The sequence below is a fragment of the Mixophyes fleayi genome, chromosome 10 (genome assembly GCF_038048845.1).
Source record: "Mixophyes fleayi isolate aMixFle1 chromosome 10, aMixFle1.hap1, whole genome shotgun sequence".
Lineage (NCBI taxonomy): Eukaryota > Metazoa > Chordata > Amphibia > Anura > Limnodynastidae > Mixophyes > Mixophyes fleayi.
The window spans coordinates 74,545,645-74,617,733 of NC_134411.1; the positions used below are offsets into that span (position 1 = coordinate 74,545,645).

Genomic DNA, 72,089 nt, shown 5'->3' on the forward strand with positions numbered 1-72,089 from the left:
TTTTTAATGAATCATATTTTTGTAGAAAAACAGATTTTGAAAGAGAATGAACCTTCTCTTATCATTTACGTTTTAAGAAAGTTCCTAGTTTGGCTGACTAATCAGGGGCAGTTATGAATATGTGGTATTCAGATCCACACACATAAAATACAAAGTGGTATATTACAAATTACTGGGCCCATATCAAAGTTGCAAATGTCACACATGCAGGCCCGGCGCTCCCATTAGGCAAGGTTAGGCAATTGCCTAGGGCGCCGGGCTCTGCAGGGCGCCTCAAAATTAAAAAACATTGACTATTGTCCTTTAAAACTGTGTGTCAGCCGCCGCACAGCTCCTGAGGAATCCACGGGGAGGGGAGGGGGAAGGGGCTATGAATCTTACCTGCATTAAGCTGCTCCTCTGTGCTCTGTCTCCTCCCCTCTGCTCACTGACTGTCGGGCGTGACATCATCATCACGGCCCGACAGTGTCTATGAGTGGAGGGGAGAAGACAGAGCAGAGAGGAGCAGCTTAATGCAGGTAAGATAAGGAAAGACGTGGGGAGGGGAGGGAAGCGCCGATTTTGACAGGGTGGCGCCGATATTTAAAGCGTGCCTGCGGGCGGGCACACTTGGGGGCGCCGATTTTTACAGTGTGCCTAGGGCGCCAAAGACCCTAGCACCGGCGCTGCACACATGTCAGATATAGTTACACCCATTTACTAAGCCCCAGTAACTGCTGAATCAGATTGGCACCTGAATAAATCAATATGCAGACAGACTGTCCCTTAGAGGCAAACTTCAGGATTTTGTTGTTGGGAGAGTTTACTATGAAGTAATGAAAAGGTAACAACTTTCATGATTGAAAGCAAACACTGGCCACTCCTTAGTATCCAATGGGGATAGTGTGCACTAGGCTGCACAAATACAATGCTCCCTCTGTATAATGACACCTTGGCTTTCCATCAGGTGAGTCAAAATGTATAAATTCCAATATCTATCATGCTCTTATATAACGCCACCAGTATTGGCATGTGTTTGAAGCTGATGGTAAGAGGGATTGTGGTAACTAAATAATGTGTCCTGGTATCTGAGCAGGGTGTATGAAGGAAAAGTGACCCACTGGTGTGATCACCCAGGAAAACCACCCTTCATGTAATCATCAGCAACTTATATTATTATTATTGTTATCGTAGTTTTGTAATGTGTCACAGTGCTCCGTAGCGCAATACAACAGCAGAGCTCCAAGTGTCCCGATTCCAGCGGACTGTCCCGCCCGCTTTACAATTTATCCTAAGTTACGGTACTAAAAAAATAATAAAAAAAATACTTACCTCATCGTGGAGTCGGCGCCCCTCTTCCCTCCTCCCTGCTCCTTTCCCACTGAATATCGGGCGTGACGTCATCAGTGAGGAGCGGCGCAGAGAGCAGCAAGCAAGAAGACAGAAGAGAAGAAAAGAGATGAAAGAATAGTGAGGACTATTAAAGATGGGGTGGTTTGGGGGCTATTCATTTAATGTGGGGGTGAGTTTGGGGAGAATGAGGTCTGTTTATTAAATGGGAATATGAATTATTCAATGGCAGTGATGATTGCAGGAAATAGGTATATTTATTAAATGTAAATACTTTTATTTTTATGCTGGGGCTGTTTGGAGAGAGGGAATTAGTTTTATTTATTAAATTGTAATGCTATTTCTTTAATGTTGGGGTTGGATGGAGGAATATAGATCTATTTATTAAATGGGAATACTATTATTTTAATGTTGGGGCTGGAGGAAGACCTAAGTATTAATCGTGGGTCTTATTGATTTAACACTGGGGCTGTTTCGAATTTTCTACATGTAACCATTTTTTTCCAAATAGGGCCCCCAACATTCCAGGATCTAGACAAGCTGCGACTAAAGAAACCAGCAGCCATAAGTGGTGAAAGTGACAAGAACAGGTAGGAGAGCAGGATAGTCTGTCAAATGTTCTAATTCTAGTGGGACAATCCCGATTTTTAGTGACTGTTCTGCCCAATCTAAGGGGCAGGCCAAGACTGTGTACTCTTTATATACACACTATATTCTTTATATACTACAGTATGATGCTAGCTGTCCTTCGTGGGATTATCACACCCCGTCTAGTGGTTTGGTTACACCTCTCTAATGGTTGGCCCCACCCCCTCTGGTGGGCCTCTACCATTGTATTCCCCTATTACCACTGTGGACCCTTCATACCCCAGTCCGACACTGTGTACAGGTACTTCTTATAAATAAGCTTCCCCGTGCAGAGGAAACTTGCTGTTGGCTCTGTAAGCATCGATAATAGTAATGCATACCTCCAAGCTGTCCCGATTTAGGCGGGACAACCCGATTTGCAGACTACAAAAGGGGTGGAGTTTAGCATGAAAATGGGTGAATCTTTATGAGATTGTGCCCATTTGTGGGTGGAGTTTGGGTGGATGGGACGGGGCTTATTTTGTCCCTCTTTTGGGATTCAAAATGTTGGGAGATATGCAATAGACAAAATAATCGCAGACATAGGAAACAAAGGGTATGAAGGACCCTGCTCATTAGAGAGATTACATTCTAAGTTGAAGATGGCACAGCTGAAACAAGAAGAATGGGGTGGAAAATCATGGAGAGGTGCACAGCTTTGTCGAGGAGAATGGAAAATATGTGGGGGTTCAGGTGCTCATGTCTTTTTACTGGTGCAGGATCTTGGGTCTCTGGTTCTGGAATACTTTGGGGAAAGTGGTGTTTGTGTGTTGTGAGGGCACAGGCCAGTGGCGGATCCAGGGGGGGGGGGGGCGATCGGGGCGATCGCCCGCCTAGCAGACACTTGCATAGTGTCCAGCCGTCGGCAGCCTAAGATGTTAGAAAGGGGCGGGGCCTAATTCACCCCCCCCCCCTAAATCGCCCCGGGTACAGCATTTTTCTAGATCCGCCCCTGGCACAGGCTAGCATGTGGACACTGGTATGGGTAAACTGAGGCACAAACTAGAATATAGGGTAACTGGTATTGAAGTACTTTGGAGGATGGCGGTGGTGGTTTGTGGAGGCAATGCTGGTATTGGGTGGAAGCACTGGTGCTGATGGGGGCCACTGACATATTTTTTACGTCATACCACTAATCATTTTCTTTGTACTTTGCGCACCACAAATTAATTCTTACTGGATTGCTGGCACCTAAAGTTTGGCCTCACTCCTAGTTTAATGAGAAATTCGTTACGGTCCACATTGCAGGAAATATGATCTGTCACATGGAACAAAGAGAGGTGTACACCTTGTGCTAAATGACTCCATGTGCCTAAGGAGTCTCTATGGTGATCATTAGGCTATATTAAGTCCATTTGTGAGTGCTAACAGCATTAGCATTTGTGTGTAGAAGCCCTTAGTCTATTGTTTATATAAGTGTGGGCATCATTAGGGTGATTCATACACATTAATTCACACTTTGTTACTTTTTAATGTTATTGAGGGGCTAATTTACGTACCTTAAAAACGGACCAGGAACAGTCAAGGATCCTCTTTGGTGGTGCCATGAGCTTCCACATACACAGGTCTATTTGGATTTCCAAATATTTGTGTACCAAAATGGCAATATTTGCAGAGGAGCAGAGGTGAGCACTGGTCGATGAGAGGGGTTGGGTGGAGTGAGGTATTTCCTTGCAAAATATGGAGTAGGTATACCAGTACATCTAGATTTGCAGAGCAGTGCTCAAGCTAGATTCAGTTTTACTAGACCCAGTGCATTTTTTGTCATAGAGCTCACTGGAACTGTGTTCCGGCACCTTTTTTCGGCGGATTTTCCAAGTTTTGAAAGTAGCTTTTAAACATTTGATGCTTGGTCCAAGTGGACTTGAATCGCCCTGTCGAGCGTAGCAGGTCGGCGGCAAATTAATTGAAACGGTGCATGCGTGCTGCCTGTGTGTCGAGTCCGCTGCATGTGTACTTCGTCCGCGCTGGTTGTGATGGAACTGCTCGGCTTGTGGCGCTGCTCAGCTTGTTATTGGTCATGTGGTCGCGCGCCGAGTGCTTACTGCGGGATGTGACCGTTATGTTTCGTTACACAACTGGTGTGTGTGGGTGTGTGTACTGTCAGTGACTACATGATGTGAGTTCCACCACCTTTTTTCTTACAAAAAAAGCACTGGCTAGACCAAACAGTATTTAAGGGTAAAACAAGTTTCTTTTAATGAAAAAGGTGGTTTTAAACTTGTAGGAGATTGGACTTTAGATGTGACATTTACAATTTTGTACAGTGAACTGTTTCAGATATTTCCTCCTCTCCGGATCCCTAGGTGAACTGCTAATTTGCTGAGGCATTTCCTGAGAGTAGAGATTAGGCCCCTTGATGTGCTCTGGGTAGACCATCCGAAGTGCAAAACAAAGGTATTTTGTGCTGCACATTCAGTGTGCTTTGTAAGTTGATGGGAGAGTAACCTTAAAGTTTTTATATATATGTCCTCTGATTTGTCTGTGTACGGTAATGTATTCATGCAGGATTGCTTGTTTCCATACACCACGTAGTGATCAAACACAAAGCAGCATAGGCACTCCAAATTAAGTTTAAGGGGTTAATAACTCATTTATAGCATGACAGGTCACCTGACAAGTAAAGTTTAGTTTTCTGGTTGGTAGTCCTGGAAGGCTGCTTGCCAGCTTCCCCGTCTCCATTAATTCTTGCTGTGTACATTGTATTTCCGTGACTAAAGATCCGCAGAGAGTATTTTAATCCCTCAAATATTTACCGGCGGCTGTTATATTCAGTAACCCAGTGGCTTAATAACATATATAACAACACAGTTACACTTGATAAGAGCTTAGAACTTGAAAATAGTTGTGTTTACCAAACAATTGTAGGGGAGCTGTCACTTTGCAATATTAAACCTTGCACTTCTGGGCTGTCTATTCTAGGGCCTGCCACACTTCTGGGAAAAAATACCTGTCATTCTAAGGGTGCGGGCAGCATTCACAGAGCTGCTAGTGTAACAGTAAATCAGGGCTCCTGCTGCTCGCTATGTGCAGGCAATACTAGATATTTACTGATGTCCGCAAGAGCAAAATGTGTCAGAGTGTTCCAGTACCGTACTGTTAAATATGATTTTTTGTTAAGGCCTCATAAATCCTTTGTTCAGCTATTTATTGTAACTTGCATAGAAATATTATTTGCTAAAAGATTATTAATTTTTCTGCTGATTTGCAGTTTTACAAGATGTAAGCCCATGGCCTTGAGGTTAAGCTGACATAGAGAACACCTGAAGAATGTATCAAGATATGAGAACAATAAGTAGCTTCATGTTCAGCTCGTAGTGTGGGAGCTGTACCCTTGATGTTGGACATGGCGGACAGGAGATAAAACCTCCAGCTCCCCTTGAGATAAAAATAATAGGCTCATCTGTCCTTAGAAGGGGGAGAAAGTAAACACCTCAAGAATACGTGAGAAAGTTAATTAGTAGCGCTTTTCATAGACTTATGACGTAGGATTCATTTATTAAGTAGCGTATAAAAAGTTGTATCTTTGTATCAATAAATCAGAGAATATTCCTTGTATACAGAACTTGGTCTGTGTCAATTCTCTCCAGCTAATTGAAGCATTTCCAGATATACTTGACACCACAGGCAAACTTGGATCAGAATTTTAGATCTAACACTACCATAGCACTGCCATAGGCTTGACTGTTCTGGTCTAGTTATTACAGCCCAGCAAGCATCTCTTTACTCAGTCCTGTCTTGCTTTATATATGGGATAAAACACCCCTAATGTCAATTATAAGGTCATAAAGGAAGTCCAAGCTGACTTCTAGCATCTGTAATAATTTACAGCTGGGGTGCATTATTATTAATATTGAACACTGAAGAGATGACAACAGAACTCACTGATTATAAGCGATGACATCAGAAACCCAAATACCATCTTTAGGAACTTATACATATATCAGCATCCCTTGTATATCTAAATCAAACACGCTCATCACATCCCACTAGACCAGGACATCCTAATCAGTGGATCACAATCCAGAAAATGTTCCCTGGCATAAACCCGTATAAATGGCCGCAATGGAGTCCAAATAAACACAAAATGACATTTGCATATGACATCATAGAATTACATTTTCTGTGAACTATATAATTATTAAAAACGCTTTAAAGGGGACGGACTCCCCAATACACAATTGCATTGCATCCAATTATAGGCTGACCTCTTTGGCCAGATATGCCCCACTGCCCAGAATTTATGCCCATATATCTACTCTCAAATCCTGCTTTTGTCAGACACAGACTCCGAGCCAAATTAAAATGTGTGTCACCCCTATTGAGTGACATATTTGTATTGCTAGATAAACTTATAACAAGTTATACAGTCATCATAAAATCTTTGCAGACTATAAAACCTATAGCAGCCACAAAGCCTTACCGTCGTTCCTGTTCTAGCAATTGAACTTTACATATGTATTTCTGTCCAGTTAAAGTTTACTGTTTATTTCTGTTGAACAAGTTGGCCTTTATTGGCAGAATAGGGGTTAGAGACAACGGACAAGTGATCAGGTACGTAAATGAAATGAAAGCGCTGATCTAGCCCCTGTGTCATCACCATGACTTATATTAATAGATTTCTGTCTCATTCAAGAAACATGTTCAATGTGGAGTCAAAGGGACCTTGGCTGAAATTGTTTCCAAAATGTATAATCCACTAGGGTGTTAGAGAGCAGGAATCTGTAGCAGCCAATCGCTCACACAGTCCTCTGGAGAAATACTATACTGACATACCCGGCCAAAGTCGCTGTCTATTCAGAACATTTTATGCTGACTTAGTAAAGGAAACTAGAAAAATACAATATTTTATATGAAGGAGAAATAACTCATTGAGACACCATTACTTTCACTCTTTAGTTGTGATAGAAGAAAATAGTTTGTTAGCAGTCTAGATGATCTGGATTATATTTTGCAATGCAGTGTATTATAGCTCAGCAAAGGTTGCACACTTAGGGCGTGATTTAGCAATGGACATAATTTTTGTAGAATCTAGTATAGAAATGTGGTTTCCTGCACACTGTGGGTCTGATTCATCAAGACACATATGCTGAGTTTGTGCGTATCGCACGCAAAATCACTCTGCGCATGCCCAGAACTGCATTAATAATACTGGGGCTGGGACTTGCTCCCACTATGATTGAGGGACCTTATGCTGTGGGCAGAGGCGGAACAAGTGAGCTGTGGGCCCCGGTGCAGGGAGGAGTGAATCAGGGTGCCCTAACATCTGCATATGCCATGCAGTGGGCTCCATTATCTCCAAGGGCCCTGGTACACTGCACTTACTGCACCAATAGTAGGTCTGCCACTGGCAGGGCCGGACTGGTCATCTGGCACTTCTGGCAAATGCCAGAAGGGCCGATGGTCAGGTGGGCCTGTCCGGTCCCAGGCAGTCAGTGCACGGTCTAACTGATGCCTTGATAAATCAGTCCCACAGTGCACTGACTGTGACGGTGCACTGTGACAGGCTTCCTGGTGGCTGGCTTCTCCCCAGGAACCAGCCACCAGATCACTGTCAAATCAATCGGATCCGAGGAGCGGACAACAGAAGAAGAAAGCAGAAGACAACAAGAAGAGAAAAGAAGATGAAAAGGTAAGTACATTAAAACGGGGAGGGGGGGGGAAGGATGTCACACAGTAAACTGGGGAAGGATGCCACACAGAAAATGGGGAAGGGGGGAAGGCCATGGCGTTCTGGTCCCATGCAAACTTCCAGACAAAGAGATGGATGCTGAAGATTTCATACACAGTGTAGCCTGCCAGGGCATGTTTGCAAAGAAATACCTGTGGCGACACATGAAGAGATGTAAGCTAAACCGAAGGGGTAACAAGCTCACACCTGGCATGAACAGAGTCCATTCACTATGCGCCTTTGCTCAGCCTGTTCCATCTGACACCAGTAATGGCTTTTGGAAGCTTTTGAGTGATATGACCCACAATGAAGTCTTACTTGCAGTCAAAAATAATCGACACATCATGCAGATGGGACAGCATCTGTTCAACCGGGTTGGATCAGATGTTGGCAGGCACCAGTACATTCATCAGAAGCTTAGAGAAATGGGCAGGCTACTGCTACAGGCCAGAAAAGCTATCCCTTTGGAGAGGATGGAAGACTTTACCGACCCATCAAACTTTCTGCACGTAGTAGTAGACGCTGTGAAGCTGGTAGCGGACTATGATGAGGAGAAAGGTACATTTAGGACGCCCTCGCTGGCACTGAAGATCTGGCCTGGCCTACAAAAGATAGCGAGTATTGTGGAGTGCCGAGCCATGATGGAGGGCTGCACTGCTGCGGTTGAAAACACACAAAATTTCAGGAAGATATATTAGGCGACATAAAATGAGTTGATCTCAGCGGCTGCCTTGAAAACTCTTAAGGAGTTCAAGTGGAACATACCTCAGCTCTTACCTTTCACGGAAGATGTGAAAAAAATGTACTTGTACCTCAATGAGAAGTAGCAAGCCTACGAAGTGGGCTGTCCACTGAGCCTACATTTAACCACTGGACACTACTTTCAAAAGTCGCCCTGGCACAGGTGATCTTGTTCAATCGAAGAAGTGGAAGTTTCAAAAATGTTGCTGACTATCTTCTCCTCAAGAGATACCTCGGATCTCCACGTAGATGTGTCATTAGCGCTTTCCGATGTTGAGAGGAAGCTCTGACAGCACTTCACTTGCATTGAAATCTGAGGAAAATGAGGGAGTAAAGTCCCCATCCTGCTGACACCAGCCATGCAAGCTGCAATGGAACTTCTCGCAGAAAAGCGCGACCAATGTGGAATGAGTAGCCAAAATGTCTACATGCTCGCCAGACCAACTGCCTTGTCACACTTTAGAGGCTCTGATTGCATACAACTGTTTGCCCAAAAGTGTGGGGCCAATCATGCTCACACGCTGTCTTCTACGACGCTTCGAAAAACACATTGCCACTCTCTCGAAGGTCCTCAACCTAAACGACACAGAACTGGATCAGTTGGCAGACTTCCTTGGACATGTAATCAGGGTGCACCGGCAGTATTACAGCCTCCCAGTAGGCACCCTCCAACTCGCCAAGTTCAGCAAACTGTTAGTGACTCTCGAGAGTGTCAGACTGGCCAAATTCAAAGGCAAGAATTTTGACGAGATGCACATTGATCCGGACAGTAAGTGGAAAATCTGGTGTCTGATGTATGCTTTTGATTTTTACCTTGGTCATTTACATATTTTTGCTTCTTTTCTGAAACGGTCCAGCTACAGAGCGACATATCGGATGATGAGCAACTGGGACAAATGGCCAAGCGTTTAGTCGACACTTCCACGTCAGAAGAGAGGCGGTGTATGGACCTGGCAACAGGGGACTAGTGCCCAGACATGGCTTCCACAGGTAGGAGTAGCACACAGTTTTGCTAGGCAGAAGAACTTTGCCTTCTCTGTATTTTGCGGTGCCGTAATGGAGCACTCTAATTCCTTTCAGGTTGCAAAGAAGTGCGGAGGTTGCAAAGAAGTGCGGGGGAAATCCTGAGACAGAGAGGAGGTCCAGGCTGTGGAGAAACACCTGATGAGGTTTATACAGACATGCTGGGTGCCCGGAAAGCGAGACTGTGTTGCGTGCCTCATGGCTGAACCATCCATACTCAGAGTTCGGAACTGGTTGGGGGTGAAATTCTACATAAAAAAACGCATAACAGCTTTAAAGAAGGATCAAACTTGTTGAAATGATACAAAGTGGTTGAACAGAACAGTAGCCTCCATGGCTAAGTGTCGGTGTAAGTGGGCATGTGGATGTCCTCAGACGGCCAGGATACACAAAACTTTCCCTACCATTGTTATCATTTAGTAATCTATGTATGCGGGATTGTGGACGTCCTCAGACAGTCAAAATACATGACGCTTTCACAATCTTGCAGTCCGTGTCAGTACTTTAATATTATATTAATATTATTTCATCTTATTTGGGCAGGGCCTTTACTCTCTGTTTCATGCCATTGTATATACTTTGGTTGTATTGTTGTAATCCCTTATATGTACACCATTGTGTAATAGGTTGGAATTTGTAAATAGTTAATGACAATTATATATATGTTAAACCAGCATTGTGTATTATAGAAGTGTGTCCTACAACACTTGATACATTTGTAAGAAATATACCTCTATATGCAGTCTACAATCGTATCATTATTTACTATTGCACCTTGTTTTGTGTAGCAATGCAAAAATGAGATTTAATTTTGCTCAGCGAGATTATTGAAGCAAGATTAAGGGATGAAGCAGTGTTCCAGATGGTGTACATCGGCGCAGGGTTGCTCTGGGCTGACTACAGCGTTTTGCATTGTCATCAGTGTGTTTCGTACTAGACCAAGGCATCGGACAAAATCATATTTGGGGACATCATGCACTACTTTGTATGCATAGAGTCTAGTAAACGTTTCACCATTGGAGCTAGCTTCAAAGAGAGCAATATATTGAGTAAGCGCACAGATGTTTCTAGTGTTGCAGACACATGCATTTTTTCATTTTGCAGAGCAAGCTTAATGGATGCTTTGAAAGCAGACACACAGGGGGTATATTTACTAAACTGCGGGTTTGAAAAAATGGAGCTGTTGCCTATAGCAACCATTTAGATTCTAGCTTTCATTTATTTAGTGCATTCTACAAAATGACAGCTAGAATCTGATTGGTTGCTATAGGCAACAGCTCCCCTGTTTCAGACCCACACTTTAGTAAATATACCCCATTTGCACCTTACAGTTGCACTTCAGTAAAGAAGCACATTTTCAGCCTCCAGACCTCACACCCCTTTTTACATAGCAGCCTCATAGTGCACAATGTATTTTCCTTAAGGCATCAGTCATACGCATTACCCTTATAGGGCTGCATGTAATGTTTTCTTCCATCTTTCTCGATGCTCCATTTTATATTGCTACCTTTGTGAATGAGAGCAGCATATCAACATAGAGAAGAATTAACTATGTCCCTGCAATATTTTAACTCTGATTACTTGCCATGTTTTTTCCATTACCTTAGCAACAAACGGTAATTGAAAGTGCTCATATGCTCCCAACAGTGCATTTATTACATCAAGATAATATAATACAGTAGTTGCATAGATATTGAGTTGAAGAACCCCCACTCACAAATAATTCATTGTTTTTAGCAGAGGGTGTGCTGGGTGGGCCCAAGCACACTCTAATGCACCGCCAAATTTATGTGCCGCAGCTGCTTCACCAAATGGAGCTGCTGCGCATGCCCGGCTGCAGCAGCTCCTCCCATGTTCTGGGGTGGAACTGAAAATGCCTAGTGTGTGCTGACTCCAGAGGTGAGTCGCACAGAAGAAAACAGAGCTGCCTACACATGTTTGTATTGATAAATGTGCATGGGTGCACTTGTTTGAACTGAGGGCCTTACTGTATGACATAATATGATCTGTGGACACTCTCACCCCTTGCCGGTGCTATATATGCCCCTCTGGCACGCGAGCTGCAGTGCAGAATATGCCTCTCTAGGTTTCCCTGGGTGCTCAAACTAATGAAACACCTATGACTGTGCAAACTGCATTTATAGGACTGGATATGTTTTCTCAGTTAAGGACTAGTTTTTTTTTTTTTCTCAAGTTAAATGTTTTGGGCAGCTTTACGTTTTCTTGGAAAGTCCACTATGTATAGACATTGTACGTTCTGAAGCTAACTATTTAGTAAAATATTGCAATGTGGACAATTGCAAATTAAAGGATAACTCTAACCAAAAGTACAAAAAAACCTGTGTTGGTAGAGCTCACCAATATAAGCTACAATGCAAAAGTCCTACATAAAATCTGTTTGGTGGGTCCACTGAAGCCTGCAATGGTCCAAAACAGCAATTCTCTCTCCTGCTAAGGTGAGGATTGACAGCAGTGGCATTGATGCCCCTCCCCTGTTAACTTTTCACTTACATGAATGGGAAGTGTGTAAGGGGTTAGTATCACCAGCACCACTGCCTTTTGGTATCAGGTAAGTTGTAGTAGGAGAGAGGATTGCAGAGCTTTAACATTGGTGCCATCAATTGAACCACAAGATCAGGCTACTTTGAAGGTAAAAAGAACTTATTAAACTGAGTTTTCATGTTTGTCTGGAATTCGTCCTTAAAATTCATTCATAGAATTAGAGTTGCCAAGGCAGCCGATTAAAGCTGGACACAAATGAAAGGTGTGTTCAATTGATACTTTGCAGACCTGCAGTATCACATATGTATCCTGTTTAAAATAATGTCCTGGGAATTACATCAAATAAATTATGTTGCAAGTGCAAGACGGACTTCCTTATAGCGCTAAACTATATGTATCTGTAGTTTGGTTTAAGCATGGTGGTTTATTGATTTGTTTATATTACAGCTATAATGTCGGCCATTTAAAACAGAATCTGGGTTGGAATTTCTGCAAATACACACATGGGGGTATATTTACTGAACTGTGGGTTTGAAAAAGTGGAGATGTTACCTATAGCAGCCAATCAGATTCTAGCTATCATTTTGTAGAATGTACTAAATAAATGATAACTAGAATCTGATTGGTTGCTATAGGCAACATCACTACTTGTTCAAACCCAGTTTAGTAAATATATTCCATGGTGTGTGTGACATATCATGGTCACTAATGTGTCCAGTGTTCTAAGTGTGTCTGTGTTATACACAGAGTGGAGGCATCTATATTTTGGGCTGAAACAATAATCAACCCATCACTGTAAGGAACAGCTCATCTTGTGCCTCAATGATGTAATTTCTTCTTAGTGAATTGATAGCATCTTCATTAATATCGGTTCAACCCATAATATGGCTGACTCTATTGTATGTAGGTGACCGATGCACTTTACATAGCTGGTCTGGTAGTTGAATGACAGCTGTATACTGTCTACTACATTTTACTCTCACAATCATGTGTCTGCTTTCAAGAATGATTGAAGTACAGTGATAGAAAGTTTGTTAACCCTTAGAATTTCTGTATAAATGTGTGCTCTTCATCTGAGTCATAAATAAAGACAACTCAATAAATCAAATTATATACAAAGGGATACACATTTTCATTTATTTATTACACAAAATGATTCTACAATACATTTCTTTGTTGGAAACTGTATGAGACCTCCCTTGAGTAGCAATGACTTCAATTAAATGTTTTTGGGAATGTTTAATCATTTACACCCATCAGCTTGGAGGAATTTTAGCCCATTTCTCTTTACAGAACTGCTTCAACTCATGGGTGTTGCTGGGCTTTCTTGGATGAACACCCCTACAGGTACTGCCACAACATTTCAATTGAAATAAGTCTGGGGGTAAATGTACCAAGCTGCGAGTTTTCGGCAACCTAATAGCAACCAATCAGGTTTTAGCTATCATTTATTTAGTACATTCTACAAAATGATAGTTAGAATCTGATTGGTTGCTATTAGGCAATATCTACACTTTTCAAACCCGCCAGAAACTCTCAGCTTGATACATTTACCCCCTGCACTTTGACTGGGCCATTCCCAAGTACAAAATTTCTTTTGTCTGAACCATGTTTTTGTTCAGTGGGCCAATTGGGTGACATTGGCCCAATGCTGGAACCGGTGACCGGATCCAGCATTGTTTTGGTGACCAAAGAGAGAGGGGGAGGAAGCCCACAGGAAGCATGGAACAGCTGGGGACCCTGTGACATCACAAAGTAGTGGAAGGGGTTAACATCAGGAGGGACCGAGTGCTAGCTAAGATCTGGAGGTGGGGTGGCCAATTATTACTCATTGTCTTCCACAGGTCTGGCCCAGACATTCTGGCAGGGAAACAGCAGGTGGGCAACTGCTGAGGTCATATTCTACCTCCACCCCTATTACCACCAAGATTCCATGCACCACCAATGAAAATGGATCATGGCCCAGGAAGGGGCAAGGGGGAAGGATTTTGTGGATGAACAAAAAGGGAAAGCCGGAGGGGAGAGGTTATTGTTGTTGGGGGATTCTAGACAGAGAGGACTTGGACTGATGTTGATTAGCCGTATTCTCAGTGCCAGAGAGGATTGTTTGAAATAGGAACCTATTCAGCTGAACCTCTAAGACTGGTTTGTCATCAGTCCATCGGAAAACACTCACAGATTCTGGGGAATTGAGTCTACATTGTTAGGGAGACTAATATCCAGAGTCCCACCAAGCTGGTTGAGAGTTGGCCGAGCGGCCGAGATCAGCAAGACACACAGACCCACCTAACAGATCAGGTTTCCTGGCCCACTTGGATTGCCAACTGTGGACTTTGTTGCCAGGAGCTTGTGCCTGTTAGGACTCTGACCTGGAAGGTAACCAGGTGGGGTTTTTACTTGCACTGGTGAATTTATTACACTTGATTATATTTGGTGTGGGAATACAATTCTCCATGGGCAGCACTTTTGCATTTACTTTATGTGTAAACTTTGCTTAAATAAAGAGGTTATTATCTTTTGCTTGCCTCCTTACCTGTGTGACCCTTGAACCTAGAAGACCAGGTACCTAGAGAACTATGGTTACAACCCCGGTGTCTTCACAGCTACCATCATGTTTAACATTGGGATGAGGTTCTATGATGAAATGCTGTATTTGGTTTTCTCCAAACATAATTTTTCTCATTTAAGCCAAAAAATTATATTTTAAAGTCATCTGTCCACAGAACATTCTTCCATTCGTATTCATCCAGGTGGTCTTTAGCAAACTTTAAAAGGGGAGCAATGTTTTTTTTGGCGAGTAGTGACTTCCTCCTTGTTGTTCTCCCATACACTATTCTTGTTCAGTGCTTGGCTGGTAGTGGACTTATGAACACTGAGATTAGCTAGTTCAAGAGAGTCCTGAAGATCTACTGACAATACCTTGGGATCATTTGTGATCTCCTGGAACAATATATGCCTTGCCCTTGGAGTACTTTTTCTTGGATGACCACTCCTGGGGAGTAACAATGGTGTTCCAACTGTTCCATTTGCACACTATTTGCTTGACAGTGGTATAGTGATGCCTAAATTCTTTAGAAATCATTTTGTAAACTTTTCAGCCTAATGAGTATCGACAACTCTTCTTCTGATCTCCATTGATCGAGGCATGACATACGTTCACAAACGAAGACCAGTCTTTGGTGTTGTGTATTGATTGACACTCCTGACATCCCCTTAACTGAACAGATAATCCTAGAGCTTCACCTACTTTTTCCAACATATAAATTGAATGTTGGATCACATTGATCAATAAATTAATCAAAAAGTATATTCTTTTGTGTGCTATTAGATTTATTGTGTTCTCTTTACCTGTTTGAGTCACCTAGATGAACATTCTGAACACACTTAAGGTCACATTTATGCAGGAATTTCATTCTAAAGGCTTCACAAACTTTCTAGTACCCCTATGATGTTTCAGTTCCTGTTGCACTTGTTTCAGTCTTAAATGCTGTCCCTGAGGTATGACAGACAGCATATCCATCTGCATGTCTCTTGAGCAGGGTGGGGCGAGGATAATGCAGAAACATGAATGTGATGAAGGCCCTGTCAATTCAGGGTCACGAAAAGTGAAGTTGAGACTTTTTTGTCATGGTAACCAAAATACACTCAAGTACACTGAAAACACCTGGTAATAACAATCTTCATGTTTTTGTTACCAAAACATGAGGCTTCATGGCAACGCTTGTATATCCGCAAATTTTAACCCTTATGCTGCCAAAGCCATGACTGTTGAGTTTTTTTGGTCATCAGCTATGGTGTATGGATGAGTAGTCATAACCCAGCATGCATCACTTCCCATCAGTAAAGTTCAGATTTTTAATGTTAGCATGATATGATGAATAGTTTTTTCGTAATATTACTCGCTGAACACAAAAACGCACTGATGTAAAATAGATATATTTATTGCAGAGAAAGGATTTTTATATACATATACAGAAATATATTTTAATACATTAACTATTCAATTTAAGAAGAGTGTAATAATGTACAACCAAAATATTGAGCCAGCGTTCACTGCTGAATAAAGACAAGTTTAGATTCATTGGCGTGCATTTGTGTGGACTAAGTTAATCCATAGCGACATTACACAGGCTGACTGTAACAACTTTAATAACACCTGACATTGTTTTCTGAATAAATGTTTCTTCTCTCGTGTAAATGGAGTATTTTTGTTAGAACGATAACTACCGCCAAGATTCCTTTAAAAATTTGGTGCAAAAATGTATATAATTGAATTTTGCAATCACAATACTATGAAAAAAATTAGTTTTGATTATATTTAATGGTTCTGCTATTATTCTTTCCACTTTAGTATGTTTGTGTGTCTAGTGTGTGTTACTTTTACAGGATTAGCCTATGACTTCAAGCTATTCATGCACAGCCACATGCTACAGAAGCAAAGTACCAAATCTAATCCAAGCTCTATATATACAATTGTATATATGTGTGTATGTAGGGGAGGGGTCTATTTATTCATTGTTAATGAATAAATAGACAATAAAAACTAAAAAAACTCCATATTATTTGGTGTTTATCTTGTTTTTTTTACCTTAAACTATAGAGAGGGAAGGGTGCAGGGGAGGGTTGGCAAATTTTGGCTCCGGGGGCAAGACTCGACTCAACAGCTTATTAGCAACATTTTAAAGGAGAAAAAATGCAGGTGACGCAGCCCAAGGTAGCCCACTATGGGACCAACCTGGGGGGGCAGATTCCTCTCTGCCCCCCAGCCCAGCCTGCTTCTGGAAGACTGTCAAGGGAAAGGGGGGGGGGGGGCAAGGTGCCTGGTGTTAGGGGACCAGATCCCATTTATATGAATGTATTTTGGTAAATGGAGAGGGAGGCACCTCTGTAATAAGGTTGGTGATTGGTAGCTATTTGGATTCACACTTTTCCTGAGACTTCCATGCCCCCTTGGTACCACATACTTATATGATGCGCTTATCTGCTACAGGAGCAGTGCACTATGTGTTTCATCATCAGCGTTTATGGCACTGCTATAGGAGTCTAGTGGGAAACCCAGCCTGTTTTAAGGACGCCCCCTTGGGATTGCTTGGCAACCCCCTAGGCCCCTTATACCACAGTGGTGACACAAGAAGCGGATTTGCTGCTTCTATAATGAAGGAGGACATCTGATTTCTGGATCAGCGGTGGTAGAAAGGGGACTTACTAAAGAGCCAATGAACAGCGTGGAAGGTCCCTTAATGTTGACTGGTTGCAATTAAAAACGTCGGAAAGACCTCAGTGGGGGTTTTCTGTTTTTTTCTGGGTAAAATTTCTAATTACATTTATTGTATAACTGCATTAAATAACTGGAATTATCTGCAGTTTATTCAGCTACAGATCTTTATTTTAATACCTTCTGATCTCCTTAAATGAAAAATTTAAAATAAGGGAAACCCCATGAAAAATATGTGTTTGGGTAAGACCCCCACCACCTGCATCTAGAACAACCACAGGGGTGCCAGGGTACTGGTTTAGTCTGACACCTGCAGTCCCATGATGCTCCAGTGCTCACATCCTGGACATTGAATGTACACTGCTGCAGAAGATGGTTATCAACACAACTGACTGAACCAGCTATGGCACAAGCTCTACTTGTGGCTGTTTACAGTAACAGTTCTGGCTGTGAGCTGTGATAGTTGGGGGTATGGGTGTTCATTACCTCAGAATTTTACTCTCTGGAGTTCTTTGATGTCTGACTTTTATACGTGTGATATTTACCTTTATGGTTTTATATCCTAGCTGAGATACCAAGATATCAATATGGACATGATATAAGCATAATTTGTTTAAGTGAACCTGTCTTCTACACACAACAGAGACAGCCATTTTGTGTGCTGAACCAATATTCACCTTCACTAGCTCCCTAGAGAATTGGTAGGTTGAAAACTTGATATAACCAACAAAATGGTTGCCTCCAATGTACGCAGACAATAGGTGCAATTTAAAAACAACAGGCATTCAAGTCTTATACTACTGTATCCTGCACACACATGCTACACAAAAATACAAGATAGAATTTATCAAGACAGTTTGAATGTAGGCGAATTTGAGACAATAAGAATCACAACTCTATCTCTTTAGCAGGTATATTGTATAGCATGCACTGTTACACATAGTCTATCATAAGGCAGATTGCTTGGCAGGAATGGAAAGCAGCAAAATGTAGTAAATAGACATAACAATTGCTCAATTTCATACTACAGGAGAACAGTTTAGTTGTTTCTACTATACTGGTAGATTAAATAACCATTCCACATGACACTGATAGGTTATCTGAAATAATTTAACACATAGGCACATAATGTACATCGTGTTAGTATTGTTATGTTCTGTGTTATATTTCTATGTTTTTATCAATTTCTCGAGTACACATGACACAATAGCATATTTTTTTAGTGCCAAACAATGTTTAACAGGCGTGCTAAAGCACAATTTGCTTTTTAAAATATAGGCAACATTGGTATAGCCACAATGATGATGGAAAGAGGAAGATGAACTCATTGGTACATTTTGCAGCAATTACATATCACACACAGGCCACATCATGTCTTCCTAGTACGCTTTTATATTCATTTGTAATACTTGAAACTGAAACTGTGAAACTTTTGCATAATCTTATTATACACATAAGTATTTAAAAGGATTGTTTTGTATTTTAGAGAAGCAGAATGTGAAAAATGACTTGAGAAAAAGAAAATTGTAAGACCATACTCGCCTACTCTCCAGAAATTTCGGGGAGTCCTCCTGAACTCCGGAAGAGTAAGCAAACCTCCAGGACCCTGTAAAATGCCGAAATTCACAGCACTGAATAGCGGGAGGTGGGACTTAATCGCTTCATTAAGCCCCACCCCCTGCTATTCAATAGGTAGGGACGGGGCTATAGTGGTGTAATTACCTTGTCACGCCCTTTCCTACCCTCTGTCACATGATCTGTACTTCGATCTCCTGGAGTACAGATTTAAAAAGTAGGCAAGTATGTGTAAGACTCAACGTTTTTAAAAAAAGAGTGGATTTGTTAGAGATTTTAAATGGCAAATTTTAAATTGTTTAATGGCATGATCTGTCACCTGAACTAGTTCATTTGCTTAGAGGGATGGGAAGACACATTGTGTGATTACACGAAATGTAACAATTTGAAATACATACAAAAAATTCCCCTCACAATGATTCCTTCATTCATTAGACAGAAAACACTGCTATTTATTGCTCATGGATCCTTTTAAACCCTTAATAATGGTGTACAGAGTAAAATGTGCCTTAGCTGTTTATTAACAATCCAATATAGCAATGCTCCATCTACCATTTAAGTAAATGGATGTGCGATTTAATAAATCATGTTTTAGCTTCTTGCAAAGAATATATCAAAGTGCTCCTGTCACCTACTCACACTGGAGGCAGCCATTTTGTGGATTGAAACAATATTCCAGAGAATGATACCTGTCAACTCACTAGGAACTGGTGACATCATTGTGGAAATGAAGCTCACAAAATGGCTGCCTCCGCTATGTGTAAGTGATGCTGTGGACTGCGAAGTTATTTAGCATTTTTATCAAGACATTGTACTTCACTTTGCATTTGGACATGTTGATAATCCCATAACTGTCATTTTTCCTGTTTGTCATAAATTAAGGGATATACTTACAAAAGTTTTGCAATTATTGAAGAACTTATTATGATTTTTCTCTCAGTATAGTTGAAAAATGTTAAAATAATGCACAGCTTGGTGATTAACGGCGCCTACATGTAACGCAGAATCAGTTTCACTCATATATGAACATTTTGATGCATACAAGGTCATGTAAATGCATCACATAGATAGAACAAAACATTCTAAGCCCATTCGGTGAAGACCGGGTAAAGATTTCAAACAATTCCAGCTAGTGGCTAATTCGTAACAGCACCTTACTTAGTAAAGGTACTTGTTCCACTTAACACTAACACAAAATTATTTTAAAGAGATTAGTAATGTTGAAATAATATAACAAATTACATACAAAACCTTGAATTTTTTTTCTTACAGCAGATAATGATTCATGTATATTAATGTGTAAGTAGTGTGAAGATTAGATTAGGAGATAAGTGCAAAGGAATCATCACTACGTAGCAATCACAGATGACATTGCATATATACTTCATAATCAATAAACTGTTGTAGAGACTTGCATGAGCGCCAACATCATTCTTGTTTCAGGGAAGTTTTGGCAACAGAAGAGTAAGGATACTTATACTGAATGAATCATCCAATTTTCACTCTTTTCCTTGATGCTAGTAAGGACCGTAACATTAACTTTATTATTCGTCACTACCAGAATGTACTACCTTTCTTCACTAGGAACAAAGAGGTTAATTATGTCCATGCAGGAGCCGACGGATATCTTCTCCTTTCTTTGGCTCTATTTTTTCACTTTGGCATCGTAAGTGCCAGCATGTTTGTATGCGCCCACGTAGCCGGTGTTCTCCACAATGGTTTCTCGACCACTTTTACCTTTACCTTTCCCACTCTCGTCGAAGCGTTCCTTGTGAGACCCTGTGTATTTTGTTGTGTCTGTAAGACGCTCCACTGCCCCCACTGCAGCAGCTTTCTGTAGGAGGGAAAGAATTTGCATGGTGATAATGTGCAGGAGTAATACACGTGAAAGGACAGTAATTATGTAGAGCAGGGTTTCCCAAACCCAGTCCTCAGGGCTCTTTAACAGTGCAGGTTTTCCATATCTCCTTGCTGGAGCACAGGTGTATTCATTACTGACTGATACATTGTAACAGATCCACAGGTGGTCCTAATTATGTCACATGTGATCCAGAAAACCTGCACTGTTGGGGAGCCCCGAGGACTGGGTTTGGGAAACCCTGACGTAGAGGCAAAGCTTGTTAGAGATAATAGATACGAATAATTGTTAGTCGCTCATTGACTATTAATATTTGTTTATATACCCACTGCAAGGTGCTGCTGTAATGTAAATACTATGAAGTTTAAGTGATAATTCTATATCCTTGTTGTATACAATGACAATTAATGTACCAAGGAATTTATTAAATAAGACTGCCTGACATATATCAATTCAATCATACACAATACTCATATCTATTTAAATCAAAATTTACAAAAACACATAAATCTCATATATTGTATGAATCCCATACATTGCTTGTATTCCTGAATCATGCATATCAATATAACAATAAAATTGTGTGTAAACATTAAAAACAAAATTGGACTTATATGTTTTGTTGAGGACAAGTCCAGCCAAATATCTCTCAGTAATCAGTCTATCCATCCAATGTCTAACTTTTACTGTACCAATGTATAGTTCCAAGTAGGTGAAAGTTCCCTGGGAGTGATGTGATATACTCCATCTTCTACATAGGAGGAGAATGGTAATAATTATTCTGCAAGTCAAACGGTGATAGACAGGTCCTTCTCCAGTTATATCTCCGATAAGTGTATGAATAAAGCTCAGCAAAATATTGATATGATACTTGCGGTGAGTCGTTAGGCCGGCCGGGTACCCAGCAGATGTTTGGATCTTGGAGGTCGTGCAGCGCGGCAGAATCAGTATGTATATGCGTTCCACTGTGGAACGCAGGGCCGTCACTTCCGGGTTTTTGGAGGGACGAATAGACTTGCAGGGGCGTGAACCCAACGCATTTCATCCCCAGGGGGATTTTCTTAATTAATTGATGATGGAAACACCAGCTTTGAATCTGTCCCCCCTTGGGAGGCAGCAGGCAGAGACCTAGGCTCCTCTGGCAAATTCTCACCAAAAATTTATTTTTTACATTGGTATAGTAAAAATTAGACATTGGCTGGATACACTGATTACTGAGAGATATTTGGCTGGACTTATCCTCAACAAAACATAAAAGTCCAAATTGTTATATTGATATGCATGATTCAGGAATACAAGCAATGTATGAGATTCATACAATTTATGAGATTTATTTAAATTTTGATTTAAATAGATATGAGTATTGTGTATGGTGGAATTCATATATGTCAGGCAGTCTGTTTTAATAAATTCCTTGGTACATTAATTAGTTGTCATTGTATACAACGAGGATATAGAATTATCACTTAAACTTCATAGTATTTACATTACAACAGCACCTTGCAGTGCATATATAAACAAATATTAATAGTCAATGAGCACCTAAGTATTATTCTTACCTATTGGCTCTAAGGGAGGGATACCCCAGCATTGAGGAGTAGAGCACAACCCTATTTGTCCTGTTTTTCAAAGCTTGTTAGAGATACCATTGTGGGTTATTTAGAAACTATTAAACTTTTCCTAATTGCAGACCAATCTATTGTAATGTCTGGAAGAACAATGTGTAAAAACAGTATGCATTCCTTTATAACATTTATAAAAGAGAAACAGGACGTTAGTGTATTTTATCCACTCAAATAAGTTCTGCGTTATCTTCCTAAACTCAAGCTATATCTTTCTTTAAAAATCAAACAATGAAATCTCCGATATAGATGCAATAGACGTATTTGTCAAAGGGCTTCAAGATAAACCTCAAGCTAAATGCTGCAACTGGTGCCAAGAACATTTTTCTTATCCTTCCTGGACTAGGGAGAACTAAATACGCACATGTTGTTGTTGTTTTGTGGGCGGACTGGAAAAGTTTCAGGTCTGCTCAACAGGATCAGCTTTGTTTACAACTGCACTTTTAGTGGAGAAGAGCTGATCTTAGTTACACAAGCAGCATGATCTTAGATGTAATCCTGTATGACCAGACCTGTTTTCATGGGTTTGTGCTGTGCCAATTTTGAAGACAAATTATTTTTAAAGTTCTCATTTAACCAAGAAAATGTTATATTTTTTTAATTTCGGGGACATGTAGGGGTGTAACAAGTAGTAGCAAGTTTTGGAATTGGAGGAACTGAAAACTTTTATGGGCCTAGTCAATACAGAGCGAGTTGCCCCGTAAGTCACTAATAGGAGCTTAATACCTGGAGAGTTATTAAAATCTGGGATCCGCGATTCTCATTGTGCCAAAAAATAGGGTTTAACTGTTGGCACATGTACCAAGGCAAGGAGAACAGAGGGAGACTTGATGAGAGCACTGGAGAGCACTGGAGAGAAGGGCAGCATGGTGGCTAAGTAGTTAGCACTTCTGCCATACAGCACAGGGGTTTAATTCCCGACCATGGCCTTATCTGTGAGGAGTTTGTATGTTCTCCCCGTGTTTGCGTGGGTTTCCTCCGGGTGCTCCGGTCTCCTCCCACACTCCAAAAACATACTGGTAGGTTAATTGGCTGCTAACTAATTGACCCTAGTCTGTGTCTGTCTGTGTGTGTCTGTCTCTGTCTGTATGTGTCTGTGTGTGTGTTAGGGAATTTAGACTGTAAGCCCCAATGGGGCAGGGACTGAGGTGAGTGAGTTCTCTGTACAGCGCTGCGGAATTAGTGGCGCTATATAAATAAATGGTAATAATATAAAAAAAAAGGTGGCAACAACCATAGCAGGGTGAGGTGAAATAATCAAAATTAAAAAAATAATAAACACAATTGAGGAACAGTGCCCCCACCATCGGTGAAATGAACAGCGATCATTTTCTACATCTTTTACAAAACAAAACAAAAAAAAAACATTAAAATTCCTCTTAAACTTATAATGTTTCCATATATTTATTTCAATATTTTATATATAAACATAATTATTTCAATATTTTTTCACTTATAGGTTAGCTAGATTTCTGGCTTTTAGCATACTCATACCTAAAACACATCTTTGTACCTTTATAATGTTATACACAATATGTAATAGTATATCTACCATAACTACCACAATATATTGTATATTCTCTTACCGTGACTCCAGCGCTAGTAGGTTCTTTTCCAGAAATAAGTTTGCAGATAGACTCATATGCCTCCTCTTTACTCTTTCCTTTAAACCTCTTCGCAGAGAGCTCCTCTAGCGCCTTTTTAAATTCCTCATAGTTAATCACCCTAGCTGTCTTTGCTCTGCAACACAAAAATGATGACATTCTCATAGAAAAGAGTACAACTAGTGTCATATATTTATGAGGTGCCACAGATTCAAAAACACAAAACACAAACAGAACATAATACAAATAAATACTGGAGCAAAAGAACAAACAATAGCAGAAGACACAACTTAGAACGTAAATAAACTTTACAAGAGGTCAAGAAGATGAGGACAGGAGCTTGGAGGTGCAGAGGGCCCTGTTTGTGAGAGCTATCATTCTAGAGGGACAAGGAAACAGAGACAATGGGGTGGTGGGCAATGAATGGAATAGCAGGTGGAGCTTGAGGAGGGAGTGGTCTTAGGATGGGGTGGGGTAGGCAAGTGTAAAGAGGTGAGTTTTGAGGGAGTGCTTCAAGGATTGGAAGTTGGGGGCCAGTCTGGTTTGGTGGGCAGGGAGTTCCAAAGATGGGGAGGCAGCGCGGGTGAAGTCCTGTAAGCGGGAGTGTGAGGTGGTGACAGGGGAGGAGGAGGGGTGAAGATCATTGGCAGAATGGTGTGGGTTTTTAGGAGAGGATTTCTTGACAAGGTCGAAGATGTAGAAGGGGAAGGTATTAAAGGAGGTTTTATAGGTGAAAGTAAGCTTGAATTGTATTCTGGATTACCACTTTAATGTTCAAGAAGTTACAATTATGCATCTATTTATTAATCTAGTTATGCTTTAACAGTGTACTATAAATGTTGATTATGTTTCCTTGTTTCTCACATCATAACTTTACAGCCCATCTAATAAAACACAGCAATGTTTGTACGATAGAACAATCTCATAGTACTATGTTCTGGAAATGTTTTATATCCACAATGCTGAATGGTATTCTGCTGTTCTTAGTACTTCTTAAAAGTCTAGAGAACCGTTTATATACTTTAGTATTGAGATCATACGTACTTTACTTTGGAGAACACAATGTCAACGTCAGTGCCGGTCACGGTTTTTCCATCAATGACTTTGCACTCTTTACAAAGCTTGGCCCAGTTTTTGCCGGTTAGTTCTTGACCTGTTGCTTTGGTGTCACCATAGATAGCGAACTTCTTAAAACTTTCTTCTAGAGAGTGAAGATCAGCGTTTTCAGCCATGGTCGTCCTGTAAAAGAGGAACACAAAAACAATGGTATATTTATGATGGGTAAAGCATTGTTCTGACAAAGTGAACACTTCAAACACATAGAAAGTTATTTAAGATAGAAAGATATAGAGGGTCGTAAATGAAGTTACTTTTCATGGACGTTCATAGCACATTGATATTTCACCCTTCTATCTTGAAACGAAACACACACATGTATATATGTGATATATAGCTTCACCAATCAGATTTCCATCTGCTTCCTGTGTCTAAGAATACATAAAATGATCTGCATTTGATTTCAGAAGATGTGCAGGTCATAACCCAATTGTGCTAGTGTCAGGACTGTGAGCTGGATGGAGCTACTAAGTGGTACTAGCTCAACTGTACAGGGAGACGCGGAGTCTAACGCACCCTCGGTGTTCGTCAGGGACCCCCGCAAGGAGGTTAGGACTTCACTGCAAGAGGTACGCAGGTCGCGGTTCTTAAAGACAGTGACCAGTGTAGTAGTGACGAGGGTGGTCAGGTCAAGCCGGTTCGAGCCAATAGAACAATGCAGTACCGAGGGAGATCCAAAAGAATGGTCAGTGAAGCCGAGGTCAAACATAATAATGTGCCAACGTTTGCACAGGTCAAATTGAGATTGGTCTTTTCTTTAATCTTATTTTGTAATACTCTTTAGATTGTAACTTGCACTCTCTTTCTCCTGGTATATGAGAAACAATGGAGTGGACAAGCAAATTTATTCAAACTTTTAATGAGAAAGAAACACAAACAGAAATATGTTTAGTATGGAGGCATACTAAATTTAAAATTGAGACTGTAACAGTAGAATATCAGAGACAAGGAGATATATTTAAACAAATCTAATTATAGTGGTTTAGGTATATTTTGTTATATAGGGCATATGGAGTACTACCAGCAGTTCTGCTTTATAACTGATAGACCACTGCTTCTACTGCCGTCTGCTCCCTCCTCAGATTCCCTCCCTCCTGGCCTTATGATTGCCTGATTTCTTATCTTCACCTCCTAAGTTTCTGCTTCAAACCAGCTACAAGGCTCCACCAACATGGCACCCAGTGTTCACAATCACAGACATCATCTGTCACATACTGATCCTAATAACAGAACAGAAGCTCAGAGAAAAGAATGTCTAGAGACAGCACATGGTGTGCAGTCCACTGAGTGCAGAGTCTAGGTAGTACCATGAGCACCCAGAAAGCAGTGGATTGGTGTGACAGAAGCACGTATGACACTTTAGCCATATGATAGACCATACTTGCCAACTCTCCCTGAATGTCAGCGAGACTCCCTGAAATAGGGGTGATCTCCCTCACTCCCTGATGCTGAGCCAATACAAGACGTGGTTGGCTTCGCCATCTGTGGCATGATGACACAGTTCAAAAATTGTGTCCTATGTCCATGTATTGATGCCTATGGAGGCGGCCATTTTCATGTAGACCAAGATTTAATCAAAGACTGATAGGTAAGACAACATGACTTCAGTAATGGAGACAGAAATATAAAAGACACTTCAGACTCTAGATATTCATTAGCTGCTTTTTTTTAATGCATAGTTGCCTACTCTCCCAGAATGTCCAGGAGACTCCCAGTTCTCACCCCCGCAATAGATAAGTGGCAGGGGGGCAGACGACGACTTAATGACACATATACTGTCATCTTAGCCCCGCCATCTGCTGTAATTGGCCAAAATTATGACAATTGTTTAGGGGGCGAGGGCAAAATGGGAATCATCAAGCCCTTCCCATGCACGCCCACCTTCCCCGGGATCTCCCTGAAGCCAACGAGGAAAAGTTGGCAAGTATGTGTTAGACTGCCACTAATTTTGATACACAGGACAAGTGATACTATAAACACCTAGCGCTGACCAGTACCATTTACTGTATATGTTACCACCCAATGACATACTCAGTATGTCACTATCTAGGAAGAGGGCCAGGGGGAGTGGTCACATAACAATGGGGGTGTGGTCACACAACACTGGGGGGTGGTCATGTCTCCTGGGGGGGCGTTGCTTGGCTTTCCCCATAGTTACATCCCCTCCAAAAACTGCCATACAAACCAGTAACAGGTGCTTATGGCACCCAAACATCACTGATCTCCTATGCAGAGGTAAAAGGCTCATTCATACCTCGCAAGTTTCCCAGCCACAGGACTAACAATGTCCATGGGCAGGACAGAGCCCTAAAATCTGAGCTGTCCTCCCTGAATCAGGACAGTTGGGAGGTATGCAATGTTCCTCCACCCTAAATAACCACACAGACTTTACAATTTACATCAGTAGTCCAAACTAAACATTCAAACTGCTTTAAAAGAACCTCAACTATCAATAAGTAACTAATCTATTGATCTGATGCAGAATCCTAGTGAACTTGAACATTTGATTTTATGCCTATATATGTCTAGATTATATTAAATCATAATTAGAACACATCAGGTGCTCTCTGTGTGGCCTTTGTCTTATTGACATTATTACTCAATCTACTGCAGATTTGAACAGGGTCCAACATAGTATCACACGGCACAAGGAAGAACGATCGTTTTGTAGTAGGAGAGACTCAGAAACGGTTTTGTTGTGCTGTGTATTTAGTGGCAACAAGCAGTTGCTATTTGGCATCCAGCATAAAGTTTACAGCTTGATATTTGTCATTACACCTCGTTGCTATGTAGCCTCTTGGTATATGTAATTATTGTTAGTGAAGGCACTTCACACGTGTTAATGCTTCATGTTTACTGTTTGCTGATTCCTACTGCAAATTGTGAATATTGGTGTTTAATTTTTGAGGAGGCAGGTTTTCTAACTTTGATATGTAAATGCAACCTAAAGTGAACCTTTGGGGTTAAAGAGTTAGAAATGAACACTTTAATTTGTAAGAAAATCAATTTCTTTGAGATGCAGTGTATGAATGTGGCATATCAGCTGAGTTTTCACTGGCTGGCTTTCACGTCTGAAGCTTGCGTAAATGCCATGGTATGTGAGGATTTCATTTGCCGAGATATCTCTGATGTCACAGCAATCTGCTAAACCAGTAATAGGCATCAAGTCTGTCAAACAATACATATTGCAGGGGCAAATGCAGGATTTGTAGAGGAGGGGTTTCCACACCACGCCACCAGTGGGCGTGACCAGCATGCATGGGGGCGTGACTTTAATATTAGACAGTGCTTGGCTGCTCTCCAACTCTTCCTATCCCCATAATATACATGGGCAATGCTGCGTGCACTACTGTTAGGTGCACGCAGCTCTCCCTTTTCAAGCAGAGCTGTGTGAAGTGGGGGCAGGGTCCAGCCTCCTCAATTATACAGTGCCCAAGGCTTTGAGGGGGGTTTTCCGGGCACTAGAAAACCCCTCAGTTTGCCTATGTATTGCTTATTAAACTAGTTGTATAAAATAATTTATCATGAAAGCTAGGTAATAATGTATATCAAATGTTGTGATTTACAGAGCTGAATAATATAAACCAAATAACCTCAGTGTTTATACATACTAAATATGTCTACTAGCTCTCCTTTACTCCTATCAAGCAAGTTACTATGTTAGGATGAAAGTGCTTCTCTAAGAGAGCGGCGAGAGACAAACTTGCACACTTGGGGCCTGAGTCATTAAGGAAAGTAAGGCAAAAAAAAAAAGAAGTAAATGTTCTCCGGGACAAACCATGTTACAATGCAAGTGGCGCAAATTAGTTTATTATTTTGCACATAAGTTAAATACTGTCTGTTTTTTCATCTAGAACACAAATACTTGATAGCTTTATTTTTACACTGAAATTTAAAGTTGATCTAGGACATGCCCTACCCCAACTATAAATCTGTCCCCACATTTTAAATTCACCTCCCTCTCCAAGGCAACATGGTTTTGCCCAGGTGCAAGGTTACTCCTTTTTTATGCTTTGCTCCCCTTAATGACTCAAGCCCTTGATCTGCAGAAATGCACTGTGATGTATTGGTGAATTCATAGACAGGTGTATGTGCAGTGATGTCACAGCAGCTTAACAGACTGCAGTCCCAGCCTCACATTTTAACATAGCTGCCATAGACTGATTTTTGATCAATGTATTTTTACCTTCAAGGCTCATACTTGAGAATACCAATGTAGGCAAGGTTTAAGTGTTTCTTTAATTTAACCAAGTTGAATTCATTTCCAAATAAACATCAGACAGAGAACATCAGACCACAGAAGATTTAGCATGATCTATGCTTGCAAGAAAGAAAATGTTCAGTGGTTTTCAAAATAATCAAGATCTGTGGGCTAGATTTAATGAAATGATGAGCCCCAGTGGCTTCTTATAATTATAGTGGTGTCATATTTTCAGGCTCAATTGAGAACTCCCAGCAGCAGTGATTTTTTTTTCTATTACTGCCAATTACCTAATTGAACCCAGGTTATTACAACAGGAAAATTAGTTATAAAATAGGAACAGAACATTACCACACTATGAAAATGGATAATATTGGCAGAACTACCAACGCTGCAAAAGAGAGTGCGGCAAGCCCAGTTTAAGCAAGAACTGGTTCTTGTGTATTGAGAAGATGAAAGCTATATAATAAACATGCTTGATTTATTATTATGGGTATGGAGTATAAAAAAGTAGATTGGCACTTGTAGTAAAAGCATTCTGTCATCGCACAGACACACGCACTCAACTGGCTCCATTATTGCTGTACACGCCAAGACAAAGCTGTTTACTTAAAGCTTTATAAATTGGCAAACAGTTTTATCACTAGATACATAGGCTGAATGATAGTACAAATGAGGCAAATATTTGTTTAGAACGGAAAATGATTTTAAAGTATCCCTATGTGTTTGTAAGACAATAATCTTACACGTGTATATTGTCACTGAGACAGACAGACTAAGTCAATAAGCTGTTTATAGGGGCAATTCCATGCAAAAAGAACCTTTTGTAATCTAAGGTGACTTCCAAGCCATATTTTGTAATGTTACCCCACCCTTTGTAATCATTTGTGTTACTTTATTATTGTTTTTTCCTCTGTTTTGGTCTAAATTATCTTTCTGGATAGCACCTTGTATCAGGTGGCTTTATCCAAAGGCGGTAGAGGTGAGACTCTCACAACTAACTTTTCCCCTTTCCCGTGACACCAGGGCCGAATTATGCCATAGGCTGACTAGGCTGCAGCTTAGGGCACAAGGCTTTTATTGGGGGAGGATTGTGTGTGCAAAATTGTGGCAGGGAGAGGTATAAACTGAAATTAATTTTAAAATTTAAGAATAGCTGTTCTGTAAAGTAAAAAAAAAAAAAAAAATGAAAGAAAAATGTAGTAAGGTTTAATCTTGGCATATTTCCATGGTAAAGGCTGAAGACAATGAGTCGTTCTTGGGCGGATGCTTGGGGACAATGGAGTAGTAGAGACAAGGCTGGTGATAGATGCAGCTGTAACAGTCTCTTCCCCCTTCACATCTTCAGTCTCAGTAGCGCTCGTTGAACCAGAGTTTCGAACACACAGAAACATAAATATTGGTGGGTGGGTGTTGAATAAAGCCAGATTTTTTAATTAAGGACAAATTTTTTTGCCCGGCGTGGAAGACCAAGGGGGCGCTATCAGCATATAAGCCTAAGGTGCCTGAACCCTTAATCAGGCCCTGCATGACCCTATGATCACAAGCTGTGCAATAACTGATTCCAGAAAGCTGCACAGTGGCCAATCACGTTACATTACAGCTGCAGCCTATGTTGGCCCAAAGGGAGAAACACACCCACATAATTGCAGCCTATCAAATTAAAGAGGTTACAGATTAGTGCCTAGCTAATGAAAGGTATACATCCTAGCAATAGGAGTACTCGTGTTTTAATCAGCAGGGTGAGTGAGATCCCTATACAACATATTCATATTAGTAATTCCCTTGGTTGTTCTTTTCAAGCAAAATACCTGAGAGATTTCTCATTGAGAACTTATTAACAATCGTGAAAAGAGAGAATGTAAATGGCTAGATGTTTGTAACCTATTTATTTGAATGGCTTTTCAATACATCAGCCCCTTAATTACTAGGGTGTATGAGTGAGTAACAGGACCCTTTGTGAATAGCAATTTGACCGAAACCGGTTAGGGCATTGGGAATTACAGATTCTCACTTTCAATAACAAAGTTATTAAAAAAAAAGTTTTAACTTTTTCTTTTATTTTAGAAAAGCTTTGTCTTCCTTATTTTTCGAATTTCGATCCAACAATTTAATATTTACTATATACTATGTGCTTCCATTTTATTGAACCTTTGTACATTTGTGATATCTGTTCTCATTTATTTCACACTTCTAACAGGGTTTTATTCTTTATAAATTATTTACAAAAAACATTTTCTTAGAGAAAAGGTGCACCGTTTATCATAGTATGTTTAGACCAATGATGAGCAAGGGGCAGTCTCAATTGTATGTCCCCACTCTGACCTATCTTCTACTTTATACCCCCGCTGAGCTTCACTCGTGGCCCCAGCTAATAAGACTGAATGTGATCAGAGCAACTGGCTTCTACATCACATGACCTCCTACACACAGGGAGGTCACATAGCCCACAGTGGCGGATCCACGGAGGGGACGACTGGGCCAATCGCCCCCCCTGACAGCACTGTACATACTTCTGAATTCCGGATGAGAGGTCCAATCAAAGCGAAGGAGGCAGCAGAGCCAACAGGGGCCAACCAATCAGAGTGAAGGAGGGCTGTGCCTATGCTAAATCGCCTTCTCCTTAAAATAGTCTAGGCCCGCCCCTGGTAGCCCATTGGTGGAGGAGAAGGGCAGTCTGCACCATGTGGTCTCTCTCCTTCCTCCATGGAACATGACTGCACTTCATTGATATGGTAAGCAATAATGTCTAGGCAGGGTGGCATTCATAATTATTAGTGACCACTCATTACTAACTACTAGTGACCACCCATTACTAATCTAATGACCACTAATTAGTTGCTCAATAGGATTCATTAGATTAGTAGTGGGTGGTCACTGGTACTCCGAGTGAGGAGTGCGAGGGGGCATGTGGGGGGTTCTTGTGAGTGGTATATGCAGGTAAGTGGAGAGTTTGAGTGACGTGGGAGTTTTGGAGTACACGTGGGATCTGAGGGCATGTGGACAATTGTAGCGATAGTGGGGTATGAAGGCATTTTGGGAAGAGTAATGTGTGGTATGGAAGTCATTTTGGGGCTTTTTTTTAAATGCCTGAGATTGAAGCTAATCTGCTGACTTTTTGAACGTTAGAGCATCAGCTTACCCATCACTGGTTGGACGGTATGCTGGTTTTATTGCAGTTTACAAAAAATTAGGTTAGCTTCTGAAACTAGTATTTCAGCTGTCAAAATGGCATAGCTCTCCATATACAGTAAACATTGTGTACGAATAAACCAACAAAATAAACCATACTAATATATCTTACAATTAATTAAAAGTATATTAAAAAATGCTGCTTTCAAAAATGTGTGATAGTTGACAATGAGATTTATTAAATCTCCGTACACAGCACCCCAAGACATAGTACAGAATACATTATAATATCAATTATCTGCATCAGCTGTGTGTGCTGTCTTTATATACTAATTAAACACAGGCTATATGACTTTTTGTGAGTGTCATCTGTGAACCAAGATGGAAGGATTACCCACACTGCCACGATTAGGGCATTACATAGTTAGACCACACGAAATACCAGTGTCATAGCCAGTGACTTTACTGCCTCTAAATCCAAGTAATTCATTATTTTTTTAATGTGTTATCTGTAGTTATATATTTTGTGGGTTTCTGTTTGGTATATAGGGTTTGTGTGAGATATTCTACCATAAATATTATGCTGCCACACATTTATGGTGATTTTGAAATAAAGCAAAAAGAAATCTAGTTGCCATAAGACTGCAACTAATAGTTTGCAACACATTTTGTACTGTACTATTATTTCTCTTGCACATACCTGCTAATAATTGTGCATGCAGAAACAGACTCAAAGAGGATATGGTACAGGATGCAGGATTAGGGCTATAGTATTTGCCCACTATGCCTCTACTCTCCATCATGTTCCGCGCCGTGGAGAAGCTGAGGAGCTACTATGCTAAGTATTTCCAAAGTCCAGAGCGGTCATGTGAGCCTACCCTGCTGAATTATGGGAGTTGGAGTTTGTTGTGTCCCTGTCTACTAAATAGCTGATGCTTTGGGTGTGGTACAGCATATCGATGCCGACAAGAGCGACAAGACTCACCCAGACGTGACTATTCCGAAGGAGCTGGATCCCGACCCTGGCCGATGGCGACTCCTCTTCACCCCGACAGCAGCCAATGACGATGAAGCAAGAAGACGGCTGCAGGTGATGATGTCATTGAGCAGGCCGACGGGATTATCGCTGTTGTTAAGGGGTGAGGTAAGAATGCACCCATGTACAATATATAATCATTTCTAAAATTCGGAATAGTCACGTCGGGGTGAGTCTTGTCGGGTATTCAGCATCGATATGCTGACTAACACCGGATGCTTTGGCTGCAGGAACAGACAGGACCCAGGTGAGATCACTGTAAAGATACATTCTATGATGTAACTGTGAATTTCATTATTTGAGCACATGCAGTAGAGGAGAGGAGAGAGAGGGGGGGTTCTGGGCAGCAGAACACCCCCCTAAGTGCGTGCCTGTTATGTTTAGTTGCCTACTTGTCCGGAATGTCGGGGAGACTCCCAAATTTTTGGGAGTTCTACCGGACTCCCGGGAGAGCAGGACAACCTCCCGCATCCTGTCCTCTTCGTTGGTGGGGAGTAGGGCTAAATGCATCATCCTGGCCCCGCCCCCTACTGTAATATACCGAAATTGATAATGTTTAGCTGAGGGGCGAGGTCTAACGACGTGATTCGCACTGCCACGCCTCTATGACGGAGCCCCCGCCCAGAGACCTCACTGCCAAAGTTGGCAAATATTCTGTTACGATTGTCACATCTTTGCTCTGGTCACACATATATGATTTAAGATTGCGTGTATTCTAAAATGTGTGCAACCTGGAAACACAAATCTGCAGATGCATCTTTGCTCATATACAAATGTGGACCTGTAACATTCAACTCCGATCAGGTCCTTAGTGTGTAAAAATTAGAGATGGGCGGGTCCGGTTCCCCGAGAACTGAACCCACCCGAACTTTGGGTATCCGAGTACCGAGCTGAGCAGCTCGGTACTCTCCCGCCCGCTCCGAATCCAAATCGAGGCCGAACGTCCTTGTGACGTCGTCGGATCTCGGGGCTCGGTTCTCGCGATACTTTAACATTATAAATACACGCCTCCACAGCAATCCATCGCCATTTGACAGAGGGAGAGAGCAGGGTGTAGTCACAGGCTGATTAGAGCAGGGACAGAGAATCCAATATTCTTCTTGTAATCGCTCTAACAAAAATCGCTAGAGAAGAGAGGAGGATAGTGGTTTATTATTTTTTGTTAATATTTGGGACTCCCCAGTGCTTTTGGGGTGTCCCCCATAATTGTGCATAAATATTTCTGGCTGTCAAAAGTCATATGTGTCAGCAGTATCTACCAACTAATTGTTAGCACTCCTCAGTGCTTTTGGGGTGCCCCCCATAATTGTGCATAAATATTTCTGGCTGTCAAAAGTCATATCTGTCAGCAGTATCTACCAACTAATTGTTAGCACTCCTCAGTGCTTTTGGGGTGTCCCCCATAATTGTGCATAAATATTTCTGGCTGTCAAAAGTCATATCTGTCAGCAGCATCTTACCAAATAATTTTTACCACTACAAGTGCTTTGCGCTCAGAATGGATTCAAAGCAGTCCACATATGATCAGAATGAGCAACCAGGTTCTGTCACCAGTCCTGATGTTAGTGTTCCCAGTACGTCATCTGGCCAAGGCGATGTCAAACAACAGAGTGTTTCCAAATCAGTGCAAAAAACAAAAACCCCCAAAAAATTTACTGTGTTGAAGCGAAAAAAAAGTGTTACTGAGCAAAAGTTAAGTGGCGATAAAAAAAAAATTGCCAACATGCCATTCTACATACGCAGTGGCAAAGAGAGAATGAGGCCTTCACCTTTGGCTATTAGTGGCAGATCCAAAAATGTTACCGACCCTACAAGTGGTGCACAACTACTGTTACGCGTCAAAGCCGAGCTGCAAGATAACAGTAAGGCATTGGAGAATAATGTTTGCTCTGAATCAGAAATGACACCGATCCCTGTGGAGAGTCCATCCAACAGTGGTATGTCTAATTGTGAGCATTCTGTTAGTGTACCCATAAAGATGGGCCCTTTCAGAAGTTCTGCTGATGTGTACCTGAACAGCCCGAGTGTAGCCGCTGATACACAAATTGAGGATGCCACTTTGGAAATAGAAGAGGATGAGGGGGAGATTTATGGAGGTGACGAGGGCGCTAATGAGGATGTTGATGATTATGATGCAGACAGATACCAAATTGCCTTTCTCAATTTCTATTTATATTCTAGATTATACAACGGCTGAATAGTTTTCTATTTTATTCCTAGTGGAGAGGGGATCTGATGCAGACAGATACCAAACTGCCTTTGTCCATTTCTTTGTATATTCAAATTTCTAGTTCTACAATCTATGCAGGCTGCTTTTTTTTATATTCAACTACAAGTGGAGGGCGGGGGGGGCTTAGATAGCCACCAAAGTACTGTGGTCCATTTAATTCTACTTTCTAGCTCCACAGTCTGTGCAGGCTGCTTTTTTTATATTTAACTACAAGTGTAGGGTCTAATATACACCCAAAGATGATGGCTACATTGCCAATAATCAAAGATGGAGGAGGTAGACAACCAGGTTTGACTGTATAATTTGCAGACAAGTGTTCGCATTAAGGACGGCCTACCAGGGATTCAACTGTTTTTTCATAATTTATTAGCTTTAGAATTACCTCACTTATCTAAGAAACTGGTGGAGCACTAAATTAGGTTATTTTTTTTAGACCCAAAATTTTTTATTTTTTTCAAAAATAGCAAAACAAAATCAAACAAAACCAAAACCAAAACCTGCAAGGGCGGTTTTGCAAAACCAAAACACAAAGGTAATCCAGATCCAAAACCGAATACAAAACCAAAACACGGGGGTCAGTGACCATCTCTAGTAAAAATAAACATGTTCATGGGAATGAGGCCAAATTGATAAAAATCTTGAATTTCGACTGAGGCACCTGAGGTACAAAATGTTGTATGTTGGGTTTAGTTTGATTGGCTCTCAGCTCCACAGTTTGGAGTATGCAGACAGCAGATCACCCAACTTCAGACGATGAAATCAGTGTAGAGACCTAAACACATTACTAGGATGTAGAGTAAAAGGTTTTTTTTATAAACACATTGGCATAGACACTTGCCTAAGACTGTATGAAACGGATTTATACATTAGACTGCATCTTGGCTAACATAACAATGACATCACTCTAAGATGGAGCAGTTTGGCTCTTATACACAGCACTGTAAAGCAAATACTATACATTTAAATGACCTGTCACCATAAATTAACATCTTTGGACTCACTACAAAATACTCGTATATCATTCCACCTATTCATTCTAGAAATGCTTAGTCCTTATTGCTGCCTTGTTGCATCTCTTCCTGTGTCCTTCGTGGACTGTGTCAGAAGCTGTCATTCATATAAATACATGCAATTTTAAGATACTTAGGGCTAGATTTACTAAGCTGCGGGTTTGAAAAAGTGGAGATTTTGCCTATAGCAACTAATCAGATTCTAGCTGTCATTTTGTAGAAAGTACTAAATAAATGAAAGCTAGAATCTGATTGGTTGCTATAGGCAACATCCCCACTTTTTCAAACTCGCAGCTTAGTAAATCTAGCCCTTAGTGGTGAACATTGAGTGTGTACACTAGTTTTGTGGAATAATTCATACTTGCCAACTCTCCCGGAATGTCTCCCGGGTGAGTGTGGCAATCTCCCGAATTCTGCCCACTTCACTAGGAAGTGCCCCACTTTCTAGTGAAGTGGGCAGAATTAGCTCCCAAACGCCGCGATTCCCTCTGTCAAATGACGCGTTTTGCGTCATGACGTCACGGGGCGGGTCCAAAATGACGCACATTTTGGAGCCCCGCCCCTGTCACACCCACCTCCAATGACAGGCTCTCGAAAACCAACTATTCAAAGTTGGTAAGTATGGAATAATTACAGTGAAAATAAAATGCTTTAATAAATATAAATAAATAATAAATATATAGCATGCGGAATGAGTGACGCTATATGCCTCCTTCATTAACTTTCTACAGCCACCCGGGAATCGGGAGAATTGCCCTCTCTCACGGACTGACCCTGATTTCGGGAGTCTCCCGGATATTCCGGGAGAGTTAGCAAGTATGCACATGACATGTAGTGTTTATCCTGCACTTATAGTCAGGGGGGGTAATGGAGGACCCCAATGCATTCACTTGCGCACAATGTAAGTAAATAGAGCATACAGCAATGCAAACACTCCCAAATGCAACTGCAACTCTAGTTGGTATAGAGTCATTGGGACCAATGAGTTCCATTCCCATATCCTTTTACATGATTTTACTAGCGTTAAAAAATATGCATATATTTACATACCAGTGGGCAAGAACTGTTCTGCAAATGTATATGCTTTGTTTTTTCCTTCTATAACCAGGGCCAGATTGACCATAGTGCTAACTGGGCTACAGCCCAGTGGCGGATGCAGGGGGGGGGCGATCGGGGCATTCGCCCCCCCCCTAGCAGCAAAAAGCTAGGTCCCAGCCGCCGATTAAAACGGGAGTGGGCGGGGCCAATCGTGGGTGGAGGGCGGGGTTAACGCAGGCCAGCCAATCAGAGCAAAGGAGGGGCGTGATTTTGCAAAATCGCCCCCCCTAAACATAAAGTCTAGATCCGGCCTTGCTACAGCCCAGGGGCCTATGCAGGGCCGCCGAGAGGGGGGGGGGGAGCGGATACAGTTTACCCGGGCCCGGCCATGCCAGGGGGCCCGGGCCGGGCCCTCGCTGCTAATTAATTTTTTTTTTTTTAAAATTTTTCTGTCTTGCGTTTTTTTTTAAACTTTTTAATTATTTTTTTTCCCCGCGGGGGGGGGGGGGGGGGGGGGAGGGGGGGGTCTTGGGTTTCTTGGGAGCTGGGAGGAAGAATAAATTAAAAAAAATAAAATAAATACTCACGTGATCGCGCGGCGCCGTGTCCCTCCTCTCCTCCATTCACACTGACTGCCGGGCGTGACGTCATCAAGTCACGCCTGTCAGTCAGTGAGGAGCGCCGCAGCCAGCAGGAAGAAAGAAGACAGAAGAGGAGACAGAAGAGCAGAAAAGAAAAGAAAGAAGTTGACAAAAGGTAAGTAAAGAAACGGAGAGGCAAGGGGAGGAAAACAGAGAGGGACAGTACTATAAAGAAAGGGGACAGAGAAACAGAGGAGGAAAAAAAGGAGAGAGCCACAGAGGAATAAAAAAAAATTGGGGAAAGAGAAACAGAGGAGGGGAAAAAAAGGAGAGAGCCACAGGGGAATAAACAAAAAAGTGGGAGAGAGGAACAGAGGAGGAAAAAAAGGAGAGAGCCACAGGGGAATAAAAAAAAAAGTGGGAGAGAGGAACAGAGGAGGAAAAAAAGGAGAGAGCCACAGAGGAATAAAAAAAAATTGGGGAGAGAGGAACAGAGGAGGAAAAAAAGGAGAGAGCCACAGGGGAATAAAAAAAGTGGAAGAGAGGAACAGAGGAGAAAAAAGAGTGGGAGAGAGGCACAAAGTAAAAAAGAAGGGGGAAAAGCAGCATGGAGGTCGCAGTGTGAGCATAAGGGGGTACAGTGTAGTTGTGATGAAGGGGCACAGTATTGTGTGTGTAATGGCACAGGGGGCTTGTTGCAATGTAGTGTGTGTGAGGTAGGTGGCAGCTAATTAATGGGCGCTATTTTGTTTGTAGGGTGATGGTGAGGCAATTTAATAGTAGGGACTATTAATTTAAGATGGGGTGGTTTGGGGGCTATTGAATCTTGGGGTGAGTTTAGGGAGAATGAGGTCTATTTATTAAATGTGACTATGAATTATTTAATGGCAGTGATGGTTGCGGGAAATAGGTATTGCTGGGGCTGTTTGCAGGAAGGGAAATAGGTTTATTTATTAAATGTGAATAGTATTATTTTAATGTTGGGGCTGGAGGAAGGCCTAATTATTAATCGTGGGTGCTATTGATTTAACGCTGGGGCTGGCTGTAATTTTCTAAATGTAGCCATTTTTTTTTCAAAATAGGTCCTTCAACATTTCTGGATCCGGACAAGCCACAACTAAAGAAAGCAGCAGCCACAGGTGGAGAAAGTGAGAAGAACAGGTAGGAGAGAGCAGCACAGTGTGTGAAATGTTGTGATTCTAGTAGGGACAATACCAGTTTTTGGTGAATGTTGTGTCCAATGTAAGGTGTAGGCCAAGACTGAACTGTTTGTGTACACACTGCATTGTTTGTATACTACCCTGTGGTGGTAGATGTCCTGAAAGTCAGGAGTGCTTGAACATATGTGACGCTCCGGCGAATTGAGAGCCTAGTGATTTTTATGTTAGCCACGCCCCAATGGCACGTTTGCCACGCCCCCAAATGCATGACCACACCTCCCAAAATTTTTGCACTGCCGTTTGGCTAGCCACGCCCCTGAATATATGACCATACACCTAAAAAATTTTGGGGCTTACTTCACTATGAGGGGGGCCCCATGAATTTGTTGTACCCGGGCCCTGAATTCTTCTTGGCAGCCCTGGGCCTATGGCATCCAGGGGCCCCTTGAAAGTGCTCAGCAGCAGTATTGATCGGTCGGGGGCACCTCCGGCGCGATCAGTGCTGCTGAGCACTTTCACTGCGGTCCTTCTGCGGCGCGCTGTAGTCTCCTTACTGAGGAGATCTCGTGAGTCTCACTCTCACGAGATCTCCTCAGTAAAGAGCCACGAGATCTCCTCAGTAATGAGCGTACAGCTCGCCGGGGAAGGAGGGCGTGGGCAGCTCGGATCACGGGGGAGTGGAGGCCTCCTTAGCCCAGGGGCCTCCATTCCCTTAATCCGGCCCTGCCTATAACCGCAGTTAATTCATACAAGGTATGAATTAACCATAGATGATCTATTTACTATGTCAGTGTATGACTGGTCCATCATCAAACAGTTGGCTAACATTTTAAGTATGGTTCAAAAAATTGAGAGCTTTGTTATAGGCTCTGGCAATGACAAATCAATACCTCCCAACTGTCCTGATTTAAGCGGTATTGCACTGGGGTGCGCAGTAATGGGGGGAGGGTTATTGGAGGGGAGTTAAGGATGGCTTAGCACTTTAGAGTGTGGTGTGACCAAGCCACCTTACCCGACTGTGTCCCAATTTCAGGAACCTAAATGTTGTCAGGTATGCACCCACAATCTGCTGTAACTGTTTTGGATGGTGAGAAAATGAGAACAGGTCCGTCAAAAGCACTGTGAGCACCGTAGACAGAGCTCCCCCACATCCCCTGCCAATCCCCTCAGGCGCTATGCCCTGCACTCTCTCAGAGAAAGCATCCCCCCTTCCCTGAGATGACATTAGATCACTCATTCAGTGTTTTTGTTGGCCCCTAACCAATGGCATCCTAAGCAACTGTCTAGGTTCTCCTAATTGTAGTGTCAGCCCCGAATGGTAAATGGAATACTTCTGCATATTTGTATATAGTTTTTTGTTTCCTTTTACATTCTCTACAATGACGTTGCTTGTGTTAACAAGTGGAAACCTATGTGCTTTTAAGATGTGCATTCTATAAGCCAATCTCCCTGCAGAACGCATACACTTGCTTCACTTGTGCTCAGCGGCAAAGCAGCTGCAACCAACAGGTGAAATCTTTTATTTAGATGTGGCATTTTAGTCACTCTTAAGATACACTGAAACACTTGTCAAAAGCGCAAAAATGTATTCCTAGAAGTAAGAGATCAGTTACTACACACGTGTACAGCACGCAGATCATTTAATCATATCAAATGATACAATACGGAGTATGTTCAAACCTTATACTCTGTCTGATATAAAGAATTACATTGAAATAGTACATTGATGTGTAAAATTATAAACTACATTTATTCCCTGATGCTGCATTCTATGGTTCTGCTTGAGTCATGTGAACTAGGCTGTTCTCTCTAGGGAATATTCTATAAAAAGGAGGAAAGGAAATTTGTTGTTAGGTTTATCCTTATATGTGCTCCATACTCAACAAAATCATGGGGTAAATGTATCAAGCTGAGAGTTTGCTGGCGGGTTTGAAAAGTGGAGATGTTGCCTATAGCAACCAATCAGATTCTAGCTGTCATTTTTTAGAATGTACTAAATAAATGGTAGCTAGAATCTGATTGGTTTTTCAAACCCGTCGAAAAACTCTCAGCTTGATACATTTACCCCCATAACTCCATTAGTCTGCCACTTCCACATCTTTTTATGTTAATGAATAAACAGTGGGAGTGGTTTAGGTAACCCCACAATAAAATGTCACTTTTACAGAATACACATTATGCATTTGTGTTACATGAACTTTTCTCATCTGAATCAGCATTCCACATTAACAAGTAGGGAATTGTCCTGTCAGAAGAGATGACTAGAAAAATCTGTTTATATTTACAACGGTATATTTTGTTTAAGCATGCAAATAAGTCTTGTTTTTGTTTTTTTTTTGTTACACAGAATATGTTTTTAAATTATATTGTTGTTCCATCATATACATATTTAAGAACATATTTCCCATTCATCCACTTTTACTGTCCCTCAGGTATTGGCTCCCTGGTGCCCTAAAAGAACTTGGGGCCTAATTCATTAAGGATCTTATCTTAAGAAACTTCTTATTTAAGTCTCCTGGACAATACCATGTTACAATGCAAGGGGTGCAAATTAGTTTTCTGTTTTGCACATAAGTTAAATACTGACTGTTTTTTCATGTAGCACACAAATATCAACTTTAAATTTCAGTGTACAAATAAGCTATCAAGTATTTGTGTGCTACATAAAAAAAACAGTCTGTATTTAACTTATGTGCAAAACAGAAAACTATTTTGCACCCCGTGCATTGTAACATGGTTTTGTCCAGGAGACTTAAATAAGAAACTTCTTAATTTAAGATCTTTAATGAATAAGGCCCTTGGTGTATAATCAGCTCTCCCAAATGCATGACAACCCTATACTTGGGCAATTATTTTTCTTTTAAGTAACTGTTTTTCATGTTCACAAGGTCAAAACAGAATGTTATTTGTCTCATCAAATTGGACCTATATTTAGTTCAACAAGTCACCAAAAGTAATTTAAAAAACAAACAAAAATAACTTCTCTTTCCATAGAAATGTTCTAGGCTGAGCAGGGTGGAGCGAGGCTTCCATGCTGTAAGTCAACCACAACATTTGTCCACGGCTGATTAGGGTCACTTGCTGGAAGAGACAGATGTGTGTAATCTCTTTCTCTGAGAGCTGAGCTGGTCAGTGTGCAGAGCAACGTACACTACAAACATGCTGTCTGTTTAGAACAATTAGGAGCTTGTACTGCACAATACAATGGGTCCATGATTTGACCTGGATACCTATTATTGAATATTTTTGGACTGCAAGTACATAAGAACTAGTTTAGTATGCATTCCACGCTCCCAAATGGTAATGCTGGATTTCTTACATACATGCAGCTTATTTTATCCATGTTGCAAAAATTCTGGGGCCTGATTCATTAAAGATCTTAACTTGAGAAACTTCTTATTTCAGTCTCCTGGACAAAACCATGTTACAATGCAAGGGGTGCAAATTAGTATTCTGTTTTGCACACAAGTTAAATACTGACTGTTATTTCATGTAGTACACAAATATCAACTTTAAATTTCAGTGTACAAATAAGCTATCAAGTATTTGTGTGCTACATGAAAAAAACAGTCTGTATTTAAGTTATGTGCAAAACAGAATACTAATTTGCACCCCTTGTATTGTAACATGGTTTTGTCCAGGAGACTGAAATAAGAAGTTTCTCAAGTTAAGATCCTTAATGAATCAGGCCCCTGCTGACTATCCCACAATTATAAGTATAGTAATACTAACACACATTGCAAGGATCACATGCATGCTGAATACAAATAATGTTCTTGATGTACCATAGACCTCTGTTCTATGAATATTTCTCCCGGCTGACATTTAAGTAGTTAACCTAACATTCTGTTTAATTGGTTCTTTTTTTTGTTCCTGCAGATCCACCACCCTATCCTGCATCCCTCTGGGCCCTGCAGGCAGATCATGTCCCTGCTATTTCTCATCCAGCCGATCGCCATGGCAACAGTCTGTAATGGTGTAAGCAATGTGTAACAGAGAGAGCTTTGGATGGGAGACAGCAGGCTAGTTCTCACAGTGATTGGATCAAAATTGTGTAATCCCCTGTCTGCTCTTCATGGAGTCATTAATTAATATAAGTACCTGACCGTCACAAGGGATGGCAAGTCCCTTCTATATATTTAATAATTCCTCATTTGCTGCACACTGCAAAGCAATGGTAAGGTCTCCTGAGATGGAGATAGAGACAGCAGATATTCTGATAACAAAATTAATATTCCTTAAGGACAACAAAATATATATATAGATAATATTTGTGCTGTAGGAAATAGTCTACATATCAAATCACTGACTCTGTTTTTATACAGTGTTTTTGATTAACATTATTGCAGATATGTCTTGGAGGGGTTAATGTTATCTATAGTTTATGTAACATAAGCCATATAACTTTTAAAAGGAAAAAATGTGTTTTGGGTGTGGTGAGACATAATGGCAGGACTTGCTGCAGGATGCTCTGCACTGATGCAGTAATTAGCCTGGTAAATGAGCTTTACATAAATGGACCTATATACACACTTTCTAACAAATGCTTGCTTCATTATGTGGGTAGTAAATAACAGAGTTCTATAGGAGAGCTCCTTAAGCCCATAGTGCAGTATGTTACAAGGATGCTTTGAGATTACACTTTGAGCGCACTGTTGAATGCAAGGACAAAGTATAAGGTTTCCCCTTTAGGACAGACGATCCCCAATATACTTCTGACGTTTATTCCTGCGCTTTTGTACCTGTTTGGAGGACTAATGTTATATGAAATGACCTCGATGATGAGCTGTAGGGAATTAAAAGATTTTGGGAAGTGTAATCTAAAGAGAACCACACCCATAGGGATTCATTGATAATCTGCTGTTCAGTGCAATCCAATAGATTAGATGGTTTTCACGAATGCTTTTAGAATTTGTGACTATTTTATTTACAGAACAGATTCTACATACCATCATCCTTTCAGCACAATGTAAACTTCAGTGCTTTGTCATGTATGTGATTTTGTATGTCAAGATGTGACCTACGTTAACATGTGTCTGTCTACATTTAAGAGGTGAATTTAGTTTACAGTTATTTCAACAAACCCTCCTTGGCTGTTTGATTCTTTTGAACATCTGATACAGTACATGCATCCCAAAGTGCTTACAGAGAACAGACTCCTTATACCAGCCTTACACGCCTTCATATACAGTGCCAGCTGTAATTCATTGGCCACACTCTGCCAACACATTGCTGTACATGTTATACATACACATATGTTGATACCCACAGATAAACAACAATAGTTAGCTACAAAGAATGACTGATCCTCTTGCACACCCCAGAATCACAACACCGTAACAATCAGCCATGCAACGTGAAATACATTACACATACACATTAATAAATCTTCAGAATGTTGTGATACAGAGAGAAATATCTCTATTTTATTTTAGAGTCATTATCCTGATTTGTAAATAGGCTGCCTTGAATGGACTGCAACATATGTAATACAAACAGTATCATTATTTGATGAAATGTTATGTATATCTCATTTCCATGTGTAAAATGCATATGCACGAAGCAACTGACATCCCTATAAAACAATGCACAGTATAAATCAATTTCTATATACCATCATGTCTAAAAAAAATAGCTGATCAATCCACTGATAATATGACAGTATACACGCACAACTCCCCTGTCTGAAAACTATGTTTACTGACATGAATCTCACTAACCCACCCATAAAGTTGTAAAAGGATAAACATTGTAACAAATAAATCACTACCATTCCTTGGAAACATTGGGAGCTTGTTAAAAACCATTACAGTGATTTTCCCATCCTATGCGAACAGATGTAAAAATATGTCTTGTGGTAATGCACAGTAGCTGGGAAGCGGAGATAAAAATACTACACATTAGCAGACAAGAGAGACTGAGTCAATGTTTATAACAAAACATGTCTTGGACAGCATACATGACTATATTCAGCAGCAGAAGCACTAAGACACATCGCTTATACTGGCAGACCAAAGAGGAGTTTATGCCACACTGGAAAAAATATAATTGCATAAAAGGCTGCTGTTTAGCAATTTAGATATTTTTCAAGATGATTTTTTTTTTCCACAGTGCACCTGCAGTAAATAAATTGATAAGAATTTGGAAGCAGAGGTAAAAATATGGATTGTTCTCCTACTCTTCTAATCTGTAATGCAGCCAAAGATTGGCATAAACACATAAAAGAAGCAGTAGGTTGTTTTTATTCTGGAAGAAATGTGGTAGTGTTGAGCTATGTGAGAGACGATCCTGCTCTTACCTCTGATTCTCTCTGTTCTCCTATAGACGCCTCCTCTCCACGCCCGGCCTGTAGAATGAAATGCTGCTTTAAAGACTGTAGGGCTATTATCTTGTGTTTATTCCTGTATCCATAGAGACATCCTGTAAAACATCAAGGGAGTGTAATATAAATATAAGTGACCAAGGTCATTTAGAGGCATAAGAGATGTACCCTCCTTGCTTGCAGCAGACAAGATTTTTAACGTGGTAGAGATCACCCAAGCAAGGCAGTAGATGGGGCTCTGTGGGAGAGGGGTGTGTCATAGCAGGACAAAGACTGACAATTAGGCAGGTTTCATTCATTAGCTGGCTAGTATTTCTAGGACTGGGCTATTAAGTTCTCCTACGTGTCCTGCAGCAATTTCACTTATTTTTTTCTGTAGGGTTTTGCAGTTCTCTCCAGTGGGGAAAAAATATGAATGATTAATTATTAGTATTATTACTTCTTTTGCTTTAATTTTTTTTTGTGCCTTTTTTAATAAGGGACCTAAATATCATCTAGACTAAAGCAAAGTTTAATTCAATTTCTGATGGCAGAGAATATATTTTACACACTCATTCTGGATATTTTTATATTAAAAACTTTTCATGCTGTAATGTACACTTTATTCTGTATATTATCATCATCATCACCATTTATTTATATAGCGCCACTGATTCCGCAGCGCTGTACAGAGAACTCATTCACATCAGTCCCTGCCCCATTGGAGCTTACAGTCTTAATTCCCTAACATACACACACAGATAGACAGACAGACAGACAGAGAGAGACTAGGGTCAATTTTGATAGCAGCCAATTAACCTACTAGTATGTTTTTGTATACTGTAACTACACACCTACATCTATCTATCTATCTATCTATCTATCTATCTATCTATCTATCTATCTGTTTTACACCATGTTAATTGATTACAAATATGAAATGAGGTATATACAACATAACCCCTGCAGTGCTATGACTCATGAGTCTAATCCATGTCACTTTCGAAGGTGATGACAAGAATAAGCCCCTTTCACTTTGATCAAGTGTAAGCAATTTGTACTTTTTGTTATCACACTTGTGCAGTCATTGCTATGCTGTGATGTGTGCTGTGTACAATATGGTTTTCTCATCAAAAGAACCCTGCTACAACACCTCAGGCACAGCCTCTAACATTGTCCAACCAGTGTCTGCACAAAGGGGACACAAACAGGATCCGTATCATTTTATCAGCTCAGTATTTTATTTGAATGCAGAAGTCACACTGACGTGGACATTGACGCAATCACTAAGCACCATTCAGATCACATATTATCACTGGCATTTCTATCAAAGCATGAAATAACTCTTATCGTGTTTACAGCGTTCACCATTATAGAGCAGAATTGTCTCTTATAATACACTATATGGGTCTGATTCATCAAGGTACGTAAACGCGATTTTGTGTGTATCATCCGCAAAATCAATCTGCGCATGACCAGAACGGGCTCAGACGCCACAGAACGCAAGCACGTTCCATTCAACTTCAAGCGCACATGACTCTTACTTCAGCTTACAAATTCAGGGAGGGAACAAGAAGGGGAAGGGGCGTTTGGCCATAGTCAATGTACAATAATGGTGTGCCAATCGCAAGTACACGCAGCAGCATCCGATCCAAGCTATAGGCATCTCAAAAGTACTTGTTTTTCAGCTGTATCTCTTGCTCCAGCTACAAGACTAGTCTAAGTGCCGCTTAGAAATGATGATGGCTGTGTATGTGTCCTACAACAGGTGTATGCAGTCCGTAGCAACTGTAAAAAATTATTTTATGTACACTAGACATGTAGAACATTCTAATAAATGTATTTTATGGAAAAAATGTTTTAGAAAACATTTTTTTTTGTTGCTTTGGCATTAATACCAATATTATTACCAGGTGAGATTCATTCAATATCTTTTTTTTTTCTGTGCGTTTAAGAATTTATATTCCACATAGGTATTGGACATAACCTGCAGTAGCAGAGCAGAGGAGACCTACACCCGTATTCATCAGCGCTCATATCATCAGATCCGCTACTTGCTGAATTAGGGTGTGCACGACTCGAATTATGTGCGTTCTGAAACAAACGCACATTGCGCTCAGTGGGCATGATTCAATAAGGAAAGTAAGGCAAAAAAATGAGTACGTTTTCCCCTGGACCAAACCATGTTACAATGTAAGGGATGCAAATTAGTTTGTTATTTTGCACATAAGTTAAATATTGGCTGTTTTTCATGTAGCCCACAAATACTTGATAGTGTTATTTTTACACTGAAATTTGAAGTTTATCTAGAACATGCCCTACCCCAACTATAAATATGCCATTACATTTTAAATTTACATCCCTTTCCAATGCAACATAGTTTTGCAAGGTGCAAAGTTACTAATTTTTTTGCTTTACTTTTCTTAGTGAATCAGGCCCAGTATGTCTGCCTTGATGAATCAGGCCGTATATCTTCATATGCAGGCCCGGGCTGGGAGAGAGAAGCCCGGGGGGCACACAGGCGGCCGCATCCCATGACACGGGATGCGGCCGCGTCATTGAGCCTGTCATGAGATGCGGCCGCCTGTGCGCTGATGCGGCCGCATCTCATGTCAGCAGATGCGGCCGCCGTAGACAATGTAGTATATTGCATCCGGGGGGCGGCCGGCCAGCCTACCCCGTGGCCCTAATAGCGGTCTGACTGAGCGGCCCGGGGGGGCGCTGCCCCCCTGCCCAGGCCAGCCCGCCCCTGTTCATATGTATCTATCTACTCTGCTGAGAAAAAATTAGATATTCCTCATAGAGATTTCTAGTGCCAACCAATCAGAATTATAAACATAACTGAAAGCTTCACTGACATTACTCAAAATTTGGGAGACTTCTGGACATTCCAGAAGAGTAGGCAAGTATGGGCTATGTCACTGAGCCCTAGGGTATACATTTGTAATGCAAATTGGGTTGTTGACACTTTCGCTAGTTTACCATGATTTAATTTTGTTTTGTTTTTTTGCTGCAGAAAATGTTTGAGACTTAGGGCTAGATTTACTAAGCTGCAGGTTTGAAGAAGTGGGGATGTTGCCTATAGCAACCAATCAGATTCTAGCTTTCATTTATTTAGTACCTTCTACAAAATAATAGCTTGAATCTGATTGGTTGCTATAGGCAACATCCCCACTTCTTCAAACCCACAGCTTAGTAAATCTAGCCCTTAGCCACTTTAGAACCCTTATTTGCACTAAATTTTCTTTCTAAGTGTAAGCGGCAACCTAGGAACATTATAGGTCATTCAGATAGCAAACAAAACATTAATCAAGAAGAGCAATTTGTCACATTAATACCTATGGATTTCCTACATGTCCAGCACTTGAAAGAGGACTAATCCATCACAGATTATTGCAAAAAGGAAGCTTGTTAGTACTGAAACACTTAACAAGGGCTGAACCCTTTGCCATTACTTCACTAGTAATGCACAGCCTATGTACTATCAAAGCTCTTTTAATTTTTTTTTAAAAAAAACAAGGTAAATATTAAATCATATTTTGCTTTTTGCCAAGTTTCCTTTAATTATATTTTCTGTTGAAGCCATGTCACATTTTGGTCTCTTTTTATTTATGCTCCTATAAATAGGCTGTGCATTTAGATGCACTCATTATCTATCCATGCTGTGTTAAGAGCCTCCTCTGGGCCTTAGGCTCACAACCATGTCTGTACCCCCTGCATTTAAGCTGACAGCACTACCCTTATATCAAGTCTACCCTATTTTCTAATGCATACTTGCCTACTTTGGGCAACTTCTTTCCGGGAGGGGGTGCGGTGGGAGGGGACGGAGCGTCATTTTGGCCCCGCAGCAGGAACATTTTGTCACGATGGGCCTAAATTATGCAATTCACAGCGAATCGCGTCATTTTGTGATGGCAGTAGAGGGATGCGGGAGATTTTCCAGCTCTCCCGGGAGTCCGTGAGACTGACCCGAATTTTGGAAGTCTCCCGGACATTCCAGGAGAGTTGGCAAGTATGTTCTAATGGTTCATAAAGGTTCAACTGTGTTTATTAGTTTTTATTAGTTTTCAACCCAAGCATTTGTCCTTATACAGCCTGTGGTTCCAGCAGTGCTTCAGGTATCAGTGTGAACAAGTCATTGCTGACCATATATGTGACAATCTGGTTTGCAGGGTGGTCCCATGCAATTTGGTGTATAACTGTAAGCACAGGGCCTAATTCTTTAGGAACGTATTGTGCGGTTTTTTTTAAATGCACATAAATCAGGCATATTGCCCTTTTCAATAAGGAGCGGATGTTAAGATAAGTTTGTTGATGAATATGGCTCTAGGTCTGCTCTGCTGTAACAGGTGTGGCAAGAGCCCGCTACTGCTGAAGCACACGCGAACAACTTCTTCCTTTCTATGTAGTTTTATTGTCAGGATGGTAAATGTTTTGACACCGTACAGATTTCACAGCAATACTTGGAGACCCTAAACGCTAGCTAGACATAGCTCAGCTCTCTCAAGACCAGCCAGCTTATCCAGCGTTGATCTCAGTGCACAAATGATATAAACAAGCTTTTATACCTGATACTCCTCCCCCAGCCTTAGCTTGATGGACAGGTGACACACCCACCTTCTCTTTAAAAGGAAACGCCCATCACTGGCTCTGTAATTCAAACAGACACACCCTGTCTGTTTGCTGAGAGGAAGGATTTCAAGTCATGTAAGTTAAACCAAATTTAAACTATTGCTTTTCATACATAGGTCTTTACATTCAATCTAGGTGCATTACTGCACAAATGTTTTACTCTACTTCCCTGCTTTCTGTGCATATTGCCAGCTAAATGCCTCCTTTTGTTACACAGGCAATACATTGCAGGATGCACCCAATACATGGGTGGAATGTAAAGTCCCAAAAGAACACACAGAGGAAAACAACTATTCAATTAATGCCACCTGTAAATGAAATAGTAATTAATGACAAAACATTAAAAAAACCTAAAAAAAAACCCTATAGCTGATGCAAGTGATACAACAGAAAAACACATACCATTTGAGATGCTCAAAGCTTTTCTGCGTGCGCTCGAGCTTGGCACATCGCTACTTTACAAAGACTATGTGCATATGCCCAATCCCCTCCCTGTTCCACCGTTAAAATCATAGGCTTTAGTAAGGGTCCTTTGCGCTCGTAGATGGATTGGATGTTGCTGCATTTTCTGGTGTATGGTTTGTTTCTGGGAATGCGCCGAGCGCTTTTACGCAGAATGCGGCACATATTGGCATTTACGTGCCTTAATAAATCAGGCCCACATTATTATTATTATTATTATCGTAGATTTGTAAGGTGCCACAGTGCTCCACAGCGCCGTACAGTAGGGAAGACAAGGGCATACATAAAACAGGACATACGTAAAACAAAAACAGACAAGGCAGACAAAATGAAAGCAAAGGGTATGGAGGACCCTGCTCATTAGAGGGCTTACATTCTAAAGGGAAGAGGGCACAGCTGCCTTGTAAGGGGAAGTTTCCCTTTACAAGGCAGCGCCGCTTTAAATTTTAGCTGTCAACTCGCCGATTTCCGGCGACTTGTACAAATCGGAGTATGATACATTTACCCCCAGAGCTCCCAAGTTGCTAAATATTTTTTTTCATCAGGGGCGTATATTAAGGTAAATGTTTCCCCATTTTTTTTACATAAACTAAACTAACAGATATTGGTGGATCTTGGTGGATGAGGTATGCATTAGAGATGATCACAATAGCGGTTGTTTATAACATTGTATGACTAATCTATGACTAGGATTGTAAACAAGAAAAGAATGAAAGAATACCCATGAAAAGGTCTGGACGGAGATGGCACTATTTATGTGCCATGCAATGACGCTATTGTTACTGCACCCACAATGTGTAAGAACAATCGCCTGTTCATTCTCTTGTGACATACAGCCTCCTTGGTGTGATCCTGCTGTCATAATTGTGTGTGTCAATAGAGCTTCTTATTATCTTGGTACATTTCAGAGCAGGGTCTGGCCACCTATTGCTTGTTCTGTGTCAGAACTTATCTACATTTTAGCTGTGTTTATCCAGAAGACAGAAACCTCCCCTTAATTGTTTGGTAGCTTTAACAAACTTATTGTGTACAATAAGTTTTCACCACCAACATAAAATTATTTTTTTTTCAGGGTAATCATGTTTTGGATTTTTGTACCAGGAATATGGATTTGCTATATATAATTTGTGCATGCTTGCAAAATACTGGCAGTGCAGATTTATTTTTAGAAAAGGGAAAAGGGAAAAGGGGAAAGGGTAGGAAAATGTGTATATAGGGCACTCTTTTAGTACAATATATACAATGAATTTCTGTTAAGAGTAATATCTTTATTAAAGTAAACAAATAATTTGTTAGCGAAATAATTTAAAAACACTCAGTGAATGAAAATGTTGACTAAATAAACTGGGTAGAACACTGTTAAAAAGTAGTAAAAAAGACTACTATGCTGTCTCACTGTGTTCTGTCAATAATGTTAAGAAATGAGCTGTGCCAATATCATATGAGGTATTGATATTGAATTCAATATATAAAAAAGTATGATGGATTATCCTTGTTGTGTATCCAATCCTTCTATCATTTCATAGGTTTATTACAGGACACATAGTTTCCCATTAATAACTATATACATATCTCCTCTCCAAAAAGCAGTCCCTTATTATTGCTCCTAGGGGTAGAACTAAGTACTACACTGGTTATTGTAGTGTGGATATTGATAATCTAATGGTACAGAGGTACATATTCTCACCCCTCTACTGTTAAATAGTAATGGTGTAACAGTATGCTCAAGTTCATGAATTGAGCAATATAGGAGACTGGGGTTAGGTATCACTTAATATCTAGATACCTGTCTCACCACCTAATCCGTTTATCTACCTCTAAGTCTGCTAATTAGTGAGGTGCTCTTAAGTGTGAGAGCCCAAGGACTAACTAGTAAGGGATTAGCTAGTATAATATGCACTTCTAAATAGCGTGTACTTTCTAACACTGTTATATAGTGCCAGGCGTAACCCCTCTAATCTGTTGGAGAGGAGTAAGGTAGTGCAGCTCAATACATATTTAAATAATATTAGACAGTCAAATAGTGAGCTCAGCTAAACGCCAACGCGCGTTTCACTAAGAGCTTTATCAAGGCAAGGTTGCCTTGATAAAGCTCTTAGCGAAACGCGCATTGGCGTTTAGCTGAGCTCAATATTTGACTGTCTAATATTATTTAAATATGTATTGAGCTGCACTACCTTACTCCTCTCCAACAGATTAGAGGGGTTACGCTAGGCACTATATAACAGTGTTAGAAAGTACACGCTATTTAGAAGTGCATATTATACTAGCTAATCCCTTACTAGTTAGTCCTTGGGCTCTCACACTTAAGAGCACCTCACTAATTAGCAGACTTAGAGGTAGATAAACGGATTAGGTGGTGAGACAGGTATCTAGATATTAAGTGATACCTAACCCCAGTCTCCTATATTTCTCAATTCATGAACTTGAGCATACTGTTACACCATTACTATTTAACAGTAGAGGGGTGAGAATATGTACCTCTGTACCATTAGATTATCAATATCCACACTACAATAACCAGTGTAGTACTTAGTTCTACCCCTAGGAGCAATAATAAGGGACTGCTTTTTGGAGAGGAGATATGTATATAGTTATTAATGGGAAACTATGTGTCCTGTAATAAACCTATGAAATGATAGAAGGAGTGGATACACAACAAGGATAATCCATCATACTTTTTTATATATTGAATTCAATATCAATACCTCATATGATATTGGCACAGCTCATTTCTTAACATTATTGACAGAACACAGTGAGACAGCATAGTAGTCTTTTTTACTACTTTTTAACAGTGTTCTACCCAGTTTATTTGGTCAACATTTTCATTCACTGAGTGTTTTTAAATTATTTCGCTAACAAATTATTTGTTTACTTTAATAGAGATATTACTCTTAACAGAAATTCATTGTATATATTGTACTAAAAGAGTGCCCTATATACACATTTTCCTACCCTTTCCCCTTTTCCTTTTTCCCTTTTCTAAAGGTATATATTGGCAATGTGTAGGAGCACCTCCCCATTTGATGAGACAAATAGATATCTGTGATATATAAGGGGATTAGCTTGGTGCGGTGAAAATTGTTATGTTTGGAGTGCAGATTTATTGTAACAATGCGATTTAAGATGTACCCCTCTTAACACAGTTTAAATCCCCCCAGGACGCCATGGTTTTGCCAAGGTGTGCATTCTAAGTGGATTTTTTTAATCACTCTAAATGAGGCCAAATATGTGTAGCTATAGTTATTAAAAGGCATTATGAAGGTAACTGAGCCAGTGAAATTATGGTTGTCATTATAGGGTCAGGTAGGATATTTCCCCAAATGGTTAGTTAAATTGCTAACTGCCTGCCTGTGGATTTCTGTTTGCCATCCTCTAAAGCAACACTGGTTTTAATTAAGGAAAGGTTGAAATTGGATTTATGTCTTTTGTCAATCTCATTAATAATAATATAGCTTTGTCATATAATTACAGATTTCTGTGCTTAAATCTTAGATTTCCATTAAAGCCATATTTGAAAATGTTAATGTAGCAATCCTACATAGATTTTGTTTCTTTAAATAACACGTTAAGTACCTTAGCTTAGTTATCCTCCTACAAATCTTTATCTCCTTTTCAAAATCTCTCTGATTGGCAAACAAAAATGCCTGCCAAACACAGTCAGTCTGCTAAACACAGACTAACAGCTCTGAGCTTATGTAATGGCATAGGGGGAAGAAGGTCACTATACAGACAGAGCTCAGAGGGCATACTCTGCGCACTATATCATGTACTATGTGACTGTGGTTGCCATGGTAGTCCAGAATCATAAATCATAATAGCACCCTAAAGAAAAAAAAACAAGGGAAATGGTAAATAACATTCTTCTCATTGTGATTTATGTTAAAAACACACCTGTGCTTGCAGCTTTAAATACTGTTTAATAAAACAAAATAACAAATGGCGTATTGCTATGACATGTATGACATATCAATGGGGGTGGTAGTCCATCAGAGTAGTGGTTTTCGGATGCCTCATTTCCCCCCTGCAAAATATAAATACACATTAAAACACAATAAAATAATGTATTTTCCTTCTTAAAAAGGAAACATCTGATGTCTCAATGAATTTATAACTATTACTCTACAAAACTTTAACACCCTTGAACAGTCAACAAAACTATTTAGATACTATTACCTGTTAGTACAAGCGGGGAATTATGCAGTACATTGTTTTCTAGAAATGATTGATTTGGGAAGATGCTGATTTATACTACACCCTCTTCATCAAGTTATTAACTAATCTGGACAATTTGGCACCTGGACTGCTTGGCTGCCAAATTATTTATAATCCTTGTGTGACCTGGTGTTTTATATGTTGTTGAAGGCGATGGTATCATACTTCCTATCAACAGAAAGTTACTAATTGACTGTGGCTGATAACAATGTTCTGGACCAAATAAATAATAATAAAACAGAGAAAAATAAACCATATGGTCACAACTAAAGACAAATGGTGTAGTTATATATATATATATATATATATATATATATATATATATATATATATATATATTATAATGTCAGGATTTAAAATAGCTTGAAAGTAAACATATTGGGTAATAGAAAAAAAGAAAACCAAAGTGTGTCTGTATTTCTATACATATACCTTGTAGTCATAATGAAGAATCTGAGAATAGAGTGGAGCCTATACCCAAATTTAATGGGTTATTGACCGATACAAAAGGATTTTTTTGCGATAGATGTCTGAGTAAGGATATTAGCAGCAAACTATATACCTATGGGTGTGACAGACGAACTTCAGGGATGTGTATACTGGCTCTGCATACTTTGGTTCAGGAGGGGTTCACTTCCGATGTCAGGCTTAAGCCTGGTTAGGGAGGGCAAGATCTGTAAACTTCTGGGGTTCAGGAGAAGCCGCTGGTTGAACGAGAAATGCACACTACAGAGGTTAACAAATATCTTTCTCAGGTGTGATACCTGGAAACTGTGGGATACTAGGACTCTGTGGAACAGGACGGTGTCACTGGGTAATACAGGAGAGACACTAGAACCCAAGGAAAACCCTGTGCTGAGATGTGGCTAAAAAGTTCCGTCATTTGGAGGAGAAAAAGACTGTTGGGGGAAGGAGCCACATGGAGTGTGCTGAGGAGAGATTGTGGATAGGAGACACGTTCTTGTTGGATGCTGTTGTGAGAAAACGTGGGACCAGTGCTGCATCTAAGGGTCAGACTGCTACTGAGAGCTGAGGTGTGTTGCCAGCCAGAGAACTGTAGGTGCAAAGACCATTCTTAGTATGGCTACAGAGAGGCTGTCACTGAGGACAAGAGCCAACACCAATGGAGCTGGAAAACTATCTACACAACAAGAAACAGGTCTGTGTAATCAAACTTACTGTGTATCCCCCACTCACACCACCGTATATCGTATATTTTACATTAGAGGAGCTGTGAGTTACATTTACAGAGACATTTGCTTAACAAGTGAAGCGCATTACCCAAACTCCGAGTATCTACATGCAACAGGACCCTAGTTATACCTGAATTACAGAGTGAATCACCAGTGCATACTCTGACAGTAACCTCTGGCATCTCAAACATAATCTGAATATACCAGCAAAAGAATAGCATCACTGCTAACTTTCTCTTGCAAGACCCTACTAAAGCACAGTGTTAAACACCCTGTCAATACACTGCATTGTGTTATACCTGAGACAGACATTTTCTGTTTTTGATCATTGTACCAAAGTTACAAGACTGCCATTAACAATGCTCACAGGGACACTCAGCCAAACTTAGACTCATAATTGCATGTGTCTCCTGTCTGTCCTGTTCTAACGTGTACACCTACATAAAGACTGGCCATAGAAGACATATATGTTTATTAGCTCTGCTGTGGATGGACTTCTTTAAAGGGAATTTGTTGACTGTGATATCATTTGCTTGTGGTGTATTGTTTAAAATGAATGTTCTTTATGGTATTAGGGACTAGAATTGTATTACTGTGTTTTTAGATGGTTTATGTGACCTATCATATTTCTTGGCTACTGTATTGTGGCTGTAGTGTAGAACGCTGTTGGGCCTCTGGTCATGTGACAATTATCAGAAAGTACTCAGAGTACTGTGAAGCATAGTCTTAACCAAATTGCTTACACTAAAGAAGTAGTGATGAATAGGAATATTATTATTGCCTTGATTAATCTGAAGTGAGGCCTGACTGTGTCGCCCATAACAATGGTCCAAGTTAAATGCACCATAAAGTACGGTAACTGACACCCCTATTGGCTCAGGCCACTGAAAATTGTATTCATATTGTATTTGTTGCTAATTATTCTTTGTCCAGACATATACTTAGTGACATATTGTTCCCGCATAATAAATCTGAGGTCAACTTTTTGGTGTCCTACTTGTATTGGGGACCCGAGTCTTCTCTGTTCCACTGCTGTGGCATGACTACAAGATGGGCATCCAGGGACCAGGTACGATCTGCACGACACTTGAATACCCACCTCTAGGAGTGTCACACAGGGCCATAGTTATAATGTATTCCCTAATGTAAATGTATATATATTAGCACACGGCCACCTGCTGAATGTTTTATATATAATTGGAACTGCAAGGTGAGTTCACATATCCATGTAATCTACAATTAATGACGTGATTTGTCTTGTTCTTAATTAGTACTGGTGCTTTCACATCACTAAGCAGTATTTACAAATCACAACATCACTAATCACTAATAGGTATGAAGCTTAAAAGAGTTTCTAAACCTATTAATGACCCTTATGATTTAAACATGGAATAATGTACACTACACTATGGTTAAATTATTAATTTATTCAAAATCACAGAGACCTGGGACCACATAAGGACACTGAATGTCATTAATGAAAAAAGGAAACAAATGGAGCTGCAGAGCGATTGCTTTTTCTTGTTTTATGACATCATGGGGGAGATGTATCAAGCTGAGAGTTCTCCAGCGGGTTTGAAAAGTGGAGATGTTGCCTATAGCAACCAATCAGATTCTAGCTAGCATTTTGTAGAATGTACTAATAAATAAATGATAGCTAGATTCTGATTGGTTTTTCAAACCCGCCGGAAAACTCTCAGCTTGATACATTTACCCCCATATGTTTAATCTTGTGAGATTAAATGGACACGTACATGGGTTAGCCCATCAAGCTGGCTTCAATTGTGGACAGCTTAAGAATTTTAAGCAGCTATGTAGGCCTACATCATTTGGTTATAGGAATTTTAAATGAATCCTTGGAAATTTTCTCCACATCTGAGTTGGCCTTAATGCTATGTTCTCCCTGTGTTTGCGTGGATTTCCTCCAGGTGCTCTGGTTTTCTCCCACACTCCAAAAACATACTAGCAGGTTAATTGGCTGCTATCAAAAATTTACTCTAGTCTTTCTCTCTCTCTCTGTCTGTCTGTCTGCGTATGTGTGTTAGGGAATTTAGACTGTAAGCTCCAATGGAGCAGGGACAGATGTGAGTGAGTTCTCTGCACAGCGCTGTGGAATTATTGGTGCTCTATAAATAGCTGCTGCTGATGATGATGATGATGATGAATGCTACATAATGTTTTCGGGGATTGGCTAACTAGTATTGACACTGTATTCTAACATAATGACACAATATCTGGTCTGACGGAGAAGAGGTTCTGTGCTGAACAGGCCACATCGGTCTGAACAGGCTAGTATTGATTTTATTTTTCTGGAAAAAGGTTTTTTTTTTCAATACCTGCTTCCCTTATAACCTGAGCTGTTGCGTTTTTTTTCACTCTTTTAATCTTTGTGATCTTCAAGATATTAAAAACCTAGGTCCCTTCATTAATCTATCCTGTTTCTTGCTGCTTCAACAAGGCTTTGGTGTATAGCATACTTACCTACTTTCTTCAGCTCCCTTCCGGGAGCCAGCCAGTGGAGGGGGGCGTGAGGGGCGGGGCGGCCAAAATCGCGTCATGTCGGCCCCGCCCCCTGTGACGTCATGACGCAAATTGCGTCATATGACAGCGGGGGGCGGGGTTAAACGCCGCGATTCATCGGGAATCGCGGCGTTTGGGATCTAATTCTGCCCACTTCACTAGGAAGTGGGCACTTCCTAGTGAAGTGGGCAGAATTCGGGAGATTGCCACACTCGCCCAGGAGTCCGGGAGACTCTCGCAAAATGCGGGAGTCTCCCGAACATTCCGGGAGAGTTGGCAAGTATGGTGTATAGTCCTCCATGATAAAACATTATTATTCAGGTTCATTCAGGTTTAATTAAGTTCATGACAAAGTCCTCTAATGGGCATATTCCTGACAGGCCTCAGCTCCATCCAAACTCTGGATTCCTCTATCAATGCCTTTTATCATTAAACTACCATTTTTAAAAGGTACTCTGCTATCTGTATTATAAGAGAACAGTTTTCTAAGATGTCTCATTTTGTCTCCTGGACTCTTTCACATATATGCACTGGGAAAATGGGTAAAACACATGAAAACTAACACACGCTTTACACATGTTTTAGTGATGCATTTGTAACGAGTTTTCCATGTGGTTGTGATGCGTTACACTTCTACCAACACAATAAATTGTACTGGTGTTGCATGTTAATGCTTGAAAAATATGTTGTGCCACGTTCTAAAATTTTAAACACTGCATTAAAATTTTAGAACGCAATGATGGGAATCATGTCATAAGGAACCATCCTTCTTATTTTTAATGCGGATTTCAAATGTTAGCAGCTGAAAAACACATTAACAGCAGACAGGTGCGAATGAATCCTAATTTGTCTTCCTATTTTTGTGTCATTTGAATATTACATTTGGTGTACAACTATTTATAAGTACATAGAAATTACTTGTTACCTTTAAATATCATGTTCCTGCTATACTCTAGAAACACAAAACAGCACATATATGTATATAAGCGGAACTAGTGAAAGACAATTTTTGGGAAGCTATGAATGTATTGACTGTCTGCCAAGAAACTACCATTATCTTTGACCTTGTTTGTCCATGATGGCTAAACGTAAGTATTAACTGGATAGTATGATTAAGCGTCCTGGAAGAGGCTGCAGGATAGAAGTTGTAAATCATTTCTAATTTAATATCACTGCTAGATTGGATATCTCGCAGGAGCCAGAAGAAACCTTTCAAGAAATAAGTTGTCCGCATGTGTCAGTTGGAAACAGATTTAGTGATTACATTTACATGATTTACGTTATTCCTGACATATTGACCATGGTACTGGAAACAGTGCACCACGCAATCAGAAAATGCATCTGGATAGCATATTTTTCACATTTGATTGCAATAGGAATTTAGGTAGGATACAATGTAACTGGTATTACAGGACTGTTTTCGATTTAAAGGCCCTTAAAAATTAAGATCGAGAAAAATGTGCAATAATTTGGTTACAAATACAGAAAAGTGAGCCATAACCTGGTCCCAGGCATTTCACCAGATTATAGCTCTGATTCTCACCTGTTTGTCTCCATAAAGAAAAACATAAAGCTGAACATACTAGTGACAAATATAAAAAGACAAGTTAACCTGTGCATGATACTCATGCATTCTAGTCAAATTAAGCTACTTAAGGTGTTAAAAAGGTTCTTGTCATGCATTTGGGCCATAGCCCAGGCCTCCTCAGGGGAAAAGCGTTACTTCCCGACGCAAGCGCCTTTTTTAACGTGGTTTTGTCCACATGTCACCACCTCATCATTCTTCTCCATCACCTCATCCTTCATTTTCATCGCCACATCTATCCAGATGTCTATCCAGACACAGGGATCTCTCTCAGCGGTCCTGAGTAACACACTCCTCTCACTCTGTCACCCCCGGCAACCACCAACCACTCCCCACTGTCACCCCCGGCAACCACCAACCACTCCCAACTGTCACTTCTCCTTCAAGAAATATATATATATTTTTTAAATCTTTATAAACACTTTTAACAATTAACAAATTAAATTAACTAATTAAAAACATCTTAGTATACCAAATTTCAGTCCTTTCTGATTTTTTTTTTATACACACACTAAGAATTTAGTAGGTCAGTGTATAACTCCACCCAGCAGGTGGCGCTGCAGCTTGGTTTTATTTTTTCCACACACACACACACACACAGACAGACTAACACACGCCACTAAGCATTTATATTATAGATGGCACAGAATATAATGTTAAGCACAGAAAACTGAGCCAAATGTACTCTATTACCACTACTCCAGCTCTATCTGATAGGGCTCTTCCCTCTGACCCTCACTTGTTAAACAGATCCCTACCTCTGTCTCCCAGAGCCTCGGGCAGCCTGCTTTATTACTGCCTTATAGGACTCACTTTCCTTCCTGCACTGAACTTTGGCAGCCAATTGGAATTCAGGGCAGGACTTGAAACTCAGGATTATCAGCAATAATAGAACAGGCAGATAAAATAGCGACTCCAAGACCTGCTGAGAGGAATCCATCTAACAAGGATAAATGAAAGGAGACATGGGGGTATATTTACTAACTACGGGTTTGAAAAAGTGGAGATGTTGCCTATAGCAACCAATCAGATTCTAGCTGTCATTTATTTAGTACAGTCTAGAAATTGACAGTTAGAATCTGATTGGTTGCTATAGGCAACATCTACACATAGGCAAGGAATTTGTGGAACATGATTGGGACAGCCAGCTGCATGGGGACACAAAGAAAATAATTTATAACTCAAAAAATAGTCAAGTAATTTATCCCTGAACACCACATTGCTGTCGTGTTTAGGGCCAAATGACGAAATAATACAATAAAAATATAACTATATGAATGCTTACCTTCCTCTGATATCATGTGTTCGAACATGTGAACTTAATGTGTACATAACAGTTCACATGTTTACTACTTCTCCCCTGTCCATTTGTCCTGCTTCATCTGAGTTGGATGTTATATTTGAAAGTGTCAGTCACTTAGCTAGGAAGTGTCAACGGGCTGTGTGTATAGTTTACTAGATATGATGGACACATACTGCTTTATAACCCATGTACCAAAATGCTCACAGGATAATTAGTTTGGGTAATCTTCATCCTGCATTTATTTCCCATACTAATAAACACATCAAAGGAATACTGTTCATAATATCTGTGTGCATAGAGATCTGTACATACTGATAACACAGGTCTGCGATGAAAAAGCTTTTTTAACGAAATTATGCGATACTTTTAGATTTTTGGCTTCTGAACACGAAAATGACTCCCGATTTTGCATATCACATCATGTTTTTCTGCAAAACGGGTGTTTATGAATAAGACATTTTTTTCATATTCTTTACAATAATAAATGTATTCTGCCTACATTTATTATAAAACATTGTCTTAAATGAATTCAGTCGGTAGTATAGAACGTTGCAATTTAGTTCTCGTCATAAAACTTTACTCCGCCCACCCAGTGCCAGATTAAGGTCCACATGGGCCTGGAGCTGAAATTTACAAAGGGGCCTAAACCCCATGCTGTCTAAAGGAACATGCACACACACTAAAACCACATCTACAAGGTGAGCACATAAGAATACATTCCCATGTTTTATCTTGAATGGGATAGCAGAGCTAAAAATTTACATAAGAAATCCAGTTTAGTAGATCCAAATAAAGTTTTACTTCATACTTACCTACTTTCTTCAGCTGCCTTCCGGGAGCCAGCCAGTGGAGAGGGGCGTGAGGGGGCGGGGCGGCCCAAATCGGTTCATTTCGGCCCCGCCCCCTGTGACGTCATGGCGCAAATTGCATCATTTGACAGCAGGGGGCGGGGCTAAACACCGCGATTCATCGGGAATCGTGGCGTTTGGGATCTAATTCTGCCCACTTCACTAGGAAGTGGGCACTTCCTAGTGAAGTGGGCAGAATTCGGGAAGAAATTTTTACAGGCCCTGACATTAGAAAATTAATAAAAGATGAACATTTCGGGCGTGTAATGAATATTGTGGAACTTTCGGCGTGGACTTCGTTCAAACAAGTGATTTCAAAATTTTTAGGCAATGTCAAGGATCCAAACTACAAAGATATTGTCAGAAAAATGCTTAATAGTTACAGAAACCTTGGCTGCAATATGAGTTTAAAGGTACATTTTGTGATTTCCCATATTGAGCATTTTCCGAATAATCTCGGAGACTACAGTGAAGAACAGGATGAACGGTTCCACCAACACATTAAAGATGTAAAAAGAAGATACCAGGGTCGTTGGGACATCAGCATGATGGCTGACTACTGCTGGATGATACACAGAGACGACACAGAAAAAACTTATAAGCGAAAAGCGACAAAACAAAGCCTGAAGACAAAAAAAACAAGATATTAACGATTTGTTCAATAATTATGGTTTTGTTTCTATTATTGTTAGATTTTATTGTTATTTTTTATGTAATTAAGACAAAAACACAGTGATATCATCTACACTTCTTCGTATTTCACAATAAATATGTCAAGAACAATTAAATCTCTTGTTTGTTCTTAAAAATGTATGTAACCCCCTTATAGGTAAATGTGATGTAGTCATTTTTTTTTTATATACTAATTCTTGATGTACACAGGAATATAATTAAGAATATAAAAGTATTATTAAAAAAACTTTCAATACCTTAAATTGTGCAGACCTGTGTAATCAGTGAAGTTATGTCTTGTCAAGCTCAAAGTCAATAGAGTGGAGCCTAGAAAAAAAGTATCATCCGTAATATTATATTGATTATACTCATGTTTAGTATGTATCTGTACATAAACCTGTGTATTGAAATTATGTTTCTGGGAAAGTCATGAGTTAAGAAATGTGCTTTGAATAAAAGAGTCATACCCCCGAGTCTCTTATTGCCAGCTTTGGCCACTCTAATGTGTGGCCAAACTAGACAGTTATCCTGACTTTTGGGAAAAAAGTCTGTATATGGCTGACTTTAGAGCCTGCATGTCATGAGATCAAATCCATCTTCATCGTGTGACGCTATATTCCACTGTATGTATATATTAACACATGATTTTGTTTTGTGTAACTATTGTAGAATATTTTAGAACATGAATTGTTAATTGTGAAACTAGACATGATAAAGTTTTGGACTCTGCTGCCAGACTTCATACATTGGTGAGAGATATCTTACACTGGATTTATTAGAAATAAAAGGAGAACTGTTAGAATATGCTTAGTGTATGCCTTTAAATGTAAAATTAAAATATAAAATTGTATAATGTAAAATATGAGGTATGAGTACCAGGATTTAGCCACAGTATATAAGCTCATATACTTCTCTAGTGTTCCTCCTCACATGAAAGTCCCTACTTTCACGCCTATGCATGAGACAGAACACGAAAAGCAAGTAACATGGCATTTACCATCATCTGTATACATGCATATACCCAAATTGGTATTTTATCCTGCATAGAACAGTGGTATACTGAAGTATTGCGCAACCCCATATTGAACTTGGAGTAATATACTGTATAAATACTGAGTTCCTAAAACGCTGAAGGAATATTAAGCACTACAGGCAGTGTTTATAGATCATATCAGCTCTTGTGTGACAAAAAACTGAGGTCTTAAGCTGATTACTATGTTAGGTAAGGAGAATGTTTTAGCATTGGCTTCCTAGGGATAAAATCAGTAGCAGTAAGTTAGTAGTCAGTAATATATTTTTACTGAAAGAGAAAATAAAGAGTAACTGTGCTTATTACATACTTGCCTACTCTCCCGGAATTTCCGGGAGGCTCCCAAATTTCAGGGAGTCCTCACGTACTCCCGGAAGAGTAGGCAAAGCTCCTGCATTTTCCGAAGTTCTCGGCATTGAATGGAGGGGGCAGGTCTTAATCGCGTCATTAGGCTCCGTCCTTCCATTCAATGCCGTGAATTTCATTTTTAATAGTGAGGGCGGAGCTATGGTGACGCGACAATGTCACCACGCCCCCCTCCTACCCCATGTCACGGGTGAGAAAACTTAAAAGTTGGCATGTATGGCTTATTATTTCCCTATGTGTATATACTGTACTGTTTAGACTCAGATGCTGACTGATATGAACAATTACGGGTTAATGTGTCTGGTTAGAAAGCCAAGAAGAGCAAAGCTGGGAATTTTATAAACAAACTGACTCTGAGAGACTTTGAGATATGCAATTAATCTAACTTGAAAGGACAATATTTTCTTACTTAAAAATGTAAATTAAGGGATGTCAACAACAGGAAATCAGTTGAAAAAGTGGAGTAACATGCTGTGGTGCCAGTGACCCTGAGAGTTAACTTGAATTTTAGGGCAGATGGTGTACATGGGATATGTGAGCTTACATAGTGTAGCTAACAGCTATAGAATATTACTACTAATACCTCATCATGATTATGGAAGCCGACGTCTACAATCCACACCCACTGAGACATGGCCAGGTCACCTACCATGTAAATACGGTACTTAAAAATCGCAGATCCACAGTTTACCTGCTGGTTATTTACACAATGAAAAAGCACACTTTGTTATAGCTTCTGGGAATTAATTTATTAACAATTGTATTTTTTAGTACACAAGGGAAGGTGTATAAAATAACATCCAGCTGATATTATATATACATGTCTTGATTGTGACATCGTGTAAGGGGGCTAGTTATTACTTTACGAAATGTGTTAGCACTGTTTTTGGCGGCAATAGGGTTTCACCATGTTCATCAAGGCGGTACCATTACCAAAAGCAGGACTCTCACAGACATGTAGATTTGCTGGGTCTGGCCAGTGATAGTAGAGCATGGGGAAGTCTATTTAACAAGGATCATGTTGGTACAAGAACTGCCTCAATCTTTGTTCTGCTATCAGCTTCTCAGAATGGAGATAACAGAATAAATTCAAGGAACAAAATTTTTATTTAAACAAAGCATTTTCAGTGGTCAATATATATATATATATATATGTATATATATATATATATATATATATATATATATATATATATGTGTGTGTTATATTTGTGTGTGTATATATATATATATATATATATATATATATCTAATATATATAAGCCTAGTGGCGTGTGTTAGTCTGTGTGTGAAAAAAAACAAAACAAGCTGCAGCGCCACCTGCTAGGCGGAGTTATACACTGACCTACTAAATTCTTAGCATTATCTAATATTATAAAAGTAAGAGCCTAGCGGTGTGTGTTAGTGTGTGTGTGTGTGTGGAAAAAACTATTTTCTCAGAAAGGGCTCATCCAATTGACCTGAAATTTGGTATACTGACATTATTTGACAAATAAATTAGAATAGTGAGGTCAGTTAACTTCCATCATCCCCCCTTCCCCCCATGGGAGGGATAGTAAAGGCTAAATTTACGAGTTGAGGGGTCAAACTCATTTTCGTGAGGTAATTTTACCTCACGAACACACATGTGTAGCGGCGTGTGTTAGTGTGTGTGTGTGTGGAAAAAAACTATTTTCTCAGAAAGGGCTCATCCAATTGACCTGAAATTTGGTATACTGACATTATTTGACAAATAAATTAGAATAGTGAAGTCAGTTAACTTCCATCATCCCCCCTTTCCCCCGTGGGAGGGGTAGTAAAGGCTAAATTTACGAGTTGAGGGGTCAAACTCATTTTCGTGAGGTAATTTTACCTCATGAACACACATTAAAAAGGGCGCTTGCGTCGGGAAGTAACGCTCTTCCCCTGAGGAGGCCTGGGCTAGGTCCAAATGCATGACAAGAACCTTTTTAAGACCTTAAGTAGCTTGATTTGACTACAATGCATGAGTATCATGCACGGGTTAACTTGTATATATATATATATATATATATATATATATATTTACAAATTCATACATTTTTTTTTTTTCCAAAAGGCTTTTAGTTCTGCTGCACATACTTACATACTTAAACCAGTTAGGCAGCTCACACATACACATATCCCATCACACTGGCTTGGTGTGGTGGTAAGTTAACTCTTACCAGTCTAGTAGCGCTCAGCTGTCTTAGCGAGATTTTAATGGTAAATTGTGTTGATAGGTGATTTTTCTATCGCCGCTGTAAGCAGCAATAGAATATTATTATTAAATTGACAACTGTCATGATAGGAGTTTTACCATTCTCTGGATCAATGCAATTAGAATACATGAAAAGTTGAGTTTGTGGGCATGTGTCTAATTATTTAGGTCAGTTAAAATCTCTGCATCAAAAGTAGATAGGTTAAAAAATATAGTCTATCTAATGTTGTTTGTTTATGTAGCCCCATCATATTACGCAATTTTTATATGGAAATGTATTATAATATCTGAAGTATATATTAAGGAATCTCTCTCCTTATACACCTAATAATTCACATCTAATATTGGTGTATTATTCGGATCTGAACGGAAACTTATACCCTCTATATCCATCTTTACACAAGCAAGAGATTTACATAGATCTTATTAGGAATTGTTGGACACTCCTATAGAGTTATAACCAATTTATTCTATACCCTTCATATAAAGATGCTATTATTTTACCATGCTTATTGATCATTGTGATATGTATTGATCACATCTGATTTTTTTATTGTGTTGTAAGATATTTTATTCTTGGCCAAGAATCTTTTTTATATGTTTGCATTATTTGATTTTGATTCAAATGATATTTATTTGTCACTTTTTCTGTACGTACATATGTGCATTAGCTAGTCCAATAAAACCTATTAACGGTTATTCTGCGCATTTCATATGTTTTTGTTTTGGTTTTCATCATATTATGCAACACTTTACAGAGAATATATTTATTTTTTATTTAAAAAAACATTTCATTAGAAGCATTTGAAAATGGAGACATATGTTAAACATAGGAAAGAATCAACTAATGGAAACCCTGCACAGAGTAGGTTGTAGAATTCTTCCCAAATATTCTACATATACGACAAACTAGAAAAAATAAGTACTAGATGCTTGGGTTTTAGGGATGTTAGTGTCAGATAAAAAGCTCACATGTGAATTGACATCTGATCAGAATCTTAGAAGTGCTGAGCAGGTCCACCATATATGTAGGAAGGAACCAGCCTCTTGACAACACCTCCAGCAAAAAGGAGAGGAGCTTGGGTAAATCCTGTGCAATTTGGTTGGTGCGAGATACCACCAGAACAATAGTTTATATGTGTTTTCTTTAATATTATTATTATTATCATAGATTTGTAAGGTGCCACAGTGCTCCACAGAGACGTACAGTAGGGAAAACAGGACATACATAAAACAGGAACATGCGCTCTGCTAATGACCATCGCCTCTCCTCCACTCTAATTACCACTGCCCACTCCAGAATCCAAGACTTCGCCCGAGCTGCCCCACTGCACTGGAACGACCTCCCTCGTTCCATCCGTCTCGCTCCCAATCTGTGCTCCTTCAAACGAGCACTTAAAACTCACCTGTTCCTCAAAGCTTATCAACCGTCCACTTAACCCCTCATCTACTCTGCTCGCTATTCCCTCACTCCCCTGCCATCACCAGCTCCCTCTCGTGTCTGATTTGTCCACCCTCCCTTAGGATGTAAGCTCTTATGAACAGGACCCCTCTTCCCCCGTGTCTCCATACCTGTTCTTCTGCTCTGTCCTTACTCCTTATGGCTGTCCTGGAGTTACTGAAGCATTGGTACTTTGTGTTTATCGTTCTGTACTGTTTAACCCTGTACGGTCTACTGTTTGTACTATGTACGGCGCTGCGGAAACCTTGTGGCGCCCCAACAAATAAATGATAATAATAATAATAATAATAATACAAGGCAGACAAAATAAATGCAGACATGAAAACAAAAGGTATGGAGGATAAAATGCACATTGATAGAAGATTTGGCCCAACCAAATGTCTGAACAGTCCTCTGCGTCTAGTTCCTCACTCAGAACCTTCTCCCATTTCCTTTCATGGAGGGTCTTCGTTAAGTAGGAATGGTAAAGTGATGAGATGAGGGATTACCCAGACAAAAATATTTAAAGGAAGCTATCAGAGATCATGGGCAGAGGGCCTGATAGAAATGTCTGACTTGTAAGTATTGATGGAAAGTGGAAATGGGACGTTTATGAGAGTCCTGAAGATTGGAGAAGGAGGAAATATTCCTCTTTTAGGGATATCTATAAAAAATGCAACATTTGATTTTAACCAATATGTGAAAGCATTAGAGTTTACATAGGCAAAACGAGGGGGGGTTTGCTAGTGTCTGGAAACCCCCCTCCAAGCCTGGGGCACTGTATAATTGAGGTGGCTGGATCCCGCTTCACACGGCTCTGCTTGAAAAGGGAGAGCTGTGTGCACCTAACAGTAGTGCACGCAGCATTGCCCATGTATATTATGGGGATAGGAAAGAGTTGGAGAGCAGCCAAGCACTATCTAATATTATAGCCACACCCCTATGCATGCTGGCCACACCCACTGGTGGCGTGGTGTGGAAACCCTCCTCTACAAATCCTGCGTTTGCCCCTGGTTTAGGCCTGGGTAGAAGTCTGGATTGTGTGAAAGTAAGGTGAGAGTAGACAGAGAGGGGCTAAACTATAGCGCTTGTTACAATGGGTCCAAATTGTGAGGGACAAATTAGTTATTGGGTAGGAGCGATCTTCAGACCTGTGGATAAAAGCTTAAAAAGGACAAAAGGCAATGTCACCAACAAGCAGTGAAGAGATAGAGTAAATGAGTAATATCCCTTACAGAAATGCTGTTGGAAGTTTAATGTACGCAAGTATTGAGACTCAAACAGACATCACACATGATGTGAATTGTGTGAGTCAATCTGCAATTAATCTTGAGAAAAGACATTTGACTTTTTTCCAAGCAGGGGCCGGCTGGTCTGAGGAGCAGGGTCATCTGCCCCCCGGGCTGGTCCCATAGTGGGCTACCTTGGGCTGGGTCACTGGACCGCAGGCATTGTTTTCCTTTATAATATGCTGCTGAGTCGAGTCTTGCCCCCCGGGCTGAAGTTTGCCAGCCCTCCCCTCTTTCCAAGAATTTATGGTTTGCATTGTTTACTAACCCTTGATTTCTTGTGATTTTTGATAGAGTGAAGTAGTTTTCTTTGTGACAGGAGACGGTACTAAGTGACCGGGGGTGTTAGTATATAGAAGCACTTTCTTGGAGGATAGGAAGTGGGGCAGCCTGAGAACTGCGCATGGTCCGAGAACCGGAAGTTCAACTTATCGCAATTACTTCCATTACAGACCTGCCACTGGGCAGTCGCAGCTTTAGTAACTGAGTGGATAAGTGTAATATAAGTTGTCCAAAAGCCCACAACTATAACCGGAGGCTGCCTACAGTGTACCACTAGTATTAGGAGAGTCTGTGCCCAAACAATAAGTTACCTGCATGGCTATGCAGTATACTAAAGTGTCCTGCAACTGTGTAAGTATAAGAGTGCATTACAAGCCTGCATCTGTATATCTATATAAGAGTGCATATCCATCTACATGTCTACAAGCCTGTATATACAAGAGTGTATAACTGCAACTGCATTGAACTGTTATTGCCTGCTGTACCTCAAAGTATACTAACTGTAAGTACACATATAACTGTTATTCAAGTTCAATAAACGGAAACCTGTTTAAGAGCAAAAGTGTTGTGGCTTAACATCCACATTAGCACCTCTGACACCTCTACTAACATCAGAAGGTATAACCAACAAGAGGCAGATTCAATTTCTACCCAGACTAGAGACCCAAGAGGGGAGTGTCATTTGACACATTGCGCCAATTGAGCTGCATAAAAGTACTTTTTAAGGTTACTGGCTCTTAGGCAGCAGCTTGACCTGATCGTTGAAGAGTTTGCATTCTCACCCTCGGATTTTTGTTTAACCAAATGAAGTAGGTAATCCCCTTTTGGAGAATCACGAAATCCTGGGGGGGGACATTAATTGATAGCGCATGGAGCAAATATAAGAGCACAGAGTATGTATTTAATTCACATAAGTCCTTGCCACTGGAGCTTACAGTCTAAATTCTCTACCACACAAACACACACTAGGGTTCATTTTGCCAACAAATAACGTAACAGTTTGTTTTTGTCTTTTGGAAGGCAGCTTAAAAAATAACAATAATTTGCAAATCACAGAAAGGCAGGAATTAAAAAATATATGTGAAACCTCCTTTTTAAAGTGGACTTCTCACATCCACATGTTTATATCTTGGAGTTTAAACATTTTGGCTGTAACTGATTATTACACATTAATTTGTGCTATCATTGTATATTTAAGGTAGGGTAGGAATCTTTATGGCTTGCTACATAATGTGGAAAATATTCCTGTATCTTTATCTAAACTTAGCATTTTATAGCAGCTGCTTCTTAAACACAGTCACCTGTTTTGTGAACCTCGACCCAGGAAGGAGTGTAATTATTTTTTTTCATAATTATTATTTACTTTTATTATTATTATTTACTAACTCTGGCACAAAGTCCTCTTTTTGCCAGGTGTATTACATGTATATATAGCTTAACACTGTATATATTTTCTTTATTACACTATTATTGTTTATATGGCAACAACATATTTTGCAGTGGCTTACAGAAAAAATGTAATGTGTATTAAAGTAGCATGTGCTATAATATAAATCCATAATATATGATATACAATAAATTAAACAAGGCCTTGAGCAGAATGTTTTTGTGGAAACAATTGAATTGAAGCATGTATATTATGTTATAAGACTCAAAGGGGCGTATTCAATTGTCAGCGTTAACGCTGAAAAACGAGTGCTCAAAAAATATTACCGTTTATACGATAATATTGTGTGCGAAAACCGTTAATATGGTAGTTTACTCGCGGAATTTCAGCTCGAGCTGAAATTCCGCGAGTAATTACCGTATTAACGGTAAGATTTTTTGAGCGCTCGTTTGTTAGCGTTAACGCTAACAATTGAATAGCCCCCAAACAGTACACATGCTCTCAATTGTTATATAAAATGATTGAATTGCAAGAAGATTGGCTTGCTTGAATTGTGTTCTAATTCACCTGGGTCAAATCTGGTCTTTCAAGCTGGAGAGTTGGGGCATTTACTTACCTCCATAGGTGAGGACATATGTCATCCTTGAAAAACCACATTCACCAAATTCACTTTGTAATCTATTTGTCCAACCCTGCTCCTAAATAATTCACTATGAGTATTTGTGGACACCATATACAGTCTATGGCCAAAATAGTCAAAGACCAGATTGTTTACCAATCTGGCAATGTGTGATCAGCATTACAATTAGGCTGGGTACATACTACAGAAAATGTCTCCTGATGAGAATATCATTAACAATATACATGTTTTACAAGATTTAAATTCAGATCTGTGCTCTCTATCTGTCATAACCATTGGTTAAAAAGATCGTGATTCTGTAAACTCTATGAAGATCTGCCTACACTGTTGGTCATGAGTGCATACACACTGCAGAATTAGACCAACATCGTTCCATTGTTTACAGAAATTTTTAGTCCATTTATAAAATCAAATCAAACAAAACATTGTGC

At 40.1% G+C, this 72,089-nt stretch overlaps 1 protein-coding gene across 1 annotated transcript; it reads right to left on the reverse strand.

Annotated features, from left to right (window-relative positions):
• Window positions 1-15,818: 15,818 nt before the first annotated feature.
• Window positions 15,819-45,821, reverse strand: TPPP3 (tubulin polymerization promoting protein family member 3). Its single transcript, XM_075188874.1, has 4 exons — window positions 45,570-45,821; window positions 24,812-25,006; window positions 23,750-23,903; window positions 15,819-20,517 (listed from the first exon to the last, which is right to left on the reverse strand). Exons 2-4 carry the CDS (start codon window positions 24,997-24,999, stop codon window positions 20,329-20,331), a joined length of 531 nt encoding a protein of 176 aa, XP_075044975.1. The 5' UTR covers window positions 25,000-25,006; window positions 45,570-45,821; the 3' UTR covers window positions 15,819-20,328.
• Window positions 45,822-72,089: the final 26,268 nt, after the last annotated feature.

Bases quoted from the DNA above. Each gene is read 5' to 3' on its own strand.
- TPPP3 (XM_075188874.1), bottom strand. From the start codon at position 24,999: ATGGCTGAAAACGCTGATCTTCACTCTCTAGAAGAAAGTTTTAAGAAG. The intron at 23,904-24,811 runs GTACGTATGATC...TTTGTGTTGCAG, and splicing joins ATTGTGTTCTCCAAAGTAAA to AGCAAAGACAGCTAGGGTGA. The intron at 20,518-23,749 runs GTAAGAGAATAT...TCCCTCCTACAG, and splicing joins CTACTAGCGCTGGAGTCACG to AAAGCTGCTGCAGTGGGGGC.